Here is a 72089-nt window from a genome sequence, read left to right as displayed (position 1 = left end):
GATTTTTTGGTAGAAGTATTTTTAGACTTTTCAGATGCTGTTCTCCGTTTACTAAGTAAATTCATATTACGTGACAGTGCACATGGATTTTCATTGAGAGTTACACATTATAAGTTCAAAGGTGCCATTTGGAAAAGTAGCTTTTTTTAAAGTGAATAGGATTCTAGGATCTTCCAGCTGCATGATGAGGTCCCTCAAATACACAAGAAATTCTGAGAAAGCAACAGAAAAAAACATTAGTATTTGGCAACTAATATAATCTTTAAATTAACTCTTCAGGGGTTACATATGAGTTTGTGCTTTCTACATCATGTCTGTGAAAACAAACTGGACTGTATCCAAGCCAGTGTGAGATTCACAAACAGGCAGAATAAATGTTCTAAGCTAGAGGTGTAACTAGAACTTTCAGGGCCCCGATGCAAGAAACCATCAAGGGCCCCCTGACCCTGTCCCAGTTAGGTTAGTTAGCTGCTCTAATTGCTTTTAAATAAGAGCCAACCGCTGACGCGGGGGATGGTGGCATTTTCCTTTTTTTTTTTTTATTATTATTATTATTCTTCATTTATTTATTTATTTTACACTGTTGTGTTTTTTATAACACTTTTATTGCTGTCACAAGGAATGTAAACATCCTTTTTGACAGCAATGAACATGTGACAGGTATTCTTTATGGAGGGATCTGGGGTCTATAAAACCCCAAATCACACCTATATGACGTCCTGAGCTTCCCGGCCGTCTAGGGGGCACACGTGATGTCCGCCGGGCACCCGCGTTTGCCCGTGATCACTGCAGGACCGTGGATCTGTGTGCGTAAACACACAGATCCACGTCCTGTCAGAGGAGAGGAGACAGATGTGTGTTCCCAGTACAAAGGAACACACATCGGTCTCCTCCTCTTGTGGGTCCCCTCCCCCTACAGTTAGAATCACTCCCTAGGGAACATATTTAACCCCTTGATCGCCCCCTAGTGTTAACCGCTTCCCCGCCAGTCACATTTACACAGTAATCAGTGCAGTTTTATACCACTAATCGCTGTATAAATGTAAATGGTCCCAAAAACGTGTCAAAAGTGTCCGATATGTCCGTCGCAATGTCACGGTCACAATAAAAAATGTAGATCGCCGCCATTACTAATAAAAAAAAAAATAATAAAAATGCCATAAATCTATTCCCTATTTTGTAGATGCTATAACTTTTTTTTTACCAAAAATATGTAGAAGAATACATATCGGCCTAAACTGAGGAAAAAAAATGATTTAAAAAAAAAATTATATTTATTAAATAAAAAATGATTGTGTTTTTTTTTTCAAAATTGTGGCTCTTCTTTTGTTTAAAGCGCAAAAAAATAAAAAACGCAGAGGTGATCAAATATAACCAAACGAAAGCTCTATTTGTGGGGAAAAAAACATAAATATTTAATTTGGGTACAGTGTTGCATGACCGCGCAATTGATTCAAAGTGTGACATCGCTGAAAACTAAACATTGGTCTGGGCAGGAAGGGGGTGAAAATGCCCTGTATTGAAGTGGTTAAGTGGTTACGCATACTTACATTGCTCCAAGCTGTACCAGTGTATCTATGTAATAAAAATCATACCTAGAGTTCAGCTTTAATACATTTTTAAAAGCCTACTTTCGAATAAGACCAAGAAGCTCAAATTACCGTTGTTGTGTGTTATTTGTACATTAAAGTGGAGGTTCACCCTATAAAAAAATTCTAACACTACATCCAGCCCAGTTCTGCATATAAAATTACACTGACCTTTTTTTTTTTTCCGCCGTAGATAGCGTTTAGCCTTAGAATTCACCGCGGGAGTGGGCGTTCCTATTGACATGCCAATTGATTGACATGCTAAACGACGGCGCACACAGCGCATCACGACTTGTCGAAGGAAGCTCGGGTCGGCTCGGCTCTATTCGGCGCCTGCACACCAGCGCCGAATAGAGCCAAGCCGACCCGAGCTTCCTTTGGGAAGTCGTGACGCGCTGTGTGCGCCGTCATTTAGCATGTCAATCAATTGGCATGTCAATAGGAACGCCCACTCCCGCGGGATTCCCTACCCAGAAGCCACAGTGAATTCTAAGGCTAAACGCTATCTACAAAAAAAAAAAAAAAAAGTCAGTGTAATTTTATATGCAGAACTGGGCTGGATGTAGTGTTAGAAATTTTTTATAGGGTGAACCTCCCCTTTAAATAAACAAACTACAAAGACTGCAAAAAATAAAAGCAATGAAATGCAATTGCCGTAGCGGTCATCACCCCCATGAACATTGTACATAACACAGAGCAGTGTGATCACAGGGGTGCAAGACTACAAACAAGGCAGATTTATGTACCAAGCAAATCAACAATTTTTATTAATTAAAACAAGTGAAGCATGTGAGAGGTTATAAATGTTTAAATATTACAACATTACCATTTATCAACAATAATTCACTGATGGAAAACTTCTCGTGAGGCACATTAAAACAGAATAGATCCGTTATTTAAAAGCTCATCAAATAAACTAATAAAATAAGTTATTATTCAATGTTAGCAGCACCATAAATACTGTATAAAATTACAGAAGGAGCATATTAATAATGTCTAGCCTGCATTCACTTGCCATTACTGGCATGATTTTTACTGTTCATGTCACAGCAAATGCTGGCATTCCAGTGGAAATGGACACACTTCAGAGAATCACTGAAAAAACTAGGAACTTGTTTTTAAATTACCTGATGGTTAAAAAACCGATAGAAAAAAACAATTGTCTGTGGGCACATCCATCGGTTAAAAATCCATGCATGCTCAGAATCAAGTCGACGCATGCTCGGAAGCATTGAACTTCATTTTTCTCAGCACGTCGTGTTTTACATCACCGCGTTCTGACACGATCGTTTTTTTAACCGGTTAACGCCCGCCGCATGTACATGTACGTCCACAGACGCGGGCACGTACAGGCATATGGGCGTACATGTACGTCCCCGCCTTTCCGCGGGTCGGGGGTCCGATCGGGACCCCCCCCCCGGTACATGCGGCGGTCGGTAACTCGCGGGGAGCGATCCGGGACGACGGGGGGGCTATTCGTTTATAGCCGCCCCATCGCGATCGCTCCCTGGAGCTGAAGAACGGGGAGAGCCGTATGTAAACACGGCTTCCCCGTGCTTCACTGTGGCAGCTGCATCGATCGAGTGATCCCTTTTATAGGGAGACTCGATCGATGACGTCAGTCCTACAGCCACAACCCCCATCAGTTGTAAACACACACTAGGTGAACCCTAACTCCTACAGCGCCCCCTGTGGTTAACTCCCAAACTGCAACTGTAATTTTCACAATAAACAATGCAATTTAAATGCATTTTTTGCTGTGAAAATGACAATGGTCCCAAAAATGTGTCAGAATTGTCCGAAGTGTCCGCCATAATGTCGCAGTCATGAAAAAAATCGCTGATCGCCGCCATTAGTAGTAAAAAAAAAAAAAATGAATACAAATGCAATAAAACTATCCCCTATTTTGTAAACGCTATAAATTTTGCGCAAACCAATCGATAAACGATTATTGCGATTTTTTTTTACCAAAAATAGGTAGAAGAATACGTATCGGCCTAAACTGAGGGAAAAAAAAAATTTATATATGTTTTTGGGGGATATTTATTACAGCAAAAAGTAAAAAATATTGTATTTTTTTCAAAATTGTCGCTCTATTTTTGTTTATAGCGCAAACAATAAAAACCGTAGTGGTGATCAAATACCACCAAAAGAAAGCTCTATTTGTAGGGAAAAAAAGGACGCCAATTTTGTTTGGGAGCCACGTCGCATGACCGCACAATTGTCTGTTAAAGCGACGCAGTGCTGAATCACAAAACCTGGCCTGGGCATTTAGCAACAAAATGGTCCGGGGCTTAAGTGGTTAACTGATGGTGTGTAGGCAAGACTGATGAAAGTCTGCTTCATCGGATATCTGATGAAAAAATCCATCAGACCGTTTTCATCGGATGAACCGATCGTGTGTACAGGGCATTACAGTAATTGTTGATTTAAATAAATCAGTGGTGTCATTTCCTCAGGAAATGCTCAGGTTTTCCTAGTTCACAGTGATAAATCTAAAGTTAATCTTGTATCATATGTGTTTTCTTTAACTGCCCTATTCACCTATACCCACCACTGAACAGGCAGTGATTTTTTTTTTCTGCTTATCAGAATTTTAGGATTGCTGGTAAATTGGTTTTAATTCCTGTAATAATGGCTAATGCTTTGCATGGCCTTCACATCCTCTGTGGCCTCCCAGCTTTCCAGCATATCTCTTTCAGTAAGCGTGATCATTCAAACCACCTAATGCACTCAAATTCACTGTTAGCTGTTTGCTCTTTGTTCCATGGATTAGTATCATGCAGTAATCAGCCAAACATTTAGGCTGGGTTCACACTATTGGGAATTGGATGTGGGTTTCACCACATCCAATTTGCATGTCAGGAGCCTGTATCCGGGTCTCAATGGAGCAGGTTCACATAGCTCCGGTGATCTGCCGAGCTGGTTCCGGCTATCGTGAAAGTTCCAGCACAGGCGCAATCTGATCTGCCGAGATGGTTCCGGCTAACGGGAAAGTTCCTTCAAGGACTTCGCAGGCGCAAACTTGCCGACGGAAATCTCTGAACCTCGGCCGGCATCCAGGGCGACGTGGATTTCGAGGTAAGTGGCCAGTCGGCCTCACGTCCTCGCTGCGTTCGGACGGCTCGGCCTCCTGGCTCTTTTTTTAACATCCTCCAATCCACGGGGATGCTAAAGAATGAGCCTGGATGCTGGGCGAGGTTCGGAGATTTCCGTTGGCAAGTTTGCACCTGCACAGTCCTTGAAGGAACTTCCCCGTTAGGGGAACCTTAAGGACAAGTCACCGGGACGGCTGCGGAGCGAATTGCACAGGTGTCCTGTGCATCTTCTGGTCCGTTTCAGGTGCGAATTCTGCTGAAAATTCGGACCGCAATCAGATCAGAAACGGTTAATAGGGACACACCGGACTCCTGGTGTGAGCCGCTCCGCACAGAGGTGTGAACCCAGCCTTAGGCATATGTCATGAAGTGTTGGGTTGGCAAAACAGGGATTTGAAAAAGGTTATTTGGTAGCGAGTTTATTGAAACTAGTTTAGAATCATTAAGAACTTTAACTGAGATGAACCCTTTTGGGGAGGGGGGAGACGTGCCTTTTTTCTGACAGGTATTTGCTCCCACTTCCTTAATCCTCATCTAGACAAGGATGACATCACCTCAGGCCGCACCCCACACCCCCCTCGTTCCCCGCTCATAGCCTTCTAAGATAGCATCACACATCCCAGGAGGCTGCAGGAACAGTCTTCCTGAGTCACACAATTTCACACAGTGGGGAGCTGCCTGTCAATCATCAAGTCAAGGATTCGCACCCCTAGAAAGTATTGACTGTAGGAAGGATAGCGCTGAAATCCATGAACTTTTAAGTAAATGTTTTTTAAAAGTCAGGAGCTACACTATTTGAAAGGGAAGAGAGAGAGGGGTTTCCGAACAGCCTCAGTCTTTAAAAAGACTGGGGAAGAAGAGACGTTCTGTCTTCAAAATGCAGCGCTTGTGACCGCTTGTACTGCGTTTTCTTTTTTTAAGGGTTGCCGACTTCAGTAAGGGACTCTTGTCGGCTGCAGCAGTCCTCATAGAGACACATCCAGTACTCCTCTAACCCTGGTTGCAATACACCGTCACACCGCAATGTGACTTTGTGAATGAATCTTATACTTGATTGTTTTTATCTTAATAAACCGAACAACTACACTATTGGCCATTTGGTGCCCCTATCTCTTTTCTCTTAGGCCCCATACTCACGGGAGGATTTATCCGCGGATACGGTCCAGCGGACCGTTTCCACGGATAAATCCTCTCGAGGATTTCCGCGGATTTCCATGCGATGGAGTGTACTCACCATCGAATCGAAATCCGCGCCGAAATCCTCTGGCGATGACGTGTCGCGCCGTCGCCGCGATTATGACGCGGCGACGTGCGCGACGCTGTCATATAAGGAATTCCACGCATGCGTCGAATCATTACGACGCATGCGGGGGATCCCTTCGGACGGATGGATCCGGTGAGTCTGTACAGACCAGCGGATCCATCCGTTGGGATGGATTCCAGCGGATAGATTTGATAGCATGTCATCAAATATTTATCCGCTGGAAATCCTTTCCAGGGGATAAATATCCGCGGAAACAGATCCGCAGGAGTGTACACACCATAGGATCTATCCGCTGAAACCCATTCGCTGGGATTTTTCAGCGGATGGATTCTATCGTGTGTATGGGGCCTTAGGCTGCTGTTACACTAAAGAGTTTTTCAAGCGCTTTTGCGTTAAAAAAGTGCCTGAAAAGTTCAAGAAAAATGCTTTCCAAACAATGAAATGCTTTCCATTCAATAAAAAAATCAATGATTGTGTTCACACTGGGGGCGGTGCACTTTTTTGACAGTGAAAAAAAAATTCTGCTTGCAGCATTTTTGGAGCATGTTTAAGGAGTTAAAAAACACAACAAAAATACACCTTCCCATTGAAGGCAATGGAAGATGGGGTGAAAACACAGCAAAAATGCAGTAAAAACAAGGCAAAAAACACACCCTTGATGCGTTTTTGGTGCACATGTGGCATAAAGCAATAAAATCACTGAAAAATCACAGTAGATTGCGATGCAAAAAGTCAGACGGAATTTTTTTATCGTATATTCCGACCGTGTGTATGCCTCATCTGACTTTTTCCGTAGGAAATTCCAACGAAGTTAGAAAGAGAACATGTTCTCTTTTTTTCCGACTGAAAACGTTCGTCTGTATGGAACTCCGACGGAGAAAAAAAACACGTATGCTCTGAAACAATTTGACGCATGCTCAGAAGCATTAAACTTCATGTTTCTAGGCTCGTCATAGTGGTGTTCATCACTGTGTTTTTGACGGTCGGAATATGGTGTGTCCATGTGTATGCAAGACAGCTTGAATGGAATTCCGTCGAAAAAACACGTCAGAGTTTATTCAGACGAAAACTCTGATCGTGTGTACAGGGCATTACTGTTTACAGCCACTGGGTTCCCAGCCTGGAGGAGGAGGTAGCTATTTTAAAAACTACAGTTTAGTGGGAAGAGGGACCATTTTTTAATGCTGCTTCAAGTGTCACATGGAAAAAACACAAATTCTTCAAATTATATGTTTGGCAGATGCCTTCGAAATGCAACTAAGTCTCCAACTTCATACCAGTTGTCAAACAGCTACACAGTAAGTTTCATAGTATAGCTTGTCTTCTTCTTTTACAGTACCACACTGTATTGTCTAAAAAGTTTAATTAAATGTCCAAACAGTCTGCTCAAAAACGTAATTCCTGAGTTTACGCAATTGTCATGCGCAAATAAAAAAATACAGTGCTATATTTTAGAGAATATTGCCACATATATAGCACAGTGGCCAGAGAATATATAAGCAGCTTGACTGGGCTGCAGTATAAGAACGAGAGACAATGCAGTTGTTATAATGAAATAAAAATGAGTGTATATTATTTCGGAGACCGCAGCCATAAACATTGTCTAGACTGCACATGTAAGCAGGTATACTAGACCACACTTGAAGGGGGTGAGATGAGGCAGGTTTTATTGTGAAATACAATTCAGAGTATTGTACTATTTCTGAAACAAAGGCCAGAAATATAGTACAGACTCCATGCACACTATATCTGCCTTTTTACTAGGTATAATAAAACACTTCATCACACCCCTCAGATCTTTCGGAGTCAAATCCTGCAGCGCTAACACAAATACGCAACACAATAACTTGGTTAGAAAATAATTGGTTTAAGTAACATTAATAAGATTGCATCCAAACACTTGCTCTATATTTCTAGCTGCATCATAATCCTGAAGTCTGATAGCTGTACTGCTTCAGTGTATGTTGTGCAAGTCAGACATTGACAGTGTTGATGCGGGAATCTCTCCTGCTGGGCCACTGTCTTCTCCCAGCGAGAAGACAGTAATTATTGCTAGCGGCTATAGCAGCCACTAGCGATAATCAAAGGTAAAACCCAGCATACTGGTTGTACCCAAGTTGATCGATCAATCAACTTGGTATATTTAGCCTGCCCATACACGGTTCGTCCTGCTGAACTGGCCGAGATTTGAACCGTGGATAGCCTGCCTTAGCCAAAATCTGCGCGTACAAAAATGCTGGATCACTTCAAAAACTGAGACTGCACGCTCTAGAGTAGTTCCCCTTTGCTGGTGACATCACCTCCTGCTTGTTACAATGCGCCAATTTCAAATGGATTCTGCCAATCTTTCTTAGGAACAGCTGGCCAGAGAATACTGCTTCATTATATGCCTTCTCCCTCTGCTCTCTCAACATGGTGGCAGGAACCATTTGTTTTTGCAAAAGGCAAACTGTAGACTTAACCACAGACTGGAGTTCTGCTTTAAGAAAAAAGTAGGATAACCGTTAGCTTCTAAAAAAAAGTCTAAAAAAAATATTTGAAATATCTGTTGATGTGAACATGCTTGGACTGATGCATTGTTTGTGATAATTTTTGGACTGAAGTATGTTTAGACTTTTCACATGCTGTTTACTGAGTAAATTCAAACTGTAACGTGACAGTGCAGATGGAAGTCTTTGAGAATTGCAAGTTATAAGTTCAAGGTTAGCATATGGAGAAATAATTATTTGAAAAGTGAATGAGATCCTGAATCTTCTGACAGCATGATTAACTCATAAAATACACCACAGTACAGGGAATGAATACAAGCATACCATTTAATTCTCAATGGGTCAGATGGGAGTTTGTCCCTTCTATCTCTTGTCTGTTAAAATATGTGTCCAGTGAGTCTAGCCTGTCTTTCACAAGCAGGCCAAAAAAAATTCTACATAACAAAATTATCACGAACGTACGCTTGCCCGTCGCAGTAAAGATATGCCGTTTACGTAAGGTGTTTTCAGGCGTAAAGATAAACCACCAAAAACATGGCGCAGCCAATGTTAAGTATGGACCTCGGAACCGTGTCAAATTTTTCACGTTTTACGTTGTTTGCGTAAGTCGTCCGTGAATGGGGCTGGGCGTAGGTTACGTTCACGTCGAAAGCATTGACTATTTGCGACATGATTTGGAGCATGCGCACTGGGATACGTTCACGGACGGCGCATCCGCCGTTCGTTAAAAACGTAATTTACGTGGGGTCAGCCTTAATTTACATAAAACACGCCTACAGCTTTAACATTTGAATTAGGCAGGCTTACACCGGCCCTAATACGCTATGCCGCCGTAACGTCGGCCGCAAAATCTTTGTGAATACCATACTCGCCTCTCAAAGTTACGGCGGCGTAGCGTATAGGAGATACGCTATGCCCGCCTAAAGGTATGTGAATCTAGCCCATACTATATGTGACAGAGTTAAATTGGCTAAACATTCACTAAAAATATTTAGGTGTGAAGAAAACAAATTACGTTGCTGGTATGCTTGGCAACCATCTACATTTTTCAAATGAATTCTTATTTGTGGTCTACAATGATGGGAATACAATAGTATATTAGCTGAACCTAAATGGCTTATCACATCCAAAGACTTGGCACTAAATAATATAAACTTTACAATTTGATCTGCATGTACAATGTTATCTTCATTGTGTAATCTCCTGTGCCAGTCTTGATTATAGCCTGTTTGTTATTTAATATTCTCAGAAATATAAAAATGGCATGCATAGTTTTCTGTGTTTTTTGGGGATTCAGCTGGTAGACTGACGACAATACATTTGTTCTCTTGTTCTTGACTTCGGAAGTGCAACTTTGGTCATTTTCATCACAGGGATACTGGCGTTGAAAACAAGTAAAAAATCTGCAAATCCCCTAATAGTAAATAAAAAAAAGCTTGTATCACCTATTCTAAAGCAATTAATGCACAGCTAAGCCTAAAAGCAAATATTCAATACATTGCAGCTTAAAGGGGTTGTAAAGGTTCATTTTTTATTTTCTAAATAGGTTCCCTTAACCACTTCAGCCCCAGACCATATTGCTGGTCAATGACCGGGCCCCATTTTGCGATTCGGCACTGCGTCGCTTTAACTGACAATTGCGCGGTCGTGCGACGTGGCTCCCAAACAAAATCGGTGTCCTTTTTTTCCCACAAATAGAGCTTTCTTTTGGTGGTATTTGATCACCTCTGCGTTTTTTAGTTTTTGCGCTATAAACAAAATTAGAGCGACAATTTTGAAAAAAAAATAATATTTTTTACTTTTTGCTGTAACAAATATCCCCAAAAATATATAAAAAAAACTATTTTTTTCCTCAGTTTAGGCCGATACGTATTCTTCTACATATTTTTCTTAAAAAAAATCGCAATAAGCATTTATTGATTGGTTTGCGCAAAAGTGATAGCATCTACAAAATAGGGGATAGTTTTATGGCATTTTTATTAATATTTCTTTTTTACTAGTAATGGTGGCGATCAGAGATTTTTATCGGTACTGCGACCTTATGGCGGACACTTCGGACACTTTTGACATATTTTTGGGACCATTGGCATTTTCATAGCGATCAGTGCTATAAAAATGCATTGATTACTATAAAAATGCCACTGGCAGGGAAGGGGTTAACACTAGGGGCGAGGAAGGGGTTAATTATGTTCCCTGTGTGTGTTCTAACTGAAGGGGGGGTGGGACTGACTAGGGGAAATTACTGATCGCTGTTCATACATTGTATGAACAGACGATCCGTCATTTCTCCCCCTGAACAGGACCGGGAGCTGTGTGACGAGCAATCGCAGATGCCCAGCGGTGTTCGCGCCTGCCGGGCACGCGCGTCGGCACCAGGGGAGAGCAGGGGGCACGCTCGCCTCCGGCGGCGCACGCGTGCCCCTATTGGCTGAAATGCGAGATGACGTATAGCTACGTGATCTCACCCAGCCGAGCCGACCTGCCGACGTATAACTGCGGCGGCTAGTGGTTAAGCTAGTGCATTGTTGGTTCACTAACCATTTCCTTCAATTTCCCTTCTAAATGTTTTTTTTCTTTGTTTTCTTTGTTTGATTTTCTCACTTCCTGTTCCTCCTCAGTAAGCGGTTCTGACTGACTAACCCCCATGGATGATGGGGGCAAGCTTACTGAGGAGAAACAGGAAGTGAGAAATTCAGACAAAGAAAAAAAACATTTAGAAGGGAAATCGAAGGAAAAGATTAGTGAACCAACAATGCACTAGCTTTAAGGAACCTATTTAGAAAATAAAAAATGAACCTTTACAACCCCTTTAATGGGTTTTCGATGTGGAGGCTACATCATTTATTTATTTTTTCTACTTAATTTTTACCTGGTAATCCTGAAAATAACACACTTCCTGTCCCTGCGTGGCTACACACACTCCTCCATTGTATCTATAGGGGGAGCCACGGCAAGACTTCAAACCTTTTTTCTTCTCTTCATTTCAGAGTGACATCCTCTACTCTGGATTCAGAAGCAGTGCAGCATTGTTGTTTCACCATCACAGGAAGCGGAATTAGGTGAACTTCACTGGCAGGCTTAGCGTGTATTTGTGAGACTTTGCAGCAGAACTAAGAAAAAACTATAATTGCAGATGCAGGTATAATTAGGTGCTGCAGTACATATATTTTTTTTTAATTCGAGGTCAAAAGGCCCATACACATGATCGTACAACAACGGCCTGAAGGACGTGTTTTATCGGACAATCCGACCGTGTGTATGCTCCATCGGACAATTGTTTTTGGTTTTTCAACAGACAAATGATCGCTATGCATGCTCTCAAATTTTACAGCAACAAATGTCGTGTGTACACAAGTCCATCAGACTGAAGTCCAAAGTACAAACACGCATGCTCAGAACCAATGCTAAAGATCAGACAACAATAGCAGAAGTTGCCCAAAGGGTGGCGGTAAAGAGCTGAAAAAACATGTAAATTGGTAAATGTTGGCTAAATAAAATTCTGACGTGTGTATGCATACCAAGTTCACGGCCAATGCCCCTTTGGACCAAAATCCAGGGAAAAGTCCAATGGAAGTCCGTGTGTATGAGGCTATAGATCTACTTTAAGGCTTAGTTCACACTTTTGCGATGCAGGAAACCCTGCGAATCCAGTGCAGGTTCCCACATCGCACCTGAATCGCCAGCAGTTCACACTGACATATTGAAACTGCTGCGGGCGTCAATACAAAGTTAATGATACCCACAGATTGGTTTGCAGATCGCAGTGCGAACTATGAATTCACCCATGCGATCCGATTCCAGTGAGGACTTAAAAAAGGGTCCTGCACCATTTTGGTCCGTATGCGTTGCAAATTCAGCCATTCAATCTGTATGGCTGAATTTGCATCCCACAGATATTGCATGTGATCTGCACAGAAGTGCGGTGCGAATCACATGCAATGTCTGACATAGCTATAGTGTAACACAAGCCTAAAGCATATGTCAGGGAAAAATTAAAACATAAGCAGTACATCTTTGCAGTACACGCACATTTCGCTGTCCTTTTTTTTGTGTCACTTTCTAGGCCCTTGCAGCCAGAGAAAAAGCGAATAGAGCTCGATCTGTGCTCCATTCATTTCAATTGAAGGCACGTGAGACATCATGGCTCTAAAAGACTCCTGATATCTTGTTACAAAGAACCTGTCCTAAAAATAACGCGTTTCGGCAATAACCTTAGTCGTAAATTTCTCATACATGCCATGAGTATATGTGTAATTATACCCCATAACACATTCTGCTACTCCTCCCAAGTATAGGAACACCACATGTTTGAGACTTTTTGCGAGCCTATCCACGTACGGGGGCCCAAAACCATTGACCACCTTCGGGCTTTCTATGAGCGTAATTTTCTTATTGTACTTCCTGACTACCTATCACAGATTGGCTGGACAGTTCAGACACCCCCCACATACCCCCTATTTGGTAAGTAAACACTCCAAGGTATTTGATAAGAGGCATAGTGAGTATTTTGCAGACATTGTTTTTTTCACAAGGTTTTGAAAAATGAAAAAATAAAATAAAAAATATTATATCGTTATATTTCATAATTTTTCAAAAACTTGTGGCAACAAATGAGATCTGGAAAATACTTACAATGCCTCTTAGCAAATACTTTGGAGTGTCTACTTTCCAAAGGGTGGTCATTTTGGGGATGTTTGATCTATCCTGGCATTTTCAGGGCCTCCAAAACTGTGATAGGTAGTAGAGACATAAAATGTGAAAATTACGCCTTTTCAAAGCCTGAAGGTGGACAATGTTTATTACAGCTATGCTCCCAAAACATCTCACACAGATGGTATCCCCATTCTTGGGCGAAGTAGTAGAATGCATTTTGGAGTGTAATTCCATGTATACTCATGATGTGTGTAAAAAATGTCTCAGTAAAGTGACTTTTTGTAAAAAAAAAATATATATATTATTATAGGAGTTTCTGCCACATCGATAGATGTGGATGAAGAAATCTCTGCCAGAAAAAGTGTATGTATGCCTATGATTAGAAGCTTCGGCCGCACATCCACCCACTCTTCTAATGTTGAACATACATGTAATGTTCTTTTTTTTCTTCAGCACATGGGCTAAACGGAAAAAAACTAATTCCTCAATTCACATCTCAGCCACAAAAAAGTAAAAAAATATTTAATGCCGAAGCTTAGGAAATATACTGCTCCTAATGCTTGGGCATGCATACACATTATTTTTTTTTAACTGCTGATAGAGAAATCTTCTCCTGCAGTGCTGCAAGCACTGATGTATGCATTCTGAGATCATCACCCTGCTGCTGTCAGAATACACAGATCAGTGATGCAGCTGAATGGGGTTCCTGCAAAGCAAGCAACACTGGTTAACAAAAACACACAGTAAAAATATGACATTAACTTAAAGAGGAAGTAAACCCTGATGGGTTTTACTTCCTCTTTATTTCCCTGCAAATGTAAAGCATAATGGGCTACTATGCATCTCATAGTAGCCCATTATGTGTCAGTTACCTGAAACTGAAGCCTGCGATGTCACTGCTGTCACCTGTGCAGGAAGCGTCCATTCTTCACCCCTCTTCCTTCCAGGGCCTCGGACTCTGGCTCTTCATGACCATGTTCCATTATTGTGTATATATATATATATATATATATATATATATACACAGACACACACACAATTATATACTTGTCCATATAGTTATAATCTATTTTTTTATTTATTTTTTAAATTTTTGATGCATTTTCTATGAATTTTTGATGAACTTTCCGATACTTTATCACAATTTGTTTACTACTAATTTTCATTTTCTTTTTTCCTCCCTTTTTTCATGATCTGCCTAATACAGTTGTATGCAAAAGTTTAGGAACCCCTGACAATTTCCAAGATAATCATTTATAAATATTTGGGTGTTTGGATCAGCAGTTTTGATCTATCAAATAACTGAAAGTCACAGTAATATTTCAGTAGTGAAATGAGGTTTATTGTATTAACATAAAATGAGCTATATGCATCAAAACAAAATTAGACAGGTGCATAAATTTGGACACCCTTGTCATTTTGTTGATTTGAATACCGGTAACTACTTAGCACTGACTAATTGTAACACACAATTGGTTTGGTGAGCTCATTAAGCCTTGAACTTCATAGACAGGTGCATCCAATCGTGAGAAAAATTATTTAAGGTGGCCAATTGCAAGTTGTTGTTCTCTTTGACTCTCCTCTGAAGAGTGGCAAAATGGGGGCCTCAAAACAACTCTCAAATGACCTGAAACAAAGATTGTTCTACATTAATGTTTAGGGGAAGGCTGCAAAAAGTTATCGCAGAGATGTAAAGGGTCAGTATCCACTGTGAGGAACATAGAGAGGAAATGGAAGACCACAGGCATAGATCTTGTTAAGGCCAGAAGTGGCAGGCCACATAAAATATTGGAGAGGCAAAGGATGGTAAGAAGGGTCAAAAACAGCCCACGGACCACCTCCAAAGACCTACAACATCGACTTGCTGCAGATGGTGTCACTGTGCATCCTTCAACAATTTTGCGCACTTTGCACAGGGAGAAGCTGTATGGGAGAATAATGCGAAAGAAACCTTTTCTGCACACACGCCACAAACGGAGTCGCTTGAGGTATGCAAATGCACATTTGGAAAAGCCAGCTTCATTTTGGAATAAGGTGCTGTGGACTGATGAAACAAAGATTGAGTTATTTGGTCATAACAAGGGGCGTTATACATGGCGGCAAAAGAACACAGCATTCCAAGAAAAACACTTGCTACCCACAGTAAAATTTGGTGGAGGTTCCATCATGCTGTGGGGCTGTGTGGCCAGTGCCGGTACTGGGAATCTGGTTAAAGTTGAGGGTCGCATGGATTCCACTTAATAGCAGAAGATTCTTGAGAATAATGTTGAGGAATCAGTCACAAAGTTGAAGTTACACCGGGGTTGGATATTTTAACAAGACAACGACCCAAAACACGGCTCAACATCTACCCGGCATTTATGTAGAGGAACAAGTACAATGTTCTGGAATAGCCCTCCCAGTCCCCAGACCTGAATATCATTGAACATCTGTGGGGTGATTTGATGCGGGCTGTCCATGCTCGGCAACCATCAACCCTAACGGAACAGGAGATGTTTTGTAAGGAGGAATGGTCCAAAATACATTCATCCAGAATCCAGACACTCATTACAGGCTATAGGAAGCGTCTAGAGGCTGTTATTTCTGCTCTATTAAAAATTGATGTGATTTTTCTGTTGGGGTGCCCAAATTTATGCACCTGTCTAATTTCGTTTTGATGCATATTGCGCATTTTCTGTTAATTCAATAAACCTCATTTCACTACTGAAATATTACTGTGTCCTTCAGTTATTTGATAGATCAAAATTAAATTGCTGATCCAAACACCCAAATATTTATAAATGATAATCATGGAAATTGTCAGGGGTTCCTAAACTTTTCCATATGACTGTATATTGTGTGTTTATCCCTTCTGTACATTTTCCAACACATATGTGTGTGTGTGTATATATATATCACACACACACACATACGTACAGTATTATTAATCTGCCACTGGAATAATTGCTATTTTTTATATATTTTTTTTTACTATTTTCATTAATCTTTATAAATTGGCTCCCATTTTTATTCACACATCTTTCCCTTTATATTGCGCCCTCATTCAATCTAAGCATTACATGTATCTTATAGAGTCAGAGTGCCACCTCAGTGAGTCATGTGTCTGGGCAGTCTTATCTCCTCTGTACACATATACCACAATTAAGATGGCACTCTGTATGGTCTAAAAGAAGGAGCACACATGCTCCGAGTGCAAAGCCGGCTCCTCTCACCCTGCCTGCACCCAGAAGTGACATCATCTCCAATCTCCCCTGTGTTCCTTGCTGTTCCCAGAGGCTTTGAATGCTGGTTTCCACCTGCACGAGCTGTCAGCTGCACCCCGGAGACACGGATGCTCAGGAGAAGACCACCACCGGATTCCACTGCAGAATTACCACAATGCTTATAACCATTCTCCCTTTGTGAGTAGCATGACTTTTGCCTCAACATTAAATGGTTTACATATACTGCACTTAGAGGCGCTGTGTTTTTTTCCTTTGTTGCATTGCAGAGACTATTTCTAGCTCTTTACACTGGCTGCCCTTAGTGCTGGAACATGGATTCCTCTCCCCCTTCATTAGAGACTGTTACCATAGACTTTGACGTTTTTAATTACATTTTAATTACATTAATTCCAATTACATTTATTTAATCTGTGCACATCTCCAGGTTCCCTCCCAATACGAGCACTGAGTTTATTTTTATCTTCTGATACAGCACATGGAGAAGAGAAGATGGGCTGTAAATAGAGACAAAGTTCAGGGGCCTGCTAAAGAATTTAAATTCTTGGGAATTACGTGAACTGGGCCACAGAGGAAAATTCCAAAGAAAGTTGTGTAAACCATGCAGGAACTGCTGCCACCTACTACCAAAAATGAGGCACAGAACTTGAGGCCCATTTATAATGTGACCAGGTAAAAGAATGAGTTCTCACAGAGGTTTGGAACAGCAGACCACGTTCCTCACTGCTAAAGAAGTCATTTTACAGAACCTGGGACTGCTGAGACCACGAGTACTGTTCCAGCTAGAAGTAGTGACACAGAAATGAACCATATCCTGTCATCTGTAGCAGCTAAATGAAAAGAAAGAACAGGCTTTTCCGATTGTATATACCATCTATATTTTTCAAATAAAAAATTACTATAGGCAGCACATATGACAGCAAGGCACAGAGCATTATGAGTTTTCTAAACAGAGAGCTATACACACCATCACAAAACAAGAAGAAATGAATCACTCCTTTGATAATGTGTGTTTAAACTAAGCTTATGCTACTGAACATTGTACCAGGCCTTTACAGCAAAGCAGCTAAGATTAGCCTAGTAATAAAAAAGATTAAAAATGGCCACCTAGTTGAAAATCATAAATATAAATATTTCTATAGACTATTTCACATTTAGGGCTAAAAAAATGAAATAATATTTTCAAAAATGTTAGAAATATAAATGCTAAAAATTAAAATATGAACATTATATAATAGCGCTAGTAAAACAAAAATTCCTATTTTGTTCATTGAAGCCTGCCTAAAGCCTAAATTTCATCTGAGTGTAAAAAAGACAGAATCCAGGGACCCCCCACCCACAGATTATGTCACCTGCTAATGTATTCAGTTGCCAACCACCTCTTTATTTAAAGCTCACTGCACCAGGTAGACAGTAAGAGCCCATTCACACAGGGGCAAACGACTTCCAGCACGACTTTGGGAGGCAACTTGGACACGACTTGAGTATGAATCATCAGGCAACTTACAAGGCAACTTCAAGTTGCCTCCAGGACAGTACGAGGCAACTTCAAGTCGCCTCCAGGACAGGAGGCTTTCCAGTGGTCAATCAAACAACAATCAGCTCTGTGGGAGGGAGGGGGAGGGAGGGGTTTGCCTGAGAAATGTATGTTATCTTCCTGTATTGTTGCTTCAGTTAAGACAGTGATCCGACTTCTGAGACAACTTCCATTGAAATCAATGTGTACAAGTTGCCTACAAGTCGCCTAGAAGTCGGATTGAAGTAGTACAGGAACCTTTTCTGAAGTCGGAGCGACTTCAGTAGTGTACATTAAGACGGCTCCCATTCACTTCCATTCATTTTCTCGCCTGTCCGACTTGGGGCGACTTGAAGTCGGATCCCAGGTCACCCCAGTGTGAACCGGCTCTAAGTATACTCTCAGTATGATGACTAACACAAACCATTAGTATCGTTTTTGATTACTAGTGTTGCTCACGAATATTCGTATTGGGAATATTCGGCTCGAATATGGCATATTCGAGTATTCGCGATATATTTCGAATTTCGCGGTGAATATTCGCAATTCCGAATATTCGCATTTTTTCAATTTTATTTTTAAAACAGATCACATCCTATCGACGTCTAAAAGCATTGCTGGTATGATTAGAGACCCTGGGCCGAGTAGCTAAGCTGAGGCGATCCTTTTATGTTGCCGAATATAAAAAAAAAAAAATTGCGAATTTTCGCTAATGCGAATGCGAAAATTATTGCGAATTTTCGATAACTGTGGTAGGAGAACTCTGATTGTGTCTGATGCAAAAGGGGGGGGCTTTGTGTATGTTTCTGTTATGAATATTTGTATGTTTGATATTATTTTTTTTTGTAAGAAGGAAAAAATTGCGCATACCTTAAAAAAAGTGGAGAATACAGCAGCAACTCAAAAATGTTATACAACATAAATTAATACAAGACAGAAAATGGAGTCGCTCTACAAGAATAAAAAATATGTCTAGTGACAAGACATGTGGGCAAATTATAAAATAAGCAAGCGCAAATAACTTGTGAAATACACAGTGAAACAAATATATAAAGAAATATAGTCCCAATAATAGAAAAATAATCTTTCATAAAAATGTCTTTGATATGTGAAGTGAAAAAAAGTCCAAAGCATGCAGCATGAACGTGTTCAATCTTCAAGGTGTTTGATTGACAAACGGCTGTGACAGATGGATAGAGTAAAGAATCACCACCAATGCAAAACACTTTTTATTTTCTATTGTAAAATATCAAGAATATTCTGAGCCAATCAGAGTGCTCCTTCCGCATTTGCCAAATATTCGCAATTATTTTGTATTGTAAAATATCAAGAATATTCTGAGCCAATCAGAGTGCTCCTTCCGCATTTGCCGAATATTCGCAATTATTTTCTATTGTAAAATATCAAGAATATTCTGAGCCAATCAGAGTGCTCCTTCCGCATTTGCCGAATATTCGCAATTATTTTGTATTGTAAAATATCACGAATATTCTGAGCCAATCAGAGTGCTCCTTCCGCATTTGCCGAATATTCGCAATTATTTTGTATTGTAAAATATCAAGAATATTCTGAGCCAATCAGAGTGCTCCTTCCACATTTGCCGAATATTCGCAATTATTTTGTATTGTAAAATATCAAGAATATTCTGAGCCAATCAGAGTGCTCCTTCCGCATTTGCCGAATATTCGCAATTATTTTGTATTGTAAAATATCACGAATATTCTGAGCCAATCAGAGTGCTCCTACAGCATTTGTCGAAATTGCGCAATAAATATCGCATTCGCATTTTGCGAAATTTCGAAAAAATATCAAGAATATTCTGAGCCAATCAGAGTGCTCCTACCGCAGTTATCGAAAATTCGCAATTATTTTCGCATTCGCAATAGCGAAAATTCGCAATCATTTCATTTCGATAAAATATCACGAATATTCGAATTTAGCGAATATATCTCGAATATTCGACTATATATTCGAGATATATCGCGAAATCGAATATGGCGTATTCTGCTCAACACTATTGATTACTAAGCAGTTTAGTATCTCATACAGCTAACCACACAGCATATTATTCAGGTCAGTTTTTAGCATATACTTCCTGCATTCACAAATATGCTCCATTTATGTAGTTGAAAAACATTTTAAAATATAAAGAATTTATTCATTTGAAGCATATACTTGAAAATAGCACCCTGACAGGTGGAAAATGGAGTGGGATGAAAATACTTGATCATAGCATATATAGTCAAACCTAGGAGTATACAATGTGGAGTCTGACATCTGTTATATAGGATCAACATATATTGTATATTATAAACACTGAAAACCTCAATCCAGTTTCGTTTTCAACTCTGCCCATAATATTTCAGCAACATATGCAAATTGCTAAGGCCTGGTTCACACCTAGCAGATATACAAAAAACAAATCTCCTGCGCTCTGATATTTTCAGGAAGTACTATGAAGTGGTGCAGTTCAATTAAAAGTTATCATCTAGAGTCTTGCAGCCCTCCTCAGAATCGTGGGAATTCATAAAACTATAAAAAAGAAGAAAAAGAGCGGAGGGCGCACCGACCTCGTGTGATACTAATAAAATATATTTATTCAAATATTAAAATCAATGGTTATACTCACAAAATTGGAGTCAAAATCAGGCTTTAAAAATGAGTACAGCTGATGTCCAGCATCATCAGTGGAACACGAATAATCGTTTGAACCAATCAGTCAATGTAATAGCTGACGCGTTTCGGGGGCGTACCCCTTTCTTCAGAGCTAACGTGGTCTGCAGTGCTCCCTCGCCATGGTGATTGTGGGAATATATATACACATGCACACACACACACGCCCACACATGTGGACCAACAGACCTGTGCTGATAGGTCAGTGTCAGGGTATACACCTCCCGGACAAGGAGGAGGGGGCTCACCAAGGGGAGGGTTTGGAGGAGGGGCCCTTGGTGAGCCCCCTCCTCCTTGTCCGGGAGGTGTATACCCTGACACTGACCTATCAGCACAGGTCTGTTGGTCCACATGTGTGGGCGTGTGTGTGTGTGCATGTGTATATATATTCCCACAATCACCATGGCGAGGGAGCACTGCAGACCACGTTAGCTCTGAAGAAAGGGGTACGCCCCCGAAACGCGTCAGCTATTACATTGACTGATTGGTTCAAACGATTATTCGTGTTCCACTGATGATGCTGGACATCTGCTGTACTCATTTTTAAAGCCTGATTTTAACTCCAATTTTGTGAGTATAACCATTGATTTTAATATTTGAATAAATATATTTTATCAGTATCACACAAGGTCGGTGCGCCCTCCGCTCTTTTTCTTCTGGTTCACACCTATGCAGGTTGCAGTTTGAATATTCTTGGTGCATTTAGCATTTTTCAATACACATTTTTTATCCATTGAAGTCTATGGAACCAAAAACCAGAAAAAAGTATTTGGTCCTTTCCATAAAATGCACACGTGAACATGTGTGAATAGGGGAGTAACTGTGTTATTCCCTACCTGAGCGAATGGTGTGTCTAATTAATTAATTAATAAATGCAGTGCTTTTTGCGGTGCTTGCTGCTTTTTTTGACGCACGTTTTTACCGCGATTTGCGTTTATTTTTTTATTTTTTTAGCTGCCAATTTTTCTTTTTTTCACATTCCCTTTAAGAAACCAGCTATAAACAGGTTAAAAATGCAAATCACGGCAAAATCACGGCACTTGCGTTTTGGATGCGGGTCCATTTGAATTCTATTACATGCAAAACGCTGCTTTTTGCAGGAAAAAAAGTCCCTGACCCTTTCCAAAAACGCAGAGGCACAAAAAAGCATTGATGTGAACATGTTCCATAGAAAACCATGTTACAAAATTTCCCTGCATTTCTGTAAAATGCAAAATGCATTAAAAAAAAAAAGCATTAGTGTGAATGGAGCCTTAGAGGATGCTTATTGTGAGGTTTATCCTATAAATTGAAAAATTGATGATGAACCGCGCACCCTTAAAGTGGATGTAAACCCTTCATACACCCAGTGAAGTGAACAGCCTCAGATGATACTCTGAGATGAACCAAATCTCCCTACAGGTTTTACATGTATACCTGCTGCCTTCACATTTATATACGGTTTAGAAAGTTCAGATCGTGTTAGGAGATTTTACCTTTCTGTTTAACACAAAGTGTGATGTCTGGGCATACAGCCAAGATAGCTAAAATTGCTGATTGCCTCTCATCATAGGCAGAAACTCTCAGAGGTGTTTTGTAACAGGGCCAGCTCCCTGCTAATCTATTTATTACAACCTCCCCTGACAGAAATGTCAGGCTGCTTTTATCTGATGTGTGCGAGAATTTGTCAGGAGTTATCAGGCTGATAACAGAGGAAAGGGTCAGGAGAGAGCTACAGGGCTTAGCTCTTTGAAGGGAGCTAACAAAACACTGCAGATATATGTGCCCAGCTCAAATTTCATGAATCAGGTTTACATCCACTTAATAAATCCACAGATAAATATACAATAAAGTGCAGAGTGCAATAGTATAAACAGCCACTGGGTCTCCCCAGTGGGTGATGGCAACAACAATGCTCGGGGCTAGATTCAGGAACGAGAACGAGAACGAGGTATCTCTGATTTGCGGCGTCGTATCTATGCGCCTGATTCTTAGAATCAGTTACGCATAGATTTGACTAAGATTCGACCGGCGTAAGTCTCTAGTTGCAATTTTACACTGGCCGCTAGGTGGCGCTTCCGTCGATTTACGCAAGGAATATGCTAATTAGGTAGATACGCCGATTCACAAACGTACGTACACCCGGCACATTTTTTTACATCGTTTACGTTAGGCTTTTTCCGGCGTAAGGTTACTCCTGCTATATGAGGCGTATGCAATGTTAAGTATGGACGTCGTTCCCGCGTCGAATTTTGAAATTTTTACGTCGTTTGCGTAAGTCGTTCGCGAATAGGGCTGTACGTAAGTTACGTTCACGCCTAAAGCATTGACGATTTGCGGCGGAATTTCGAGCATGCGCAATGGGATTCTTTTACGAACGGCGCGTGCGCCGTTCGCAAAAAAAGTGTAAAAAAATGTGGGGTCACACTAAATTTAATTAAAACACGCCCACATTATCCAAATTTGAATTAGGCAGGCTTACGCCGGAGCACATACGTTACGTCGCCGTAACTTAGGGCGCAAGTTCTTTCTGAATACGGAACTTGCGCCCTAATTTACGGCGGCGTAACGTATCGGAGATACGTTACGCCCGCACAATGTTACGCAGGGCTACCTGAATCTAGTCCTAGGTAAATGTGCTAAACAATTAATAATAAATGAACAGGAAAATGAACATAAAAATGACCACCTAGTATTCTGGTGGATATAAAAAATGTGCAGTGCACAAAAAATAAATAATTCATCAAATGGTTTCCAATAGTGCAGTGATCTTGTGGATGCAACAAACAAGTGACTGTACAATCTTCCTCCACCCACACCGGTCACTCAGCCTACTCACCAGATATACATGACCCCCATTACAGAAATCATATACAGCATTGGGGTGCAAGATGTTTCCATGATCCGTCACAGTACCCGGTAATGGAGCCTCCAAACAATCATCAAAAGGATACCCGCCAAATCAACGGACAGCAGGATCAAAAAGTAAAAAAGAAACAATTTTCCATGGTAAAGTATGTTGGTGTTTATTAAAAAATAAGCTCTGAAAACCCTTTACAAGCATTCAAGGTTAAAAAGAAGCAAGTGGATGCAGGGACGCTGTTGTGCGCTCCACCTGCATTCCACTGGGGGTGGAAGTGACGTGTCACACTTGACCTCACCCAATGTGTTTCATCAGCACGTCTGACGTCATCAAGGGTCACATCACCTCCAATACTGCTGTCCAATAAAGGATCTCCAACCCAATTCAATCCTCTTAAAACCGTGAACAATGTGCTTATACTTAAATGAGCATAATACTATATGACCCAATTCTCAATTAATTCATACTGAATTAAATTAATTTACAAAAAATTATCATATGTAAATGATTACATATACCTGGCATGCGAAACCTAATGGAGTTAGGAGGTATTTTCCATTCCCAAATTTGATTTTCCATATATCATAATATTAGTTAAATTCAATCTAAATAATATTATGATATATGGGAAATTGCTCCCATTTAAACTGGTTGTAAACCCTTGTAGAAAAAAAAACACCTGCAAAACAAAGCCATAATGAGCTAGTATGACTAGCATACTAGCTCATTATGCATTTCTTACCTTAGGATCGAAGCCCCTGAAGCCGTCCTTGTCTCCCTCTCCGGCCGCAGACTTCTCTTCACAGATACCCGGAAGGTTACTTCTGGGTATCGCCGCTCCGGCGCTGTGATTGGCCAGAGCGGCGATGACGTCACTCCCGGGCATGCGCATGGGAGCCGTCAAACACGGCATTGCCATTTTTATGAATGGGGCTTTTTACGCGAATGCGCCGTAGACAACGGTGTATACCTATTGGCAAATATCTCCTAAACAGTGTAGGCTTAGGAGATATTGCAAACACCTATAGGTAAGCCTTAATCTAGGCTTACCTGTAGGTGTAACTTCTGGGTGGGGGTTTACAACCACTTTAAGCAATTATAAATTGGAGTAAGGTTATATCATGAACCACCACATGATGGAAATATTATTTACACTCATTGCTTCAAGATGAGCGTTAAATCAAATTTGGGAATGGGAAATACCTCCTGACTCCATTAGGTGTCGCTAGCCAGGTATATGTAATAATTTACAAATCATATTTTTAGTATATTAATTTATTTCAGTATGAATTAATTGAGAAGTGGGCCATATAGTATATTGTTCATTCAAGTATAAGCAAATTGATCACGAATCCAGAGGATTGAATTGGATTGGATTGGAGATCCTTAATTGGGCGGCAGTATATAACCATTGGAGGTGATGTGTCTGGTCATGTGACCCCTGATGACGTCAGACGTACTGACAAAACGCATTGGATGTGGCCGAGTGAGACACGTCACTTCCACCCTCAGTGGCACGCAGGTGGAGCGCACAACGGTGTCTCTGTGTCCACTAGTTTCTTTTTAACCTTGCACACTTGTAAAGTGTTTTTAGCGCTTAATTTTAAATAATCACCAACGTACTTCACTATGGGAGATGTCTGGAGATTTGGCGGGTATACTTTTGATAATCATTTGAAGGCTCCATTACCGCGTTCTTGATGATCGGAATTTCCGACATTTGTGTGACCGTGTGTATGCAACACAAGTTTGAGCCAACATTCCGTCGGAAAAAAATCCACGGTTTTGTTGTCAGAATGTCCAATAAGGTTTTATTCCTGAAACTTCTCTCTTAAGGTTAGGGTGCATGTTATACGCCGATAAAAACTGTATGAATCTTATTGCTTATGTTGAGAATATTGTACAGTTAATAATTACTTATACCCTTCAACTTTTGAAGAGCCACCTTATTGATGTTGTTTAATAACAGTTATAATTGTCATTAAATAAATATGTCTGATCTCTGCATGATAATATTCGTGGAATTTTTGGCTTCAAAATTATGGGAAACACTGAAATTCATAATATGAAAGTCGTGACTCTGTATAATTTGTATATTTGTTAAAATAAATACTGTAAATATGTCACACAAATTAGTGAGAGCAGGAAGATTCTGTCAACCATGTGAAGATAAGAGAAGTACTGGACATACACTGTTGCCAATGAATGCCTGAGTTTAAGGCCAAATTTTAGCATACAAATAAAAAGAAACAGAGCACATGAGCATAGTGTAGTAAAAACTAAATACGATGAAAACGAACCAATGGATTTTTTCATCATATATTCGATGAAGCTGACTTTCATCAGTCTTGCCTACACACAATCGGTTAAAGATCCGATCGTGTCCAATGCGGTGACGTAAAACACAACTGAGAACGTGCTGAGAAAAAGTTCAATGCTTCCGAGCATGCGTCGACTTGATTCTGAGCATGCGTGGATTTTTGACCGATGGATTTCCCCACAGACGATCGTTTTTTTTCTATCGTTTTTTTAACCATAAGAAAAAATTTAAAACAGGTTCTATTTTTTTTCACCGATGGGAAAAAAATAATGGGGCCCACACACAATCGGTTCGTCCGATGAAAACGTTCCATCGGTCTGTTTTCATCAGACGAACCGATCGTGTGTACAGGGCATAAGATGTATACAGCCATAATAATGCAAGCACATTCGTCATAGAGAGCAATTTATTACTATGTGCATAATAATATGTAAAAATAGGGGCTGTTTTACTAAAACATTAGAGTGATACAAGGTCGTGAAAAGGATAGGATTATTATAACGGTGCCATTGACAAGTCACAAAAATAATTTGAAACAAAATTAAAGACAATTTTTTTATTCAATATATAAATTTATTCAAAACATGGACAGTAAGCTAGAGCTGACACTGATTTAGAATAATTGTATCATAAAATCCCGACATGTTTCGGCAAACTGTTGCCTTCTTCAGGGGTGTGAGGGTCAATCAGTACATTTATTACAGTCTATTAAAAAAAAAATTAATTAGTAAAGAAATATACAAAAACATTTCAAAACAAGGTAAATTTGTCAAAAGATATGCGGGCAAAACGTATCCAATGTGTGGGAGAACCAACAAGACAGAGTAAGTGCCATAGAGAAAGCCTTACCTACCCCAAGTCAGAAAACGAGGCAAGATGCTGTATAGCATGGAAGCTTCAAGCACAAATGTGATTGCAGGGGGCTAATAGTTCAAACTAAAAAAAACACACAATTCAAAAGCTAGTTAGGGGTTTAAATCACATGAGATAATGACTCACGGATAGTAACCCTAAGTAAGGGCTAGCATAGCCTCCATACGTACCTATTATAAAATAATTATAAAGTTCAGTAGGTGGGTGCTGATAGAACTGCCATAGACAAGGAAATATCTGATCAATAGGTAGATTGACTGCACCAGTCAACACAGCCCATAGATTTAACAGGGCGATATCAATCAATCCTATGGAAAAATACAGCAAAATTAGCAATGCTAGTGGGAATAGAATCCTGCAGTGACAATAAACAGCAATAGGTGGCAGACCTGTATCCAGCAAAAAGAGGTCAATCCCAAGAGCAAAGCCAAATTAGAAAGTTACCTATAATGGATGTAAATAAGGCAGTAGCGCACAGCCAGCATTTGTTTGCTGGCGAGCTAGATGGTGCGCTGCTGCCTTATTTACATCCATTATAGGTAACTATAGGTTATTCTTTTATAATAGGTACGTATGGAGGCTATGCTAGCCCTTACTTAGGGTTACTATCCTTGAGACATTATCTCATGTGATTTAAACCCCTAACTAGCTTTTGAATTTTGTGTTTTTTTTAGTTTGAACTATTAGCCCCCCTGCAATCACATTTGTGCTTGGAGCTTCCATGCTGTCGCCTTGCTATACAGCATCTCGCCTCGTTTTCTGACTTGGGGTAGGTACGGCTTTCTCTATGGCACCTCCTCTGTCTTGTTGGTTCTCCCACACATTGAATCCGTTTTGCCCGCATATCTTTTGACAAATTTGCCTTGTTTTGAAACGTTTTTGTATATATTTCTTTACTAATTGATTATGTTTTTTTAATAGACTGTAATTTACTGATTGACCTTCACACCCCTGAAGAAGGCAACGAGTTGCCGAAACTTGTCAGGGTTTTATGATACAATGATTCTAAATCAGTGTCATCTCTAGCTTACTGTCCATGTTTTTAATCAATTTATATATTGAATAAAAAAATTGTCTTTTTAAATTTTGTTTCAAATATTTTTTGTGACTTGTCAATGGCACCGTTATAATCCAATAATATATATATATATATATATATATATATATATATATATATATATATATATATATATATATATATATATATATATATATATATATATATATATATATATATATATATATATATATATAAATAAATATATATATATATATATATATATATATATATATATATATATATATATATATACAGGGAGTGCAGAATTATTAGGCAAGTTGTATTTTTGAGGATTAATTTTATTATTGAACAACAACCATGTTCTCAATGAACCCAAAAAACTCATTAATATCAAAGCTGAATATTTTTGGAAGTAGTTTTTAGTTTGTTTTTAGTTTTAGCTATTTTAGGGGGATATCTGTGTGTGCAGGTGACTATTACTGTGCAGAATTATTAGGCAACTTAACAAAAAATATATATATACCCATTTCAATTATTTCTTTTTACCAGTGAAACCAATATAACATCTCAACATTCACAAATATACATTTCTGACATTCAAAAACAAAACAAAAACAAATCAGTGACCAATATAGCCACCTTTCTTTGCAAGGACACTCAAAAGCCTGCCATCCATGGATTCTGTCAGTGTTTTGATCTGTTCACCATCAACATTGTGTGCAGCAACAACCACAGCCTCCCAGACACTGTTCAGAGAGGTGTACTGTTTTCCCTCCTTGTAAATCTCACATTTGATGATGGACCACAGGTTCTCAATGGGGTTCAGATCAGGTGAACAAGGAGGCCATGTCATTAGTTTTTCTTCTTTTATACCCTTTCTTGCCAGCCACGCTGTGGAGTACTTGGACGCGTGTGATGGAGCATTGTCCTGCATGAAAATCATGTTTTTCTTGAAGGATGCAGACTAGTTCCTGTACCACTGCTCGAAGAAGGTGTCTTCCAGAAACTGGCAGTAGGACTGGGAGTTGAGCTTGACTCCATCCTCAACCCGAAAAGGCCCCACAAGCTCATCTTTGATAATACCAGCCCAAACCAGTACTACACCTCCACCTTGCTGGCGTCTGAGTCGGACTGGAGCTCTCTGCCCTTTACCAATCCAGCCACGGGCCCATCCATCTGGCCCATCAAGACTCACTCTCATTTCATCAGTCCATAAAACCTTAGAAAAATCAGTCTTGAGATATTTCTTGGCCCAGTCTTGACGTTTCAGCTTGTGTGTCTTGTTCAGTGGTCGTCGTCTTTCAGCCTTTCTTACCTTGGCCATGTCTCTGAGTATTGCACACCTTGTGCTTTTGGGCACTCCAGTGATGTTGCAGCTCTGAAATATGGCCAAACTGGTGGCAAGTGGCATCTTGGCAGCTGCACGCTTGACTTTTCTCAGTTCATGGGCAGTTATTTTGCGCCTTGGTTTTTCCACTCGCTTCTTGCGACCCTGTTGACTATTTTGAATGAAACGCTTGATTGTTCGATGATCACGCTTCAGAAGCTTTGCAATTTTAAGAGTGCTGCATCCCTCTGCAAGATATCTCACTATTTTTGACTTTTCTGAGCCTGTCAAGTCCTTCTTTTGACCCATTTTGCCAAAGGAAAGGAAGTTGACTAATAATTATGCACACCTGATATAGGGTGTTGATGTCATTAGACCACACACCTTCTCATTACAGAGATGCACATCACCTAATATGCTTAATTGGTAGTAGGCTTTCGAGCCTATACAGCTTGGAGTAAGACAACATGCATAAAGAGGATGATGTGGTCAAAATACTCATTTGCCTAATAATTCTGCACTCCCTGTATATGCGCTGTATATTAACTTCTGTGATGTAAACCATAAACACAAACCATAAGTGATACAAAATCAATGGTAAAAGACAGTGCCAGTTCAAGTGCATATGCGGTGCATGCAGGTATATTACACCTTCTGTGTACAAGTGATGTGTGCTGGCTTGAAATATACGGTATGGTGAAACCTAGTTCCTGCAGACTCCAGGTTGATTGCTTCACATGTGAGTGAACACTTCCATAGTAATACAGCTCATGTAAAAAAGGAAGGAAAGGATCTCATTGCGCAGATATCACACCCATATGGAACAATTAACAGGCTTTGAAAATAGGTCACACTCACGGATCCGCCGATTAAAATGAGCAAAAACAGACAATCCTCATAGACAGCTCAGCAAGCGATGTGTCTCCTCATTCGGATGTATAATCCGTCCCGTTTGTAGCTCCTCCCCCACGCGTTACGTCACTGGACACGTGACTTAGTTATAATCCTCCTATGCTTTTCACAACCTCGTATCATTCTATAAGGATGAGGTGCCGTATCTAATAGAGGACACACCAATCACTTTTTTTTTAAAACATTAGAGTGCAAAATCTGGTGCAGCTCTGCATAGAAACCAATCAGCTTCCAGGTTTTATTGTCAAAGCTTAATTGAACAAGCTGACGTCAGAAGCTAATTGGCTACCATGCAGAGCTACATTAGATTTTGTACTCTGCAGTTTTAGTAAATCAATCCCATATTATCTCCTGGACAAGGCGCAGCTTATTAGACTTCAATAAAGATGGAATATGGCTAAAATTAAATAAGCAATATTAAATATAAGAAAAAACAATGCTGAGATCCTGCTCATAATAAAACCACACACAAAAAACAAGAACAACAAACACCAGTACTCTAGACTCAAATGATCATCTATGTTTTACAGCAGAAATAGATAAAATATGTGATCCCTGTATTCCCATTTGGCATTGAAAGTTGTGATACCCTGACTGTTATGGGCTAAAAAAAAAAAAAAGTACGGATATATCTGGAATATTAAATTATTTGGTAGATTTCCAGTCATTTGTTATCATTAATCTGATAGCTATCAAAATATATGGAATGGGAAAAGTTTCATCCTAAGGCTTAGTAGAGCCAAATATGGTGTATTTGGCTCTACTGTCACTACACTGTCTCTAAGGACAGTGGAGGAGAGACAACCCAATATAATTTAGATAATTTGTATGGAGTTAAATAACCTCTATATAATATTTTAAGGGCATTGTCTCACTGGTTGACACAATTTCCATTCATCATCTGAAAATGTCGTACCAAAATCTTTTTCCCCCATCTCAATATATGGGAGGATTTAGAACTGATAGCCCCGGATTCACAGAGAGCGGGCGCACATTACGCCGCCGTAGCGCAAATAATATATATGCTACGCCGACGTCGTGCAGAAAGGCAAGCATGGAATTCACAAAGCCAATGCTGCCAAAACTGCGCTGGGTTTCGAAGGCGTAAGTCGGCGTAGGTGGAAGTGGACGTGAGCCATGCAAACCCATGCAAATGAGGCGTGACCCCATGCAAATGATGGTCCGAGCGCCAGATAAGTACGTTTAACGAACTGCGCATGCGTCGTGCCGTGGACGCATCCCCCTGCGCATGCTCACAACCACGTCGGAACAACTGCCTAAGATATGCCGGATCACTGCCTACGCCATGAACGTATCCTACGCCCAGCCAGACTCACGTCCAGCATAAACTATGTAAAATACGCCGGCTTGTATTCCTTGGTGCAGACCTTTGCATGTCTGCTGCTGGGTTACACCTCCTTTATGGGGCTTTACTTTACGCCGGACGTAAAACTTACCCGCACCAGTCGTAGCCTGCGTCAGGCGCACTTAAGTTCCTGAATCGCCGTATTTTCCTCATTTGCATATTTGAATGGCTGATCAATGGGAGCGCCACCATGCGTCCAGCCTAAATATGCGCCCACGCTACACCGGCGTAGGCAAGTTACGTCGGCTGGATGAAGCCTATTTTTAGGCGTATCTTAGTATGTGGGTCCGGCGCACAGATACGACGGCGCATATTTGCACTTACGCGGCGTATCTTGAGATGCGTCGGCGCAAGTGCTTTGTGAATCCGGTCCATATTGTATTGTAGATAATTGTAGATAATTGTAGAACCACAAATACCCCCCTTGCTAGGAACTTGATATTTCAAGTAGTGCCAGATTAGTGGATCAACGTCAATATACAATACTGTCTACATTGATGAGGACGTTTCTGACCTGTAAATAGCGAAAGATATGTTTCCCCACTCGCTCTACTGTAAGGTTACTCAGAATAGAAAGATCGGACTCTAACCAGAGTGATACCCTAATATAATGCACCACATGTTCATATACTTTAACCACTTCCATACCAGGCACTTATGCACCTTCCTGCCCAAGCCAATTTTCAGCTTTCAGCGCTGTTGCACTTTGAATGACAATTGCGCAGTCATGCTACACTGTACACAAACAATTTTTTTATAATTTTGTTCCCACCAATAGAGCTTTATTTTGGTGGTATTTGATCACCTCTGCGATTTTTATTTTTTGCGCAACAACTAAAAAAATATTTTGAAAAAAATAAAGTTTTTATTTTTTTCTGTAATTTTTTGGGGAAATAAGTAAGTTTTCTTCTTCAATTACGGGCACTGATGGGCACCGATGAGGTGGCACTGATGGGCACCGATGAGGTGGCACTTATGGGCACTGATAGGCGGCACTGATGGGCACTAATAGGCGGCACTGATGGGCACTCATAGGCGGCACTTATGGGTACTTATGGGTGGCACAGATGGGCACTGATAGGTGGGCACTGGGCATGGATGGGCACTGATGGACACTGAGGGGACACTTGTTATTCCCATATTGTGCCAGTCAGTGCCCATGTTGCCAGTCAGTGCCCATTTGTGGGCACTGATTGGCATCTATTCTAATTTTTTTTAATGTTTTTTTTTTGCCCCCTTCCCTGGTGGTCCTGGCGGCTTCCCTGGTGGCCCAGTGTGGGCATCCGAGGGGGGGCTGCGCTGATAAACAATCAGCGTGAACCCCCCTGTCAGGAGAGTTAAACATTTTCAATATGGGCAAAGTCTTGTGTGATATTGTGTAAAAGGGCCTTTTAATTCATTTTTGTAAAGTTTGAGATGTAGGGGAAGTGAGATACGCGTAAATACCCAAATAAGCTAGTTTATTTGTTTTCCATTTTTAGTGGAGATGAGATTTCACAAGTAGCTATTTAAACACACATTACGAAGGCATGGTTTCATTTTGTAGCCATCTAGACTGTTAAAGCATCTAGAGCACAGTGTACATTAGTAAATTATACTAATGTGTGGTGTATGATCATGAATGGGACCCCAAGAGAGACTTGGAGGGTCATGAGCAATTATGAATAGGTTCTTTATTAACCACTTCCATAGACCCATGGGCATCCGCTGAAATTTTTTCAAGGGGGGGCGCTTCGGCAGCAGCAATGCACAGTCACATTTAACCCTGTCTTCGACCACTAGCTGGGGTTTAAACCCCCCACCCCCCCTAGCAACCGAATAGGATGGATGGTGTCAGTAGGGCAGTGGGCGGTGTTAGAAGGGCAGTGGACGGTGCCAGTCGTTTTTTATTTATTTTTTTACAAATGTATTTATTTTTACATTTTTTAACAGTCTTGTTGGGGGGCTTTGGTGAAATATCAAGGGACTAAACAGACCCCTGATAGCTCACTTTCAAAAAATAGAAAGGGCCTGAGTGTGAATTCTCCAGTTCCTTTCTCTGAGGCATAATAAACATAGTAAATTGTAACAAATATACTCTGTGTACCGAACTTTTGCTGATTCCCTCAATCTCTGTGACTGGTCCCCTGCAGCTTCTGTGAAAGTTGTGACAGGCTGTGGTGGCACTCCATCATCCTGATTGTACCATACAGGGTTAATGTTCCTGTATGGTATGCAATGATGCTGAGGCTTTGGGTTGAGGAGGAGAGCAGTGCGGCTGGCTGGTGGTAATTTCCCCCCAGCAGTGCAAGGGTGGAATTTTTCCCTTTCCTGGAGGTGGGCTGTATTCTGTATGTCTCTTTATACTCATGACAATGTCAGGAATATACTGGGACTTTTCAGGTTCTACATAGAAAGTATTCCACATTATTAAAAAAAATAATTTTTATTAAGATATGGTGTGTGTGTGGAATGCATCCATGTGGAGCCTGAAAAGTGCAGTCCACTCTGACTTCCAGGGGGGGGGGGGGCAATTGACCCCCCTTGCCCTATGGAGCGGACGCCCATGCATAGACCCCTTTCACACTGAAGCGTTTTTTACAGCGTTTTAGCGTTAAAAATAGCGCTATTAAAACGCACATAAAACGCTCTCCATGCATCTCAATGGACCCTTTCACACTGAGTCCTGCAAGCAGCATCTTTGGAGCAGCTTTTGGGCGCTGAAAAAAATGCTCCAAAAACGCCCCTCTTCATTGAAATGAATTGAAAGCGCTGTAAAAAACGCCTTGCCCTTTCACACGTTGCACTGGTGGGCAGGGCTGTCTTAATGAGAGGGCACACCTGGGCACTGCCCAGGAGCCCCAGCTGCATGAGGGGCCCCTGCACTTTCCCCAAAGCAGCTGGTCTTTGAGCCCACACTGCCCCGAAATTGGGGGGCCCATGATGGCACTGAGAGTGATCGATACACAGGGGAGGCAATCTGCCTCCTACCTACTTGATGTCTGTTTACCTGCCCTGTCATCATTATAGGGGCCCCACCGGCCCTGCTGGCGGGGCGTTAAGAAAACTCCTGCAAGCAGCATCTTTGGAGCATCTTTCGGTGCTGAAAAAAACGCTCCAAAAACACCCCTCTCCATTGAAATGAAATGAAAGCGCTGTAAAAACGCCTTGCCCTTTAACACTGAGGCACTGCAAAAACGCCCTAAAACGTTAGGGTCTTAGCGGTGCATTACCAGCACATTGGGATTGCAGATGAGGCTTCGCTCCAATAACGCTCGAATAACGCTCGAAAAACACCCCAGTATGAAAGGGGCCTTACAGGGCATTTTCACCCCCTTCCTGCCCAGACCAATTTTTAGTTTTCAGCGCTGTTGCACTTTGAATGACAATTGCGCGGTCATGCAACACTGTACCCAAATTAAATCTTTATGTTTTTCCCCCCGCAAATAGAGCTTTCGTTTGGTGGTATTTGATCATCTCTGCGGTTTTTATTTTTTGCGCTATAAACAAAAGAAGAGCGACAATTTCAATATTTTTTACTTTTTGATTTAATAAATATCACAATTTTAAAAAAAAATGCTTTCCTCAGTTTAGACCGATACGTATTCTTCTACATATTTTCGGTAAAAATAAAAAAATCACAATAAGCCTATATTGATTGGTGTGCGCAAAAGTTTAGTGTCTACAAAATAGAGGATACATTTTTTTTAATTTATTATTTTGTTTTTACTAGTAATGGCGGCGATCTGCGATTTTTATTATGACCGTGACATTGCGGCAAACATATCGGACACTTTTGACACGTTTTTGGGACCATTCACATTTATACAGCGATTAGTGCTATAAAACTGCACTGATTACTGTGTAAAGGGAAGGGGTTAACACTAGGGGGCGCTGAAGGGGTAAATATGTTCCCTGGGAGTGATTCTTACTGTAGGGGGAGGGGGACTCACAAGGGGAGGAAACCGATGTGTGTTTCTCTGTACTGGGAACACACATTGGTCTCCTCACCTCTGACCTACACACACAGATACATGGTCCTGCCGTGATCGCCGGCAATCGGGAGTGCCCGGCGGACATAGCGGCCCACCAGGCACGTGCACCGGGTCACGAGCGGTGCTGCGGGCATGCGCGCTCTAAATTGCCGGGAAGAAAAGACGTCATATGACTTCCACCAGGAGGGATGGTTCCTGCCGGCGTCATTTTATTATGGCCTGGTAAGGAAGGGGTTAATCTATTGAGCAGGAAGGTGACACAGGAAGCTGCAATTAAATTGATAGTATCACACTGGTGGCATATGACTAGAGGAGCTAAACAGAACAGTCAATATTTTGTCAAGTAAAGTCTTTTAAAAACATTAATTTCAACTGCAGATGTAGGTTTTTGGCTGGAGTTCCTCCTCAAATGAATGCATTTCATATGAATTCAGATCATTGTTGCTTCCTGTTGACATTCAGCTTTAATGCTGCTTTCTCCCAAACGGACAATATCCTTCCAGGAAAGGTTGTACAGTTTTCATTAGCCGGTAAGAATTTCCCTGGAAGTCCAGAGGAAACATAGCACCTTTCTGATTGCTTTGACTAAAATAAGAGGGCTTATAATAAGACAGATTGAGCAAATGATGGGAAATACAGATGTATATATAAACCATTCACAGCCGGCTTAGAAACATCATTTTGAAAAAAATGGACTGCTGTGATTTCTGAGAATCTTTCCTTGGAATTTCAGTAATAGCCAATTTAACCACGTAAGCCCCGGACCATTATGCAGCTAAAGGACCAGGCCCCTTTTTGCGTTTTGGCACTGCGTCGCTTTAACTGACAATTGCGCGGTCATGCGACGTGGCTCCCAAACAAAATTAACGTCCTTTTTTTCCCATAAATAGAGCTTTCTTTTGGTGGTATTTGATCATCTCGGCGTTTTTTTTTTTTTTGCGCTATAAACAAAAAGCGCAAAAAATCAATGGGCCAGATTCACATAGAATCCGGCTACGCTGCGGCGGCGTAACGTATCCCATTTACGTTACACCGCCGCAAGTTTACAGCGTAAGTGCTTGATTCACAAAGCACTTGCCTGTAAACTTGCGGCGGCGCAGCGTAAATCCGCCCGGCGCAAGCCCGCCTAATTCAAATGGGGCGGGCACCATTTAAATTAGGCACGTTCCCGCGCCGAACGTACTGCGCATGCTCCGTCCCTAAAATTACCCGACGTGCATTGCGCTAAATGACGTCGCAAGGACGTCATTGGTTTCGACGTTAACGTAAATGGCGTCCAGCGCCATTCACGGGCGACTTACGCAAACGACGTGAAATTTCAAATTTCGACCCGGGAACGATGGCCATACTTAACATTGGCTAGACCACCTAGAGGGCAGCCTTAGTTTTATGCTGCGTATCTCGACGGAAACAACGTAAATTTAGAGCGACGGGCAAAGCGTACGTTCGTGAATCGGCGTAACTAGCCATTTGCATATTCTACGCCGACCGCTATGGAATCGCCACCTAGCGGCCGGCCTAGAATTGCAGCCTAAGACCCGACGGTGTAAGTCAATTACATCTGTCGGATCTTTGTGAGAACTATGCGTAACCTGATTCTATGAATCAGGCGCATAGTTACGACGGGCGGATCTCAGAGATAAGACGGCGTATCAGGAGATACGCCGTCGTATCTCTTTTGTGAATCTGGCCCTATATTTTTTACTTTTTGCTATAATAAATATCCCCCAAAAATATATATTTTTCCTCAATTTAGGCCAATACGTATTCTTCTACATATTTTTAATAAAAAAATAAATTGCAATACGCGTTTATTTCATGGTTTGCGCAAAAGTTAGGGGATAGGGGATAGTTTTTTGGCATTTTTATTAATAATTTATTTTTTACTAGTAATGGCGGCGATCAGCCCCATCATACAAAGATATTAAAAAACACATATACAAAAAATGCCAAGGATGTCACATCATGGCGCCAGACCTATTTTTGAAAATTTCTTTTTATTGAAAGTTTTTGTTGACATAACAAAACATACATTTCTTGGTAAAACACCAAGTAAACCTGTGGTCAACATGACCATGTGCATACAACAAGGCCATCACAGATGGCTAAACCCAATTGAACCTCCCTCCCTCCCTCCCCCCTACTACTCAGTTCCCTCCCCCTGCGACACGTCAGCGCAGGACTCCTCTGCAAGAAAAAAGAGATGTACACCTTGCTGAGAGTTCATATCCATTCATATTCCCGATGCACCGGAAGTCAGTCAATTGCAGGTATAGAAATGTATGCAGAATTCAGACTTTATTTACCTATTCACTCTATCCAACCGTCTGGTCAGATTCGTACCAGGCCCTCCATACCTTTTCAAATTTACCCACACAGCCCCGAGACAGGTATGTTGCCTTGTAATAAGGGAGCATAGCATTCACCAGCCCCTTCCAAAATGCTATCTCTGGTGCCCCCGGACTCTTCCATTTGAGCAAAATAGCTTTTTTCCCGTAAAATAAGAGTATGCTAAGCAACGTTCTATGCGCCCTAGATGGGACCACCTCCTCCACCAAGCCCAACAGACAAACACTGATCTCTCTAGGTATGGGTACCCCCAGTACTCCCTCTATGCAGGATGTGACCCTTGTCCAGAACTGCCGAATCTGTGGGCAATCCCAAAACACGTGGTGTGCGTCTGCTGGCGAAAAAGTGCATCTCCAACATTCAGGTGACACCGACGGATAAATCACTGCCAGCCTGGCTGGAGTGTAGTAGCTTCTGTGCAGAAATTTGAACTGAATGAGTCTGTCTCGAGCCGCCACCAAATATTTGAATGGACGATCCCACATGTCATCCCACTCCTCCCCTTGTATACCAGGGACCTCATTTGCCCATCGCTCTCTGCATTTTACCAAGGCCTTAGGACTAATTTTAAACAATTCTTTGTATGTCACTGATAGAGTTTTGGGCAAATCTTCAGTCATTAGGAGGTCTTCTAATCTTGAAGGAAAGGATGCAACCGTCTGTGTTTCAAACTGTGTCTGGAATGCGTGTCTCAGTCTCAAGTACCGGAAGAATTGTGTGTTGGGAAGGTCATGTTTGACCTTCAACTGGTCAAACGTTAAAAGTACCCCATCGCGCGTAATGTCCTTAAGTAGTTTGATCCCCTTGCTCGCCCAACCTACAGCATCATCAAATTTATAGAATTGTTGGAGCTTCGGGTTCATCCACAGGGGAGTCGAAGGTGAGACCCCTGTGTAGCTGGGACAGGCCAATTTTTCCACCTCCACCCATGCCCTAACTGTGGCTTTCATAGATTCTGTCAGCGGGAGGTCCTTTCCCGTACCTCGGTGTATTGCTAACCGAAGGGTCTCATAAGAGCCTAAATGGGCTGCCTCCAGTATAGTAGCTGAATCTCCCTCATCCGAAATTAACCATCTATGTATGAAAACTAGTTGCCCCGCCAAATAGTATTTGCGCCAATCAGGCACTGCCAGCCCTCCCTGTCCCCATGGTTCCTGAAGAACCTTCAAACCCAGCCTAGGTGATTTTGGTGCCCAGAGAAATGTGGTCGTGATGCTGTCCAATTTCTTGAAGAAGGACTTCGGTATCCATACCGGAGCATTCCTCAGAAAATATAAAATGACTGGGAGAATCTTCATCTTTAGAAGATTAACCCTGCCAATCAGAGATAGAGGGAGTTTTTGCCAAGTCAATGCTTTCTGCTTAAAGAATGTCAAAAGGGGGAGCAGGTTAAGAGACATGTAATCCAACGCATTCGCCGTTACCTTCACACCCAGGTAAGTTATCTGTGTAACCCACTTTAGTGGTAAGTTGGGATCCGCTTTTGCACTAGCCCCCTTGTCTAAGGGTAAAATGGACGACTTGCCCCAGTTCACTTTCAACCCTGAGTACGTAGTAAATGTGTTCATGATACCCAGAGCAGTGACCAACGATTCCCCCGGATCTCTGAGAAACAACAGAAGGTCGTCTGCGTATAACGCCAGCCCTTCATTTATACTACCCACCCGAATTGCTTTTACTCCCTCCGACGCCCGCAGCGCCACTGCAAGGGGCTCCATCATAAGGGCAAATAGGAATGGTGACAAGGGGCACCCCTGCCTAGTACCCCTCCCAATCGAAAAATACTCAGAAGTGGATCCTCCCATACGAATGGCTGTCCTAGGCGTACTATACAAAAGTGCAATCCACTGTCTGAAAGATTGACCAAATCCCATGTACTCGAGAACTGTATGCATAAAGTTCCAGTCCACCGAGTCAAAGGCCTTCTCTATATCAATAGAGACTATTACCCTGTCTGCCGAATCTACATTAGGGAGCTGTAAATGTGTAAAAAGCCTTCTCAAGTTCGTATCAGTGGATTTCCCTGGCATAAAACCTGTCTGGTCTACATCCACCAGGGATGAAATGACCAGTGCCAGCCTTTTTGCTAAAACTTTCGTCAGAATCTTAAGGTCCATGTTAAGCAGCGCTATGGGTCTATACGATGAGCATTCTAGGGAATCCTTACCTGGTTTAAGTAACAGGATAATGTATGCATCAAGCATGGAGGCTGGGAGCACTTTCTCCTTCAGACAGCATTCAAATAACGTCGACAACCTAGGGGCCAATTGGTCAACATACACCTTGTAAAAGTCAGCCGGGAAGCCATCCGGCCCCGGCGCTTTATTAGGTGGGAATGCAAATATCGCAGATACTACTTCTTTGTTCGTAATTTTAGCATCTAATGCTATACTATCGTCCTCCGACAACTTGGGAAGGGATAAGCCCCCTAGCAAATTATTCAGAGCCTCTTTGTCATACGGTGGTATCGGGGCATACAGGGTTGAAAAGAATGCCTGGAACTCCGCTAGGACTTCCATCGGGTCCCCGACCAGTTCTCCATCACGTCCCCTCACTACCGATATGTGTTCTATGTGGTTTTGCTCCGCCACCAACCTAGCCAAAAGCTTCCCATTCTTGTCCCCTTCAGAGAACAGTGAATTAGCTCTGTGTGCAGCCTCCGTATGTGCTAGATCATTACAGTGCATTGATAGTCTACGTCTCGCCTCCAACAGGGCAGAGTAAGAAACATCCGTCCGGTCCGTAGCGTGTACAGACGCACATTCCCTTTCCCTGTCCTGAAGTTCTTGAATGGTCGCATTCTGATCTACTCTGACCCTCTTAATGGCAGTTATTGATTCCCCCCGTATCACAGCCTTAAACGCATCCCATACCACTAGTGGATCAGCCGAGTCCACGTTCTGAGTCCAGTAGTTGTCAACTGCTTCCAGTAAGTGATTGGAAACCTGCTCCTCCTGTAACCATCCCGGTGACAGTCTCCAGCTCCTGCCCCCCCCACCCGCCGGGAAGAGCAACAAGATAGAGAGTGGGTTATGATCTGAGAGCCCTCCTGCCAAGTAGTCCGCTCCCCCTACATAAGGTAACATAGCCTGGTTGGCAAATGCTAGGTCTATTCTAGCCGATGAGCGATGCGTCTGTGAAAGATGGGAATAGCACGTGGTGGTGGGATGCTTAGCTCTCCATATTTCCGATAAACCAGCCATAGAAACCCATGACAACAAGTCCTGCGAACCTCCCCTCCCTGGGTTGGATGAGTCCAGATCACTAAGTGTAGCATTAAAATCCCCCATCAATAGAAGCGGTAAATGAGCATGCGGGGTCAGTTTCACATATAGGTCATATAACATTTGTACATTAAACGGAGGTGGCACATATACATTTACCAATAAGATTTTCCGGTTGGCTATATCCATTACTACTGCCGCATACCGTCCCCCCGGGTCAGTTATCACCTGGTGGATCTTACAAGGGAGTGCCTTGCTTACAAGTATAGACACGCCCCGTGCAAATGTGGAATAAGTGGCGTGGAAAGCCTTTTGAATCCAGTGCTTTCGTAGGGCCAAGATTCTATTTCCATCCAGGTGAGTCTCCTGCAAGAGGACCACATGCGGCCGAACTATTTTTAAGTATTGGAACATTGAGGCCCTTTTAAATTTGCTATTCAAGCCCCGAACATTCCAAGACACAAACTTAATCACATTAGCCATATTCCCCAGCACAAAATAACTCCCAGGTGCATCTCATACAGACCCGAAAGTCTAAATCAGGACACAGCAATAATATCTGACATGAAGCCCCCGCTAACCGAGGACCGGGAACTGAGTAGTAGGTATGTACTAAGAAAACCATCCCCCCTCCCTTTCCTCCCAACAACCCACCCCCCCTGCCATTATACCAGAAACAAAAAAATAAAAAAGAGAAAAAAAAATTTGAACCTTGAAGCAAAAAGGCTTCAAAAACACCCATTGTCTGGTATGCGGCTTCAAAACCCAAAAACCTTTTAACACCCAAAAATTAGATGATTCTGGAAGTTGCTCCGAAAGATCTCCTGTCCAACCGTGTACTAAAAGTCTTCCTGAGTTCCAGAGAGCTCCACGTCAGCAGGTTTCAAATTGGAGCTATACAGAGATGGCCTGAAGAAAAATATAAGAAGGACAGCCCACCACCGCCATCTAGTGGTTTCCTAACGAGTATGACCAGAATGAATATGCAGCTTTGAATAGTGTATGAGAGAGCACAGCTTAATAAAACAAAATGATGAGACGCCCTGACAGCCTGTCTCAAAGCTGTGGCAGTAGGTAAAGTATAGCGCAAAATTCAAAATAAAAAAGAAGGACATGACCATGGGGCCCATATTGACAGGCAGTTAGAAAAAAGAATAAAAAACCTCGTGTAAGAGGCTTTTAAAGGAAGGCAAAATACACAGATCTATTTCCTTCACCTCATTAGTCAAGGTGCTTCCTAAAAACACCGTTGCCTTCCACTTCAGTAGGTTGAAAATCAAATAAAATGGCAAAAAGCGGAGTTCCACTCAATAATAGTAAAACAAAGGAGGAGAAAGAAAAAAAAAACCATAGGACATCAAAACACAATACTCAGCTTGCGGTGACGGCAATTCAGGGATTCCTATCCAACCAGTCGCAGGCATCTCTTGGGTTGTCAAAAATTTTTACATTGCCTTGATGTTGAACTCGCAATTTGCTGGGGTAAAGCATGCTGTACTGTACATTCTTGTCACGCAGCCTCCTCTTGACATCATTGAAAGATCTTCTTCTTCTCTGTGTTTCCGCCGAGAAGTCTGGGAAAAGCATTATTTTTGCGTTCTCATATTTCAGCTCTTGGGCCCTCCTGGATGCCGACAATATCATGTCCCTATCCCTGTAGTTCAGGAATTTTACTAGGAAGGGACGTGGATATTCACCTGGAGGCCTCCTGCCCATGGGTACTCTGTGGGCCCGTTCCACCACATATGTCGGGGGTCTCTCCCCCAAAGCAAGCAGCTTAATAAAGAAGTCCTCAGCAAACGTGGTGGCCTGCGAGCCCTCTGCCCCCTCCGGTAGCCCTACCACGCGGACATTATTCCTCCTTTGTCTGTCTTCAGCGTCATTAGCGCGATCTTGTAACAGTCTCACCACCTCTTGCAATTCAGACAATTGGTTGCCCTGTATATGAGTCTCATCCTCCACACTGGAGATCCTCTCCTCTGCCTCAGTCATCCTCCCCCTAATCTTATCCAGATCGTGCCTTATCAGGGTTATTTCTGTAGTGAGGTGGTCTATGCTTACCATGACCGCGGCCTTGCTGGCAGTTATGGCCTCCAGGATCGGGCGTGTGATTGCCTCTTGGGCTGCATCCTGAGCCGGAGGGACAGGCTGTGGATCTCCTGCACGGATGTCCTGTGCGTTCCCCTCAACGTGCGCCATCTCCTTAGCTAGCCTCCGTGCACTCCTCGAGGAGGGAGGATCAGGCAAGATGGCGGCGGCGTGCAGGCCCGCGTCTGAGCCTAGTGCAGAGCGGGTCTGGCGCTGAGACTTTGGGGTCTGGAATCCGGATTTCGCCGCCCCCTTTCGCATGTCCGGAGGTTCCCCCACCAGTATCCGGGCCGTTGTGGTGAAAAATCGGGCAGCAAGGCTCCAATAAACGGATGGATTGAGCGGATCACTGTGGAGCTCTCACAGCACACGTCTTCCCTTGCTCACATCCGGACACGCCCCCGCGCCAGACCTATTTAATTTAATGAATAAAAAAGTGATCAGCGCAACTTTCTAATAGTAAAAAATCACATGTATGTGCTAAACTGACTAATAAATAATATGCAAATACTGTATCTGTGAAAATTAGGGGAAACTAATGCGCAAACCAACAAGGGGGTGGGGTGGGAGGAAAAAACTAAACAAATATGTAGCAGCCACCTAGTAAGTGTTTACACACTGATAGCAAAATGAATATAAGAAGGGGGTATATGGGCGCTCACTCTAAAATTACTATTAAATTAAGAAAAAAAGTGCATATAGCTTAATGTTCTTCAATAATAAATAAATAAATATTACTTCCTCTACAGTGCAAATAAATACCAAGTGCAGCAATCCAAATGTGAAAAAACTAATCCTGTGTAAAATATCTGTGTAAACCAATGAGAGAAAAAAAATGATAAGACTGATAAAAACTAACATACATATTCAGTGATATATAGTATAAAGTGCATCAAACAACAATATTATGTGCAAAGTAGGCAAATCCAAAAAAACAGCAACATCTGCAGATGCAGTTCCTTATGTTGGAAAATTTCTATATGTGATCCACAGCAATGTGCATAAAAATCAATATTTTTTTCTTTTTGCTATAATAAATATCCCCCAAAAATATTTAAAAAAAAACATTTTTTTCCTCAGTTTAGGCCGATACGTATTCTTTTACATATTTTTAATAAATAAATAAATCGCAATAAGCGTTTATTTCATGGATTGCGCAAAAGTTATAGCGTCTACAAAATAGGGCATAGTTTTATGGCATTTTTATTAATAATTTATTTTTTACTAGTAATAGCGGTGATCATCGATTTTTAGCGTGACTGTGACATAATGGCGGACACATCGGACACTTTTGACACTATTTTGGGACCATTGTAATTTTTACTGCAAACAGTGCTATAAAAATGCACTGATTACTGTGAAAATGACACTGGCAGGGAAGGGGTTAACCTGTAGGGGGCACTAAAGGAGTTAAGTGTTCCCTAGTGTGTGATTCTTACTGTAGGGGGGCGTGGCTGGGCGTGTGATGTCACTGATCGTCGTTCCGTATGACAGGGAACAGGCGATCAGTGACAGGCTCACTTGGAAGCACGGGGAGAGGTTTGTTTACACTTACCTCTCCCCGTTCTTCAGCTCTGTGACCCGATCGCGGGACACCGGCAGTGATTGGGTCTGCGCATCCCGCGGGCGTGGTCACGGAGCACCTCTGGTGGTGCGCTAGCGACCCACGGCTGTACTTCTTAAAGGGGACGTACCTGTATGTCCATATGCCTAGCCGTGCCATCCTGCGCCATATTTAGTCGTGTGGCGGTCCTTAACTGGTTAATTGTATAGTAATAAATATAATTATTCAGTGAGCTCTGGTATCTATGAAATGTTACAACTCTGCTGGTGTCAGAAAGTCGTTCAATTTAACCTAAAGTGTCTTTATAGCCAACGTTTTTTCTTTCGCAGAAATAGGAAAAGGTTGAGCCCCTTTCAAGTTTTTATTGCAACCTGTGTTCCCATTGTGTAAACTCTCTATTTGTTCTGGTAAACAGTATGAACAAGACAGAAAGTGATGGGATATTTAAAGTTTTAGAGCAGTCACCAGAACAAAAGGTGACGAAAAGATCTCACTTGTAACTAGGGTTGCCATATGTCCAGGATTCACCCGGACAGTTTGGGTTTGGAATCATGTGTCCGGGTTTCAAACTGCATTAAACCCAGACACATTATTCAGACTGGACTATGGCCTCCCAGCAGGGTTGCTGACTCCAGTTGTCCAAGCTGAGAGTATCTGTTAGGCCGGGTACACACGAACAAACATGTATGGTGAAAGCGGTCCGTCGGACCGTTTTCACCATACATGTCTGCCAGAGGGCTTCTGTACGATGGTTGTACACACCATCGTACAGAAGTCCGCGCGTAAACAATACGCGGGGCGTGTCCGCGGTGTCGCCGCGTCGATGACGCGGTGTCGCCGCGACAATGACGCAGCGACGTGGGCGGCCCGCCTTTAAAATGCTTCCACGCATGTGTCGAAGTCATTCGACGCATGCGAGGGACGGCGGGCGGCCGGACATGTACAGTAGGTCTGTAATGACGAGCGTAAATGTCCGAGCGGGCAGGATTCCAGCGGACTGTTTTAAAACACGTCCAGGAATATTTGTCTGCTGGGAAAAGGCCCGGCGGGCAAATGTTTGCTGGAATTCGGCCCGCTCGCGCCCACACACGACCGAACATGTATGCTGAAACTGGCCCGCGGACCAGTTTCAGCAGACATGTTTGGTCGTGAGTATGGGGCCTTATACTCTTTCACACTGCCCAGAGACATAACTAACAATCCCCCCACATGGAGAGGAGAGAGGGCTCGATCTGCTCCTCTTCCTCCCACCCCTACCCCTCCTTCCATTTTGCTTTTAAATGTCCTTATTTCTTCTGAGAAATCCGCACTTCCTGTTCTTCTGTCTGTAACTCCACACTGTAATACGAGGCTTCCTCCCTAGTGTGGAGTGTCATGCTCGCCCCTTCCCTTGGACTACAGGAGAGTCAGGACGCCCACTAACACACAGCTTCTTTCTCTATCTGCAATTAAGAGAGCGTCCTGACTCTCCTGTAGTCCAAGGGAGCGGGCGAGCACGACACTCCATACCAGGGAGAAAGCCTTGCATTACTGTGTGGAGTTACAGACAGAAGAACAGGAAGTGAGGATTTCTCAGAAGAAATAAGCACATTTAAAAGCAAAATGGAAGGATGAGGTAAGTGAAGGAGGACTGCACTGAGGTAAAGGAAGCTATTTAGGGGGAAAAAATTGGACCTTTAAGTACGCTAGTACACACACTGGCTGCATGCTTGTGACAGGGGATGTCTCAAGTTTATATACCGATATTCTACAAGATTTAACAGTGTTGGCATGTTAGTGGTTGTTTGAAACATCGTAGATTTTTTGATGTGACTCTTGGAACAAAATTTTGACAAACTATCTATCTTTTATTCAAAGGCCAACATTTTTTGCAGTTACGAGGAACGTCTATAGGCTCAAATATCATGTCCATATACGTGAATGTGTTCAATAATACGATAGAATATCTATCGCAATATACAGTATCTCCCAAAAGTGAGTACACCCCCACATTTTTGTAAATATTTTATTATATCTTTTCATGTGACAACACTGAAGAAATTATATGTTGCTACAATGTAAAGTAGTGAGTGTACAGCTTGTATAACCGTGTAAATAATTCAACACGCAGCCATTAATGTCTAAACTGCTGACAACAAAAGTGAGTACACCCCTAAGCGAAAATGTCCAAATTGGGCCCAATTAGCAAGTTTCCCTCCCAGAGTCATGTGACTTGTTAGTGATACAACGTCTCAGGTGTGAATTAGGAGCAGGTGTGTTAAATTTGGTGTTTTCGCCCCCACTCTCTCATACTGGTCACTGGAAGTTAAACATGGCACCTCATGGCAAAGAACTCTATGAGGATCTGAGAAAATCTATTGTTGCTCTACATAAAGACGGCCTAGGGTATAAGAAGATTGCTAAGGGCCAGATTCACAGCAGAGATACGACGGAGTATCTCAGATACTCCGTCGTATCTCTCAGAGTATCTATGCGACTGATTCATAGAATCAGTTCCGCATAGATAGCCCTAAGATCCGACAGGTGTAATTGTCTTACACTGTCGGATCTTAGGATGCAGTACTGCGGCCGCCGCTGGGGGGAGTTTCGCGTCGTAAACCAGCGTCGGGTATGCAAATTAAGAGTCACGGCGATCCACGACGGGTTTTCGCGTTCGCTACGTCGCTGCTAGTCTAGTTTCCCGTCGCAAAGTTAGTCGTCGTTTTGGGTGCCCTAACTTTACACAGCACACGTATGTACTGTATAAAGTATGGCCGTCGTTCCCGCGTTGAAATGTAAAAATTCACGTCGTTTGCGTAAGACGTCCGGGAATACGGAAGTACGCTACGCACGTCGCCGTTCGAAAAAATGACGTCAGTTCACGCAAAGCACGGCGGGAATTTCGAAACGAAGCATGCGCAGTAGGTCCGGCGCAGGAGCGCGCCTAACTTAAATGGCACACGCCCCTTTAAATTATGCGGGCTTACGCCGGAGGCCGCCAGCGTAGGTTTTCATCGCAAGTGCTTTGTGAATCAGGCACTTGCGATGAAAACTTGCAGGGGTGTAACGTATCTACGATACGTTACGCCGCCGCTAGTCTACGTGAATCTGGCCCTAAGACCCTAAATCTGAGCTGCAGCATGGTGGCCAAGACCATACAGCTCTTTAAAAGGACAGGTTTCACTCAGAACAGGCCTCACCATGGTCGAAGAAAGTGTAAATTCTTCAGTTTTTGACAACATGAAAAGATATAATAAAATATTTACAAAAATGTGAGGGGTGTACTCAGTGCCCATCCTGACCTACCCGGGGCCCATAAGCAAAATTACATGTCACATTAAAGTTGAGAAGTGCGGGGGGGGGGGGGGGGGGGGGGGGGGTGCTTCCGACAGTGACATTAAGCATTGAAGATTAAAGTTGAGAAGTGGGTGGTGGGGGTGTACTGCTGTTGGAAATTACATCTTACATTAACCACTTGCTTACTGGGCACATAAACCCCCTTCGTGCCCAGGCGAAATTTCAGCTTCCGGCACTGCGTCGCTTTAACTGACATTTGCGCGGTCGTGCGACGTGGCTCCCAAACAAAATTGACGTCCTTTTTTCCCTACAAATAGAGCTTTATTTTGGTGGTATTTGATCACCTCTGCGGTTTTTATTTTTTGCGCTATAAACAAAAAAAGAGCGACAATTTAAAAAATATATATTTTTTTTTTTACTTGTTGCTATAATAAATATCCATTTTTTTTTTTTCTCATTTAAGGCCGATACGTATTTTTGTAAAAAAAACAAAAAATCGCAATAAGCGACTGGTTTGCGCAAAAGTTATAGCGCCTACAAAATAGGGGACAGAATTATGATTTTTTTTTTATGATTTTTTTTTTACTAGTAATGGCGGCGATCTGCGATATTGCGGTGGACATATCGGACACTTTTGACACAAATTTGGGACCATTCACATTTATACAGCGATCAGTGCTATAAAAATGCACTAATTACTGTATAAATGTGACTGGCAGTGAAGGGGTTAACACTAGGGGGTGAGGAAGGGGTTAAATGTATTCCCTGGGTGTGTTCTAACTGTGTAGGGGGAGGGGGGTGACTGGGGGAGGTGACCGATGCTTTGTCCCTATGTACAAGGGACACAGCATCTATCTCCTCTCCTCTGACAGCACGTGGAGCTCTGTGTTTACACACAGAGCTCCACGTCCCTGCTGTGTTCCCGACGATCGCGTGTACCCGGCGGACATCGCGGCCGCTAGGTACACGCATCGGCTCTTCAGCGATGCGCCGGGACAGTGTTTACCCGCTGCGCGCCACCCAGTGGCGCGCAGTGGGTAATGCTTTTAAAAAGACGTCCAAAGACGTCCACTTGGCGCTTGAGAGCCGCGCTGTTGACGTCTTTTGTCAATAGCGCGGGTCTGAAGTGGGTAAAGTGACAAGCGGGGTGAGGGGTTGATAATGACTTCTCACCAGACGGGGCCTCTAGTAATTTGGGGGGCCCTCCCGCAACTTTGCGGGGCAGCCCTAAGCGGCTTGCATAGTGAGCCTATAGGGCAGATCGGCCCTGGGTGTACTCACTTTTGTGAGATACTGTATATAGAGAGTATATATTAGTCTCTCTGTTTTTGCCCACTTACATTGTGTATATAGTCTTTGTAATTAAATTGCATGACTATGGTATACCAGAATTCACCCTGACCGCTAAAGCCCCTTTACAGTTAATACCCCCACTTAACCTTTAATAAATAATGAGACCACTACTTAGTGTTGGAGTAAAAACTGGCCGTAGCAGCCTCCTTTATTTTAAATACTCTTTAAATAATCATAAATAACCAATAACAAAAACCAATAACACATAGAGAAAAAACACTTATTTCCTGAGATAATAACCTCTCTAACATGGTGCTGGACTTTGCAGGACACATTAACCCTTAACTCGTTAACCTTTAAACTTTGTAACTATGTAACACTTTTTTGGCACTGCGGTGTCCTAACCTCTGGTCATAGGCCTCAAGCCGAAGCTGGCTCAAAGACGACCATTGACCGCAGTGCCCCCATTCACCAACCTTCCAGCTACATTAGTAGACTGGGAACTAGAAACCCCTTCAGGACCCCTCCCACCGCTGGGTACTGGCGTCCATCTTTGGGGTAATATCTTCTCCTGCAAAGTCCAAAAACACCCGCCACTGCCACGACAACGTGATCCATAAACCTGAAAGAAAAGAAAACACCAAAACAGCACCAAACCACATACCAATTTATCCATATACCATCAATACCGTAATCAATAAAACCCCAGAATAAAGGGAGGGTGGGTGGGAACTTCACTCCCCCACGCTGCCTCTGCCCGGGAAACTGAGAGTAAGAGATATCTGTGATCTCTCCTCCCCTGCTCTGCTCCTCCCCCCACAGCTACTAGGGTTTCTGTTAACCCTGTCATGGCCCGCCCTACACTGACTTCCAGTTGCTCCGGGCCTCACTTGACTATGGTATACCAGAATTCACCCTGACCGCTAAAGCCCCTTTACAGTTAATACCCCCACTTAACCTTTAATAAATAATGAGACCACTACTTAGTGTTGGAGTAAAAACTGGCCGTAGCAGCCTCCTTTATTTTAAATACTCTTTAAATAATCATAAATAACCAATAACAAAAACCAATAACACATAGAGAAAAAACACTTATTTCCTGAGATAATAACCTCTCTAACATGGTGCTGGACTTTGCAGGACCCATTAACCCTTAACTCGTTAACCTTTAAACTTTGTAACTATGTAACACTTTTTTGGCACTGCGGTGTCCTAACCTCTGGTCATAGGCCTCAAGCCGAAGCTGGCTCAAAGACGACCATTGACCGCAGTGCCCCCATTCACCAACCTTCCAGCTACATTAGTAGACTGGGAACTAGAAACCCCTTCAGGACCCCTCCCACCGCTGGGTACTGGCGTCCATCTTTGGGGTAATATCTTCTCCTGCAAAGTCCAAAAACACCCGCCACCAGCACCCAAAGGTAACCCCTTACCTATGGGAGCACCTCCACACCCTCATCGCTTGCTGTACCCCCTCCTCTAAACGCAACACCCACATATCAATCCCCACGTCCGTGAGGTGAACACCATCACTCCTGAGGTATCTCCATGTGTCCACTTCCAATTCGGGGTGCCGAACCACTAGCCCCCCGTTCCTGAGCACAAACCGCCCCACATTTCTGTTTATCTTCCTGCGCGCCCGATTCACCCCCTCTACCGACCTGGCCATCCTCCATGTTGACCTGGCCACCATGTCTGACCACACCACTATCGTATCCGGAAAGGACATCCGGATCCGCTGAAAGTCAAATTTAATGTCCCGTGCTATCTCCATCATCGATCTCACTCCAAGATCATTCCCCCCGGCGTGAATAACCAGAACCTCCGGTGGCCTGTCCAGCTGTGCAAATTTGTGCACCTCCGGCACCACCTTGCTCCATAACATCCCGGGGACCCCCAACCACCTTACACTCGCCTCCTGTCTCGATATTCCCAGCTGGCGACCGGTCGGGCGATCATCCGCCCGTCTGGCCCCCCGAACCACATAGGAGTGGCCCATTATCCAGACCAAAAGCGGTCCAGTACCTGAAAAACAGTAAACAAAAACAAAAAAACACGTCACCAACATACCCACATAGAGATAACCCGCTTTTGAGTAATCCCTGTCACCCCCTTTGCCCCGTAACTCAAAACCCCACTCCCCAGACCTTCAACCCAAACTAGCCACCAGCTGCGGCCTAACATATAATTGAAACCGCCTGGATTCCCAACGCCCTATCCTCTTTATTGCCTCTTCACCCAGTCCATTCCTTGCCGCTTCCGTAGCTGCCCCGATCCTAAAGGAATGAGCCGAGAACTCCTTTGCCACCAGGCCCAATGCCCCCAGACACTTCCTAAACACTGCCACAAACTGATATCGTGACATCGGGGACCCATTTTCATGTACCAAAAAGGCGCCCCCCACCCCCGGACGTATGTCCAGGTAGTCCCTTACCAGCCCGACCGGGCACAACTCCGACCCTTCAATTGGGAACACATGAACCGCCCTTCCCTTGCCACTCTGATCCGTTTTGGACCTTCTGAGCCACAACGTGACCCCCTCCGGGGTCCAACCGACATCCGCAACTCCCATGCCCCCCTGGACCAATTTCGACGGGCTCACCAGCTCGCCCACCCTAAAGGCCCCAAAAAATGCCAGCGCGAATGCCGCGCGGAACAATGTAACTTCAAACCTGGATGAACATATCGCCCCCACTTTAGCCAGGATTCCTCTCAAAACTTCGAAAGACACCGGGCGGCGAGCGTCAGGTCGCCGCCCCTGTTTCCTGTACCCTTTCAGAGCTTGTCGCACCCAGAAGTCCTTTGTAAGATCCGGCCACCCTTGCCATTTGAACAGAAATGCCAACCCGGCCAATTTCTTATCCAACGCCGACGGCGACACTCCCGCTTCCATGTTTCTAGACAAAAAATACAGAACCAGTGTCCTCACCTCCGGTCCCGAAAGGTGAACCTCCGATTCCCTCACCAAATCGCTCCACTCCGACCATACCTTCTCATAGGCCGCCCAAGTACCCGCACTCAACGATTTCCTAATCCAGGTGGAGATTGTTCCAATGGAATCTGCCACAGCCACTCCGGACAAGGGACCCCCCGTTCCTCTGCCTCCGGCACCAGCTCCCGGAACCTGTCCCACTGAAACCGAGACAAAGCGTCAGCCACGACATTGTCCACACCCGGTAAGTGCACCGCATACACAAACACATTCAGCTGCATACAGCGCAGCACCAAGTGTCTCAGGAGACGAATCACTGGGGGAGAAGATGCGGTAACTCGATTGATCACCTGCACGACCCCCAAGTTATCCCCATGGAAGCGCACCTTCCGATCCCGGAAAGACGTGCCCCATAACTCAACCGCCAGCACCACTGGAAAACAGCTCCAGCAGCACCAAATTCTTTGTAAAGCCCGCAGTCACCCAAGACTGCGGCCAAGAGCCAGCGCTCCACTGACCCTGAAAGAAGGCCCCAAAGCCCGCACCCCCGGCCGCATCTGTATACAGCTCCAGGTCAAAATTGCTGACCGGGCCGGACATCCACAAGGCCCTGCCGTTAAAACCCTCTAGAAAAAAGTGCCATACCCGCAGGTCCTCCCTATGCTCCTTCACGAGCCGCACATAGTGATTGGGCAACCTAACACCCGCAGTGCTAGCCGACAGCCGACGACAAAAAACCCTCCCCATCGGGATAATCCTGCAGGCAAAATTCAGCTTACCCAACAACGACTGCAAAGCCCGCAGCTGCACCTTATGCACTCCAATCATACCCCTGACCTCCGCCTTGAGGCCTTCTAGCTTATCCTGCGGCAAACGACATTCCATCTTCTCGGCGTCTATGACTATGCCCAGGAATTGAATGACAGACCTAGGACCTTCCGTCTTTTCGGGCGCCAAAGGCACCCCAAAACGTTCCGCTATGTGTTCTAGCGTAGATAACAAAACTGCACAAATCCGTGACCCCCCCGGTCCAATGCAGAGAAAGTCATCTAGATAGTGGATGACTGAATTCACTCCCGCCACGTCTCGCACCACCCATTCCAAAAAGGAACTGAATTGTTCGAACAACGCACAGGATACCGAGCAGCCCATGGGCAGACATTTGTCCACATAGAACTCCCCTCCCCAGTGACACCCCAACAGTCTGAAGCTGTCCGGGTGCACCGGCAACAGCCGGAAGGCCGCCTCGATGTCCGACTTGGCCATCAACGCCCCCCGACCGTATTTCTTGACCCATCCCACCGCCGCGTCAAACGATGTGTAGCACACCGAACAATCGCCCGCATCAATCGCATCATTTACCGACCCCCCTTTCGGAAATGAGAGGTGGTGAATGAGTCTGAACTTGTTTGGTTCCTTCTTCGGTACCACCCCCAACGGTGATACCACCAGACCCTCCAAAGGGGGGGATTCAAACGGGCCCCCCATGCGGCCTAGCCCCACTTCCTTCCGTAATTTCTCAGAAACCACTTCGGGGTGTTGGAGAGCCGAACGCAAATTCTTGGACAGCGGCGGAACCACCGTCAAGCTACAAGGAATACGGAACCCCACAGTAAAACCTTCCTCCAGGAGCTGAGCCGCCGCTCTGTCCGGATACCTACCGAGAAACGGCAGCATCCTTCTCACCATCACCGGGGTGCTCCCTCTTACCTGAAGAATCCCCGGGACGTCCCTTGCCCTGCTTGAAGCAGCGGGAAGAGGGGTGATTACCCCCACACCCGGAGCACTCATGCTTGTATCGGCACGACCCCCCAAACTTGCAGCTAACCTCGTTGAACTGCCAACAAACCCCTTTTTTCTTTCCGGCCGACTGTCCCAGGGAAGAGGCTCCGCCGGCCCCCCCCTGAAAAAACGGCGCCGACGTCCTCGGAGCCGTCATAAGCCGCATCCAAAGGCTAATGTCCTTGGCGTCCCAACGAATTTCCGGCCTGATCGCCCGACGTTGCCTGAACTGTTCGTCATATCTAATCCAACCTGTGCCCCCATAGCACCTGTAGGCCTCACTGATCGCCTCCTGGTAACTGAAGAGCGCCGAGCAGTGCTCGGGGTTCTTCTCGCCAATCACACTGGCCAAAATGGAATACGCCTGCGACCAGTTTGCAAACGTGCGAGGTATTAGCCTGTACCTCCTCTTCTCCTCATCTTCCTTCTTAGAATCCTCTGGTTTTACCCTGTCCAAATTGAATTTTTCCAGCGGTAACAGCGCGAATATCTCCACGTACTCGCTCTTCCAGATCTTTTCCCGTACCTCCTGTTTCAGATGCGACCCCAGCGGCGCATCGTAACAGGTGTAAACCTGTCCCCTAGCCTCATCCGCTAGCCGTACTAAATCCCGTTTTTTTGAAGCGGCCCCCGCCGACTCGGCGGTAACCTCCGGCTGCACTGATGCCCCGGCCCCCAAGCCGCCCCCACTTGCCCCCTTTCCAGCTACCACCAACGGCGTAGTGGCAGCCGCCACCGCCGCCGCGGCCACCCCCGTAGCTCCCCCGACCGGCCCCCAAGCCGCCGCCGGGCTTGCGGGAGGTCTGTCCCCCCCTTTTAGCTGACTGACCAGAGCCTCTAACCCCGACAAAAACCTTTGCAAACCCACATCACCTCCAGCAATACCCACCTGTGCATCCGTAACCTGGGACGCCGGTGCAACAACCACATTCCTCTCAACCACATCAACACATTGCCTATTAGAAACATCAGTGTAAAATGACTTACCGGGCTGCGTGGAAGCAATCCCATCAGCCGACCGTCTCGAATCCCTCGTTGCTGGTATCGTCCTGGGCAAGACCTCGTCCTCAGATCCCGACCGCTCTCCCTCCGACCGATCCTCCTCCTCCGATGATGACCCACCGGGCGGCTCGGTCCCGGAGGCCGAAGGCCCAGGGCCGGATTCACTCCCCCTGCGGGCCCTGGACCCGTGCGGCGATTTTGCCGAAGCTTTCCTGCTTGGCGTAACCCTGTTGCTGCCGACGCGCTCCACCTCCTGCAAGTGGCTAGCCGAGGAAGCTGGGGGGCTAGCCACCGTGGCCTGCGATCCCACTCGCCGAGACCCCACCACCGGGCCCGTCACTGCCTGATCCACACGCCGGGCGGGCAAGGCCGCCGCATCTGAGCCCCCTGGCCGTCCCCCCCTTGCACCCACGCTACTCCTGGTGCCCCCAGCTGGGCCTTCCGACACAATACCCGCCGCCCGCTTCGCGGGGGGGCCCGAAGGGGCCCTGCTATGTCCACTATCCCCCCTCTGCCGTCCCGGGGATATACTGGGCGAATACCGGCGGGGGGGCGGGACGAGCGCGTCCGCGAGGCCCCCCGGCCTGTGTGACTAGGCCCCGACGACGCTGCTCCCATGCCTGTGTGATCAGGCCCCGATGCGACCTGAATTGTGTCCCCGTGTGCCCGCACTGCTCCCCGGACCGACCGTTCAGGCCCCGACTCCGCCAGCACCACACCTGTGTGCTCCGGCCCCGATGCTGCTTGTCCGGTCTGGACGCGGCTAGGCCCCGACGCCATGCGCCCCATGTCCCCTCCATCCTGCGATAAAAGCGCCCCCAACTGCCTCTGCAGCCAGTCCTCACCCCGGATAGCCGCCTCCGCCCTCAATCTCCCGAATAAATCCTCGATCGCATTCATCGCCGTGACAATTTGGGACAAGCGAAATCCCTGCAGGCTGAGCAGACACAGCAGGCACTTCACTCCCCCACGCTGCCTCTGCCCGGGAAACTGAGAGTAAGAGATATCTGTGATCTCTCCTCCCCTGCTCTGCTCCTCCCCCCACAGCTACTAGGGTTTCTGTTAACCCTGTCATGGCCGGCCCTACACTGACTTCCAGTTGCTCCGGGCCTCACTTGTGTGTTTTACCAAGAACTGCTTACTGTTTCTAGTTGAAGTACGCTATATATATATATATATATATATATATATATATATATATATATATATATATATATATATATATATTTCAGTTGCCCATTACATTCGCCCCCCCCCCCCCCCCCCAAACCATCTCTCTACTTTCCCTATTTGCAACCCTCTACCCCCTCCCCCAACATATTTTTTTAATGTTTTTGTTTTGTTACCTGCAGTCCCTAATCAGTCATTCAGATTGATTTTACGTTCTTAATCAAGAACCGCAGTGGGTTACCTATCTATTTCATGGTTAACCATTCTAGCCCACATTAAATTTTGATAGAATTTACAGAGCATATCTGATGCTACAGTGTGGTCCACATCTCCGTTTTGCTTGTCTATTTGTAAAAGGCGGTGTTGTACTATGTTATTGAGCACAGCTTACTTCTGTATGACTGTATAATTGAAAATAAAGAATAATAAATAAAAAAAAACATGTTAAAACTTGTGTTAACGTACATAAAACTGCACGCCAATGGAAGGCAATGCACATACAGTGGCAGATCCACAAAGGTATTACGCCGGCGTATCTCTTGATACGCCGCGTAATTAAAAATTTTGCACGCCGTATCTTTGTTTTGTATCCTCAAAACAAGATACAACGGCATCTCGGCTAGATCCGACAGGCTTACGTCTTGGTACGCCGTCGGATCTAAGCTGCAATTTTTCGGCGGCCGCTAGGTGGCGTTTCCGTCGAATTCCGCGTCGAGTATACAAATTAGCTAGTTACGGCGATCCACGAACGTACGACCGGCCGGCGCATTTTTTTACGTCATTTGCGTTCGGCTTTTTCCGGCGTATAGTTAAAGCTGCTGTTATGAGGCGTACTCAATGTTAAGTATGGCCATCCTTCCTGCATAGAAATTTTAAATTTTTACGTCGTTTGCGTAAGTCGTTCGCTAATAGGGATTTGCGTAGAATGATGCACTGGGATACCCCCACGGACGGCCCATGCGCAGTTAAAAAAAACGTTGTTTACGTCGGGTCACGACGTATTTACATAAAACACGCCCCCATCACAGACATTTAAATTCCGCGCCATTACGCCGCCAAAGATACACTACGCCGCCGTTGCTTACGGCGCAGATTCTTTGTGGATTAAAAAAAAAAAAAGTAAGTTACGGCGGCGTAGTATCTTAGATACGCTACGCCCGGCGCATAAATGCGCCGCTGTACAAGGATCTGCCCCACATTTTTTAAGCATGTTCAGGCATTTTAGTGCATGTTTATGTGTGAACAGAGGTATTATCTTTAATTTGTTTTATTGCCTATTCACACCAGAACACATTCAAAATGCACTGCAGTTGCGATCTGCAGCAGGTGATAATGGTAAAATAACGACACCCCAAGCACAGGTCACAAATGCAGTGGGATTCCTGGTGTCAACCGACTTATTGTATAAATCTAAAGCCTCGTACACACGGCCGAGGAACTCGACGTGCCAAACACATTGAGTTCCTCGGCCAGTTCAGCCCTGAAGCCGCCGAGGAGCTCGGCGGGCCGAGAGCTCCCATAGAACAACGAGGAAATAGAGATGTTCTCTATTTCCTCGCCGAGGTCCTCGTTGGCTTCCTCGGCCGAAAGTGTACACACGGCCGGGTTTCTCGGCAGAATTCAGCCAGAAACTCGGTCGGAAGCTGAATTCTGCCGAGGAAACTGGTCGTGTGTACGGGGCCTATGAGTACTTTCTAAGCTTTTAAGCAAATCCATTGTTTGTCTGTTTGTTGCCAATTATTATTGCTGCTATATGTGCTCCCTTTCTGAACGTTTTTCTCTTCATTAGTCTTTTTTTCTTTAGTCTCGCATACATTAAAATCTGGTGTTACATTTTGTAACTGGTATTCAATAGCTTGCTGTCAATCACGCTTGTTAATATATAATAGTGAAAACTGTGGATTACACTATAGAATCACGTGTAGTTGAAATCCTAACAGGTAGTATTTTTATGATCATGTAAAAGATTTTTGCATTAGAAATAAAATACAAAACACAGTGTATGCAAATCCAAAGAATTCTGCAATGTACATTTCTCCAGATGTTCTACCAAGAGTTTGTCCCTTTCTGTGGCTTCTACTGCCCCCGGGTGGCCAGCAAACAGTAGACATTCAAGGCATTCTGAATTATAGGGACTGACTTGTGGTTATTGTAAATAAACAAATAATAATCAAAAAAAGGCCCCAACAATGAACGTACCTTGTTTGGTGCCTTTTCATCTGTTAAATAGACCTTTGAAAGGGTTTTGGTATATCTGTTTGATAAGTGTAAAAAAAATACTTAACCCACTTTACCTGCGCTTAACTCTACTTCCCCAAGACGCTGGTAAAATAACACCCTCCGGTGTTTAACTTCTAAACATTCAAAAAACAGTGTTAAAATATATAAAAAAACAACTGTACATTTATCTTAAAGTGAAATAAACACTGTGGGCCATATTCTCAGTAGAGTTACGACGGAGTATCTCAGGAAACTCCGTCGTATCTCTCTTTTTTGACCCGCGTATCTATGCGAGTGATTCCTAGAATCATTTTCGCATAGATACGCTGAAGATCCGACATGTGTAAGTCACTTACACTGTCGGATGTTAAATGTAATTCGCCGCCGGCCGCTAGGTGGCGTTTACGTAAGGTCTCATTTGTTTATGCAAATGAGCCTGATACGCCGATTCACAAACAAAATTGCGTCGCGTAACTGTCGCTTACGTCGTTTGCGTAAGCGTAAGGTTACCCCTGCTATATGAGGGGTAACCTTACGCCAGTCCCACGTATGCCATGTTAAGTATGGCGTCGGGTCCGCGTCGTCTTTTCCCGTCGGGTACGTCGTTTTCCTAAGTCGTTCTTGAATACGACTTTACGTCAATGACGCACACGTCGGCGTCATTGACGTTTTCTGCCGAGAACTGGAGCATGCGCACTGGGCTATTTTTAGCCCGGCGCATGTGCAGTTTGATCGAAACGGGGGCGCGCTTAATTTAAATATAAGCCGCCCCCTTTGAAATACGCGGGGATACGCCGGGCCTTTTACACTATGCCTCCGCAAACTACGGAGCAAGTGCTTGAGGAATACGGCACTTGCTCCAGTAAGTTGCGGCGGCGTAGTGTAAATAGCTTACGCGATGCCGCCGCAGAAAGTACGAGAATATGGCCCTGTATAAATAGGTGAAATTCAATAATAATCAAGTCTCATAAAATGCTGATTCTTATCCAAAAGAGAATCTCATCTATATCATCACAATAAAAGTCTGTGTTCTCTTGCCAAAACATCAAATATATCAATCCTTTCACCGCCCTTATCCCTCAAGTGGAAAGGAGGATTACCAGAGTTAACAACCCATTATAAAAAGTGAGTCATACAACATTTTTCCGCATAGTCTCAGCTTGCTTCAAACTCTTTAGGAATCCTTTTCTTTAGGATACATCTTTCCCCCCTTTAACTCAGACACAGTGGAAGGTATTATAAGAATAAAAAGGGGGAAAATAAAATTGTGCTTATTCAGTAGATGTCAAGCAAGCAACTAAAAGTGTTATACTACACAAATGCAAGAAAGGAAAAAACAAGCTGCGCTAATAAGATTAAATACATGTATATGTGAAAAATATATAACTGTGCCTAACAGGTGAATACCCAATAGTGAATATATATGACATAAAAATAGATATAATATATGATCAGACACTATCAATAATTAAACGAAGAATGAAAAATCAATATAAACGTGAAAAACCAATTAAAGTCCATAAGAGTGAAATGACATAGGTAAATGCATCACATATAGTCCAAAAAAAATATTGGAAACTCCAATCTCCAAGTAATGAGGAAAAATTATGGCAACCTGAAATGTGATGATAGGGAAACACCTCCACCTTAGTGATACACTGCCTCTTACCAGCTGGTATTGATCTCTTATCACAGGAGATCAGAAATAAGATTAAGACAATTTATAATCAACATTTTCAATATTTAGATCCATATGACTGTACTTCTAAGTTTACTCCAGGTAAGAAGAATAAAAAGGACCTCCTAGTGTAATAAATAAATTTTAAAATAAATAATAATAATTAAAAAAAAAATTCAAGCAAACATACGATTTACTCACAAGCATAGCTCATTCACAACTTTCAACATTTTTTTGTAGCACTACCCCTGAAAGAGATGCTGGTTTGTTTTGGGTGGTATGTTACCTCATGGCTCTTCTGCCGACCTAGGGGTGTATGGTGCATATAGCAGTAACGGAATGTCCACGACAGGTATCTTTTTCTGTGCTCTTTATTACCCAGCCGGGTAAAAACATTAGAACTTGTGATGAAGAGTAGAGGTGAAGTAGAAGGAGAAATGGCAGACTCAGGCACAACAATAGGGAAACAGTCCTGCTTCCAACAATACTTTGTATTCTTCGCCACTCTAGCCAGAGTGGGTATAGCTTACCTGGACAGGCCTCTCTCACTGACCTGGCAGCCAGGGTATCGCTCGAACTTGAAGGAAAAGTCTCTGCCACAGACCCTCCTGAAATGGACTCAGGGAAAGTCCTCTGCCACAGGCCCTCTCTGTGATTGTGATTACGGAGATGATCCTTCTTGATAGAATTGTGTCTGGAACTCCTTCAGATAATTTTCAGGTACCGACTGAGAGGTCACCAGTCTCTCAGTGTCCGGCTACCTTGATCCCCCGTGGTTTGTCGAGACCCTATTGGATCGCCAGCCTCTCATTGGCTCTCCTCAGATGGACTCCCCACCAAACAGCTATCCCGCTTGGGATCTTCAGGATTGGGAACCCAGTCGACCACTGGGCTTCCTGCCACAGCTCAAATGTTCCGGACCAACATGGTCCTGGAACCAGGAATACCACGTGGCACGCGCACCCCGGCCTGGAAGGCCATTACGCCGGGGGCGCCGTGATACGCATGTATATTCATATTGTATATTCATATACAAAAGTGGGGCTGTATTTATATATACAAAAGTGGGACTGCATTTATATACAAAAGTGGGACTGAATTTATATACAAAAGTGGGGCTGCGTTAATATACAAAAGTGGGGCTGCATTAATATACAAAAGTGGGGCTGCATTCATATACAAAAGTGGGGCTGCATTTATATACAAAAGTGGGACTGCATTTATATACAAAAGTGGGACTGCATTTATATACAAAAGTGGGGCTGCATTCATATACAAAATTGGGACTGAATTTATATACAAAATTGGGACTGAATTTATATATACAGTGGGACTGCATTTATATACTGTACAAAAGTGGGACTGAATTTATATACAAAAGTGGGACTGAATTTATATACAAAAGTGGAACTGCATTTATATACAAAAGTGGGGCTGCATTCATATACAAAAGTGGGACTGAATTTATATACAAAAGTGGGACTGCATTAATATACAAAAGTGGGGCTGCGCTCATATATACAGTGGGGCTGCATTCATATGTACAGAGAGGCTGCAATGATGGGCACTGATGAGGCTGCATTGATCTCGTGTACCATGTCTGCAGTCTCTGACCATCTCTTGTACCATGTCTGCAGTCTCTGACCATCTCTTGTACCACGTCTGCAGTCTCTGACCATCCCTTGTACCATGTCTGCAGTCTCTGACCATCTCTTGTACCATGTCTGCAGTCTCTGACCATCCCTTGTACCACGTCTGCAGTCTCTGACCATCTCCTGTACCACGTCTGCAGTCTCTGACCATCTCTTGTACCACGTCTGCAGTCTCTGACCATCTCTTGTACCACGTCTGCAGTCTCTGACCATCCCTTGTACCACGTCTGCAGTCTCTGACCATCTCTTGTAACACGTCTGCAGTCTCTGACCATCTCTTGTAACACGTCTGCAGTCTCTGACCATCTCTTGTACCATGTCTGCAGTCCCTGACAATCGTCTACAAACTATGGGATATATTTATGGCATTTATATTTAAATATTTTTTACTAGTAATGGCGGCGATCATTGATTTTTGAGCGGTACTGCAACATTGCAGCGGACACACCGGACACCTAATTGAGTTCTGTAAGCATCACCTTATTTTCTGGCAGTGCCCCTCCCGAGACTAGACTCTGGATCCGCCCTTGCAGTGAGGCTGCAATGATGGGCACTGATGAGGCTGCATTGATCTCTTGTACCATGTCTGCAGTCTCTGACCATCTCTTGTACCATGTCTGCAGTCTCTGACCATCCCTTGTACCACGTCTGCAGTCTCTGACCAGCTCTTGTACCACCTCTGCAGTCTCTGACCATCTCTTGTACCATGTCTGCAGTCTCTGACCATCTCTTGTACCATGTCTGCAGTCTCTGACCATCCCTTGTACCACGTCTGCAGTCTCTGACCAGCTCTTGTACCACCTCTGCAGTCTCTGACCATCTCTTGTACCATGTCTGCAGTCTCTGACCATCCCTTGTACCATGTCTGCAGTCTCTGACCATCTCTTGTACCACGTCTGCAGTCTCTGAGCATCTCTTGTACCATGTCTGCAGTTCCTGACAATCGTCTACAAACTATGGGATAGATTTATGGCATTTATATTTAAATATTTTTTACTAGTAATGGCAGCGATCATTGATTTTTTTAGCGGTACTGCAACATTGCAGCAGACACACCGGACACCTAATTGAGTTCTGTAAGCAACACCTTATTTTCTGGCAGTGCCCCTCCCGAGACTAGACTCTGGATCCACCCTTGGACGGGACTTGAGATAAGTGTGTAGCTCATGTGACATCATGATCTCAGAGCGGAGAGGGGGAATTTCTGGACACACCAGAGCGGAGAACGCCCTGCTGGGGGAACTGGATGGTTGCTGGACACATGATGTCAGAACGGAGAGCCCCGCGTGGGGGGGGGGGGGCATCGTGCGCGGCTCTGCTTGACACATGTCAGAGCGGCCTGTTAGATAGTTGCAAACTCTGTGTACAGTGCAGGAGCAGAATAACCAGCGGCTGGGCACCCTAGGCGGCAGTGCGCCCTAGGCAGTTGCCTAGTCTGCCTAGTGGTAGCAACGGCCCTGTGTGTAGGTGTGCAGGGGTAACAGGGTGCCCCTTTTTGAATGTTGCATGTAAATTGTTCTATACAGTATTTATGCATTTCACGGTAGTACTGCTATGTAAAGAACACACGTGTCCATATTTGTGTTGGTTGTAATTTTCTTACTGTATGAGTCCTTAACATTTGATCACACCTCGAAAAATGCTCCACCCTTATTTCATGTGCACTGTAACACAGCAGAGGTGTTTACTGCTGCATAGTACCAATTTATACAAGGAGTGGAAGTCCCAAATAAATGTTCCTGTTTTCCATAAATTTTGGGCAAGCATCTGCATTTACTGTACGAAGGCACGATGGATTTCTAAAGGGTGTTGTAGACACTCTTCATGAATTATCCTGAATATACTTCTTTAACTAGACATTGTCGGGTCCATATTCATTAAAAACAGTCACTACAGAGCTGTAAGCAGACTTCTTGCAACTTAGTATATATAGTACCATTTCAAATTACCCTCATTAATGTTTACAGGTTGAATATGATGCAGTGTAAGTATCAACCACTAGATGGCAATATTGCAATGCTATTTTTTTTTTGTTAAGTAAACCTCAAAAAATATATATTGTAGGCTGATGTTGCTATCTTTCTGAAAATGTTTGTTGACTGGCTATCATGCTGACCCACTAATTTTAAAACCAACCATGTTGCTAAAAAATTGCCAAAAGCAAAATAGTAATACGTTCTTCATTCAACGTGTTAAATCTTTGTCCTCTTTTACATCTATGGCTACCACTGCTATCAGCACGGTGTGTTGGATAGTTTGTCCCAGCTACATGCTGTAAAACCTTACACAGGGTGCTACATCATTGCTGTGTACTTTTTTCTTCACTGTGCTAAATCTGTGTGTTTGTCCCCGCTTTAGAGATTTCCCATTACTTCCTGTTCTCACTTGAAGCAAGGGGAAAATCTCCTCAATAGATATACAGTTGGCATTGAAAACCTGACAGGCTTTCTCACCTTTCCCTTTTCTATGTAAAACAAAATTAAAGTTTTGGCTGAAGCAGGGCTATCAATTGTGTCTAAACCCAAAACCAAAAAAATAATACTATTGCAGCTTGCCTGTCCTTAGATGTGGTGGCTGCAATAGTTTTCTTATTTTTAAACTTTTTTTCTTTTAATTTAACCTGGTAATCCTGACATCAACACACTTCCTGTCCAAGGGTAACAACTTTATTGAGCAGCATTGTCACCCAAGGACAACACGGGCCGGATTCAGATAGGAGATACGACGGCGTATCTCCAGATACGTCGTCGTATCTCTGAGTGCGGGCCGTTGTATAAATGCGCCTGATTCAGAGAATCAGTTACGCATAGATTTCCCTAAGATCCGACCGGCGTAAGTGTCTTACACCGTCGTATCTTAGGCTGCATATTTACGCTGGGCGCTAGGTGGCGCTTCCGTATAGTTACGTGAGGAATATGCGAATTAGGTATTTATGCCGATTCAGAAACGTACGTCCCGCCTGCATTTTTTTACGGCGTTTACGTTAGGCTTTTTTCGGCGTATAGTTACCTATGCTTTATGAGGCGTAGCTAATGTTATGTATGGACGTCGTTCCCGCGCCGAGTTTTGAAAATTTTACGTCGTTTGCGTAAGTCGTTCGCGAATAGGGCTGGACGTCATTTACGTTCACGTCGAATCCAATACGTCCTTGCGGCGTACTTTGGAGCAATGCACACTGGGATATTTCACGGATGGCGCATGCGCCGTTCACAAAAAACGTAAAATACGCGGGGTCATCTTAAATTTATATAAAACACGCCCACAACATCCCCATTTGAATTAGGTGGGCTTACACCGCCACACATACGTTACACTGCCGTAACTAAGGGCGCAAGTTCTTTCTGCATACGGAACTTGCGCCCAAAGTTACAGCGGCGTAACGTATCTGAGATACGTTACGCCCGCAGATAGATAGACCAATCTACAGCATCTGAATCCGGGCCCAAGTCTGTAAGGAATCAATAACTCCTCCCTTTCTCCTCCATGCTGTTTTGCAGTATATATATTTTGATGTTCTGTAATATTTAAATACACAATGCTCAGCATAAATGAGTGCACCCCTTTTGAAAAGTAAGATTTTAATCAATATCTTATTGAACACTTTCCAAAATTTTGTCAAAACTGAGTTTCATAGAACATTTGTTTGTCTCACCACATGAAACTAAAGTTAATAACATAACTTATGCTGGCCATACACTATACGAAAAATCGGCCGAACCCATATTTGAAAAACGAACATTCGGCCGTGAGAGAAAACGATAGTGCTATCATGTAATGACCGATAAATCGTTCCGTGGACATACCTGTAAATTAATACATTTTTTTTTACATGTGTAGCGCCCTGCTCCTATTGAGTAGGCGCTATATTTAAATCTAGTGGTATCTGAGCTGTAGTTAGCTCAGAATGATTATGTTAATTGCTGGTCTCTGTGTCAGTTCGGCTGCGCTGTGCATTTTTCCACTTGACCCTGGGTGTCGCTGTAATTTTTGGTCAAGCTTGGAAATACAGCATGCTGGATGTATTGAGTGCTTTCTCCCCAGAGACAACCCAGTGGGAGTGTTCCTGTCGCTGGGCATTCTGGGAGAGGGTACTTAAGGTACAGACACTGTTTTATTGGGGTTCTGACCTGATGACCCTCCTGGCCTAAGGTGCGTTATGGCAGCTCTTCTGCCTCGGGGCCTGCTGGCCCGAGGCTTTGTTACTGAATGCAGGCCCAGGAATTCTGGGGCCTACTGATCCAGGGGTGGCCATGTGCTGTCTTGACTGCGGGGAGAAGCTGATCAATTGGAGGAACCAGGGGAGGACTTTTCCAAAAGAGGACCAAGCTAAAAGGCTGGTATCTCAAGAAGAGCCTGGAAACTCAATTGGAGGACAGTATCACAGTATCGCCGAATGGCTGAAAGAAACAGATACTGTGTAGCTATTGTGGGACTTTACAAGGGATTATTCAGTTGAACAGTTCTGTGGCAGAGGATTGTACAACAACCTTACTATATTCATCAAGTCTGTGGCAGAGACTTTGACCGAGCGACGCACCGGCTGCTAGGTCAGAGAGAGAGGCCTATGCGGCGGTTGCTTGATCCAATGTGGAGACTGTTTGTCCTCTGGATTCAAGAGAGTGGATTCAAAAAATGGGTGAGTGCGCTAATAGGTATTAAATAAAAATAATACATATAATAGAAAATAAATAAATAAATAGCAAGTGATGCACCAGCCTACCTAATATAACCTAAATAACACAAAAAAACACATTAACATCTAGACCCCAACATGACAGGTGCCTAATAGTTACACTTGATAATTAGTGGTCATTAGGTGAAAATAAATGAAGATAATGACAATATTCCATAAATAATCACAATAACATAGATTCAATAAATACACGTGCTCCTATGTGAGTCCATAGAACTGTAGTGTACTGCAAGAGTCACAACAATTGCCACAAACATCCAGTGAAATAATATCCAGTAATAGAAGCTGTTAAATGTCCACCTTCACCGACTCTAATAAGGACACCCACAAAAGTGCTTAAAGATGGCAGCTTACCACAAGTAGTTGACCCTTTTACTGAAAAAAAGTGGTCAAATGTGCTTCATAGCAAGTTGAACAGATGAATTAACAGATGAAAAAACAGATAATGGAACAACCTCTTAGCCCATGGAGACTCAGGACGGCATATGCAAATAAGAAGATAAGGTCCGAAATAGTGTAATCCCGTTTATTATAATTGAAAATGTTCAAATAAAAAGCCAAATGGCTGCTTACTTAAGGAATGCCCAAGGCCCGGCACTGAGGCTGGGTGGCATAGTATCAAATAGGTGGAGAAGGTCCCGACTCGTGTGCGCTGGCGTGCGTTCCACCCTGCACCGCAGTGAGCCAAAGGGAACCGGAAGTGACCTCAGTACGTGACCAGGTGATGCCTCTACGTCCGTTTCGTTTAACACGTCTTCAGGAAGCATGTCATCAAGAGAGTACCCGTGATCCGTAAAGCAAGGTATCTGAATCTCCCCTAACTCTCCATCCCTCTTATTGAAGTTGTTAATAAAAGCATTGGGAAAAGAGACTGAGTGTTTGGTGCAGACATTTGTGGATAACTCTCCAATGTAACACCTAGCGCTGATGGCGAACAGCGGGGTAGCGGCTGACCCAAAAACTAACCAGCATCTCCTACAGGGGTAGTGCTACACATGTAACTAGTGCACACAGTTCGGACGGGAAGCACATTAACCTTTCAATATATCGTTCATTCGGCAGAAAATTTCCAAACTTTCTTTTTGTCCGCTCAAAAACGTCCCAACGCTTTTTGATTTTGTGTTCATTAACTGGCCCAAAAATGAACGAACTGGCCAAATGAATTTCAGCTGATTTTTCGCATTGTGTATGGCCAGCATAAGATTACAAAATCTTTAGTTTTACTGAAATTCGTTTATGAAAAAATGAATACACCCCACAACAAAAACTACTACATTTAGTATTTTGTATGACCTCCATGATTTGTGAGGACAGCACCAAGTCTTCTAGGCATGGAATGAACAAGTTGACGACATATTGCAACATCTATCTTTTTCCATTCTTCAAGAATTACCTCTGAGGCCTCGTACACACGACCGAACATGTCCGCTAAAACTGGTCTGCGGACCAGTTTCCGCGGACATGTTCGGTCGTCTGTACGGCCGACCGGACCGTTTTCCATCGGACATTTGTCCAGCTGTCCGTTTTGCGACGGACAAAAATTTCTTAGCATGCTAAGAAACTTGTCCGCTGGAACGATGTCCGCCAGACATGTCCGATGGTCAGTATGACTGATCGGACATGTCCGCTGGCCCGAGAACCCGCGCATGACGTCGAAATGATTCGACGCATGCGTGGAAGCATTTAACTTCCGGGTTCGCGCACGTCGCGGCGTCATCGTCGTCGTCACGTCGTCGTCACATCACCACTTATTCTGTCCGCGTGGATTTTGGTTTGATGGTGTGTACAACCATCAGACCAAAATCTCCGAGCGGACATGTCTAGAGGAAAACTGTCCACGGACCATTTTCATCTGACAGATCCAGTCGTGTGTACAAGGCCTTATAGAGTCTGGATGCTGGATGGAGAGTGATGCTCAACTTGTTTCTTCAGAATTCTTCATAGGTTTTCGATGTGTTTAGATCAGGAGACATACTTGGCCACTGAATCACTTTTACCCTGTTCTTCTTTAGAAATGCAACTGTGGTCATAGATGTATGTTTTGGATCATTGTCATGTTGGAAAAGTGCATGACAACCAAGGGCACGCAGTGATGGTGGCAACTTCTCTTTCAATATAGAGCGTATCTGTAAATGTATGATACCATCAATAAAATGCAGCTCCCCGACACTAGCAGCACTCATGCAGCCTCACAGATAGACACTGCCACCACTGTGTTTCATGCATTTTTCTTTGTACTCCTCACCTAGGCCATAAAGTTTTAAAGCCATCAGTTCCACAAACATTTATCTTGGTCTCGTCACTCCAGAGTAGAGTCCTAGTAGTCTTCCTTATTAGCATGGGCACTGGCAAATTTGTGGCAGGGTTTTTGTGCATGGGCTTTAGGAGAGGCTTTCTACGTGGACGATACCCATGCATGCAATTTTGTGTCACGGAAAACAATCACCCCAGTATGGCTTTTTAATTCTTGAGCTAGATGCAGTGAACTTGCATGGCAACCCTTCTCATCAGAAGATGCTCCTGTCGAGCAGTTAACTTCCATGGTTGACATGGACGACTCTGCGAGATGGTTGCAGTTCCATCTTTGCTAAATTTTTGTGTAGCGCCCTCCTTGGTAGGTGCTAGAAGAGAGTATAGTTTTTGGTTTTTCTGCTTACCAGGAAGATGGTCATGTAAAAGGTAGAGTGCTCTCTGCCTACCGGGGAGTAGGATCTATTGATTCTGTCTGCTCATTGTGTTCATGTGCAGCTTAGCTTGTTTGACCGTCCCCCCACTGGTCCAAAAGGGAGGTGTATTGGACAGTAGGAGGGGACCTGACAAGTGAGTGCACAGGCTTTGTTACAGTCCTGACAATTGGCAGAGGAAAAGTGCTGCATTGCATGTTGGGATAATGTATAAAAGCCCTGGGTACATGTAGCACCCTCATCCTAGAATAGGGCTACAGGTAAATTTAGTTATGCTGGTTGGCAGCCAGCCTGGCTAATTTGTTGTGTTTAGAGGTCAAATGGCTTCCCTCTTAATCCTGGTAAACTGTGGTTTCTCCCATTTGTCAGTAGGTGGGGCTGTTGCCTTTGACATTAGTGTGATGAGCTACAGTGAGTTTGGGTTATGAATAAACATACTTTTCTCAGCCAATCAGATTCGCTGCTATGAATGATGGGAAAAAGTATTTATTTGAGAGAAGTCAAGTGATCAGTTAGTCTTCCCCGCCCAGGCTGTGGTCTGAGTGGGATGTGTGTAAGACAACGCCTGGCTGCTAGGCCTATCCGAAGCTTAGTATCTGGATTTAGAAGGGTCTGCTGAGAAAAGCCTGCACAATACCCGGAGACAATTCTGAGAGCGATGACATTCTAGAGAAGCACCAGAGGTGACTCTTCATGGAACGGGGATCCATGAGGTGGCTGGGAGAGCTTCAAGAGGGAACCCCATCCAAAGAATTCAGTATGATGCAGTGAGTAAAGCTCAGTTACTATAGGAGACAGCCTATCCCACAAAGTACATATGTGCTGGTTCGGCTTAAAGGCTCCCTTTCTGTACTGCTGTCTACCTTATCTAACCATGTTTGTCTAAGGAGTCTTCCAATCTGCCTATTTGCTAAAGGTTACTATGTTTGATTAAGGGTGTCCTGTGCCCTATTCCCTCTCCCACATTTTTCCAGTTTGAGAAACAAACTTCTCTCTTGTTTAAGCATAAAAGTGACTGGCTCACAACTTTCTTTCTTGTTCATCACCTACTATGCCTAGTAACCTACACCCTGATGAAGTATGTCAGCCCTCAGTGCTTCTGGTAGTCACCATCAGGCTCCTGTAAAATTGGGGTAGGTTCTACATACATGTGCTTAGTTAGTTGAGCCAGGGAACAGAGTCCATAAAGGAAGGTGGTTGTGTGGCTTGGGGTAGTAGACCCAAGGGCCTCGAGAGAGAAGAGAGAAGGGCCTCGAGAGAGAAGCTGAACCCAGAGGTCCTGCAGAGCTGACTGTAACGAAGACACCAGGAGGCACCTGATTTTGCCTACTGTGAGGCAGTTTGTTTTTGATCTGGGGGCTGGGGAGTGGTTTAGTGTAGCAGCAGGTGACTGACATGTACTTCATCTCTCTGGTGCTTCCTCTGTTTCAAGAGGGCATAGAGGGTGTCTTGGAGCCCTGACAAATCCCTAACTAGGATTGGCAGGGGGCAAGCCTCATATATATACACTCATGGTCAGCCTGTTTTGGGAGGAGTTGTTGGGTGGAAGAACTGAGTGATGGAGTGTTAGACTGTTGTGGCCCTTGAGGGTACCCCCTTATTGGGGGGTGACCTCGGGTCTGGAGCTTGGGAGCTGGAGAGAGAACCTCTTTCTACACGGTCATTGAGAGGTGTCCTGAATGTGAGCAGGAGGAGGACAATGGGGAGCAATGCTGGCCAAGTCATTTGGGAAGGATCCATTACGGGGTCGGTGAGTGAGAAGCACAGTGAAAAGCTCTAGGAGGGACATGCCAGGATTGGATGTGAAGCTAGAGGGAGAGACCGTGGTGTTGTTGAAGTCAAGTTGCTGCAGCCAAGAGGGTTTGCAGGATTTGCACCAAACTTTTTGGGATCAGCAGTCCACCAAGTTTCAGTTAGCACACATGTCCTTTTACATCTCTATTTGATTGCAACACCAAAGGGGACTTTAGACCCTGCCAGCAAATGGCTATTATTGAACTATTGGGACTTATTCAGAGTAAGGCCTAACCATGTGCTAACGGTGCCAGGAATCTAGGATTGTACAGTAGAGAAGGCAAAGTGACCTCAAGTAGTGTGCTGGTGGCATGTGGAGCTTTAGAGACTGTCCATATAGATTCAACTATCTTTGTTAAAACAAGCAAGATTCATTATTTGTGCATCCCATGTCCTTTTTCCCCATCCAAGTTTAATCCCATAAATAAAAAAACAAAAAAAACAAGCTATAGGACTGTTCATTGACTGGCAAAGTGTGTCTGAAGTAAATGCCTGGCCAAGTAGGGTGACGTGTGGAACTACTAAATGCAGCGACCCCACGGGCGCACCGCTACAAGATTATTGTTAGGATTTACATAAACTTTAAAACTGTTATTTAAATATATTCTTCAATAGTAAAAAATAATATAAATTCACTTTGTGTGCAGGAAATGCCATTGCAAACCCAATTATTTCCTGGGGCTACATATCGCCTTTCCAGACAGCAGAGCTGTGGGAGTCACTCAGCAAGTCACACCCACTCAAGACAGCCTGTAGAAAACTACATGAGGGGGTGGATACAAGACCAGTCACACTACACAAGGAGAGAGAGCAGCAGTGACTGGTCTTTATTACAGGAAGCTCCTGCACAGAGGAGTTGATTTACACTGGATTACTGCACAGATCTGGAAGAAATATACAAAGCACACCAAGATGCAAGGGAGAATATACAGGTTTCTTGTATTTAGACATAATTTGCTTATCGCAAAGCTCAGCTTTAACAAATCTGATTAGAATAAAATGAACTGGACAAACCCAGCTCTGGTAAGTCTTGACTCATTTGTTGACTTGCATCACTTTATTAATGTGAGAAGAAATATACTTTATGTTAATAGTGAAACTTCTAACTAAGTAGGTTTCTGGTAACAGGAAATTCCCATCCTCGTTGATTTTCCAACAATTGTGTTAGTGGCCACTTAGGACAATTTCAAACGTACAGCACTTTTTCAAAGTACAGTACCTTGCAAAAGTATTCACCCCCTTGGCTTTTTACCTATTTTGTTACATTACAGCCTTTAGTTCAATGTTTTTTTAATCTGGATTATATGTGATGGATCATAACACAAGAGTCTAAGTTGGTGAAGTAAAATTAGAAAAATATATACATAAAACTATTTTTCAGAAATAAAAAACTGATAATTGGCATGTGCGTATATATTCACCCCCTTTGTTACGAAGCCCATAAAAAGCTCTGGTGCAACCAATTACCTTCAGAAGCCACATACTTAGTGAAATGATGTCCACCTGTGTGCAATCTAAGTGTTACATGATCTGTCATTACATATACACAC

This window comes from Rana temporaria, chromosome 9 (genome assembly GCF_905171775.1).
Source record: "Rana temporaria chromosome 9, aRanTem1.1, whole genome shotgun sequence".
NCBI classification, from domain to species: Eukaryota; Metazoa; Chordata; class Amphibia; order Anura; family Ranidae; genus Rana; species Rana temporaria.
The sequence above is the reverse complement of the archived record's forward strand: the minus strand, read 5'-3'. Positions refer to the sequence as shown.